Raw genomic sequence first — 72,089 nt, forward strand, 5'->3', positions numbered from 1 at the left:
GTCAGGAACCCTTCTTCATATTCACAATGGCCCCCAATGAAGTTGCGAAGGAGATATCAATCTCACTTTGAGGCCGCGGGCCTTCATTTGTTTGCGAGCACGAGCGACGCTCACGTGGCTTTGCCTATTCTTCAAATACCGCTTACGCTACGAGTGTACACACAACACGCGCTGCCGTGCATCAGCGAGAGTCGCAGGTGAGACGACGACGACGCCACCAGGAACAATTTACTCTTGGTGGGCAAACATGTCTGTTATGCAACGGCTCCGATCATATACGATCTGCTCCTTTTCGGGTATGTTGAATTGTGCGTCCGAAGTAATCTTTTAGTAATCTAGTCTAGTAATCATCTGGTAAACAAGTCTAGTAATCATCTAGTAATCTAGTCTAGTAATCATCTGGTAAACAAGTCTAGTAATCATCTGGTAATCTAGTCTAGTAATCATCGAGTAATCTAGTCGAGTAATCATTGTGTAATCTAGTCTAATACTCATCTGGTAATCTAGTCTAGTAATCATCTAGAAATCATCTGGTAATCTAGTCTAGTAATCATCTGGTAAACAAGTCTAGTAATCATCTAGTAATCTAGTCTAGTAATCATCTGGTAATCTAGTCTAGTAATCATCTGGTAATCTAGTCTAGTAATCATCTAGTAATCTAGTCTAGTAATCATCTGGTAATCTAGTCGAGTAATCATCTGGTAATCTAGTCTAGTAATCATTGAGTAATCTAGTCTAGTAATCATCTGGTAATCTAGTCTAGTAATCTAGTCTGGCATTCATCTGGTAATCTAGTCTAGTAATAATCGAGTAATTTAGTCTAGTAATAATCGAGTAATTTAGTCTAGTAATCAACTGGTAATCTAGTCTAGTAATCATCTAGTAATCATCTGGTAATGTAGTCTAGTAATCATCTAGTAATCTAGTCTAGTAATCATCTGGTAATCTAGTCCAGTAATCATCTGGTAGTCTAGTCTAGTAATCTAGTCTAGTAATCATCTAGTAATCATTTGGTAATCTAGTCTAGTAATCATCTAGTAGTCTAGTCTAGTCTAGTAATTATCTGGTAATCTAGTCTCGTAATCATATGGTAATCTAGTGTAGTAATCAACTGGTAATCTAGTTTAGTAATCATCTGGTAGTTTAGTCTAGTAATCATCTGGTAACCTAGACTAGTAATCATGGTAATCTAGTCTAGTAATCATGGTAATCTAGTCTAGTAATCATCTGGTAATCTAGTGTAGTAATCAACTGGCAATCTAGTTCAGTAATCATCTGGTAGTCTAGCCTAGTAATCATCTGGTAACCTAGTCTAGTAATCATTTGGTAATCTAGTCTCGTAATCATCTGGTAATCTAGTGTAGTAATCAACTGGTAATCTAGTTTAGTAATCATCTGGTAGTCTAGTCTAGTAATCATCTGGTAACCTAGTCTAGTAATCATTTGGTAATCTAGTCTCGTAATCATCTGGTAATCTAGTGTAGTAATCAACTGGTAATCTAGTTTAGTAATCATCTGGTAGTCTAGTCTAGTAATCATCTGGTAACCTAGTCTAGTAATCATTTGGTAATCTAGTCTTGTAATCATCTGGTAATTGAGTTTAGTAATCATCTAGTAGCCTAGTAATCATCTGGTAATCTAGTCTATTTATCATCTAGTAATCTAGATCTAGTAATCATCTGGTAATCTAGTCTATATATGTATCATCTAGTTATCTAGTCTAGTAATCATCTGGTAATCTAGTCTAGTCATCCTCTGGTAATCTAGTCTAGTCATCATCTGGTAATCTAGTCTAGTAATCATCTAGTAATCTAGTGTAGTAATCATCTAGTAATCTAGTCTAGTCATCATCTGGTAATCTAGTCTATATATCATCTAGTAATCTAGTCTAGTAATCATCTAGTAATCTAGTCTAGTAATCATCTAGTAATCTAGTCTAGTAATCATCTGGTAATCTAGTCTAGTAATCATCTAGTAATCTAGTCTAGTAATCATCTAGTAATCTAGTCTAGTAATCATCTAGTAATCTAGTCTAGTAATCATCTAGTAATCTAGTCTAGTCATCATCTGGTAATCTAGTCTAGTAATCATCTAGTAATCAAGTCTAGTAATGATCTCTAGCAGCAGACGAGCCACGAGGTCAAACAACAACAACAAACACCAAAAGGCAGCAGTTGATTCATTTTCAGGTTATGCTTTTCCTTCCTCCGTTCGCACTAGGTTGCCCCCCCCCCATGGCACCAGTGTGTCAGGGTGTGCAACCTGGCTTTGGTTTGGTTTTAGCAAGCCAATGGGCCATGTAGGCCTGCCCCCCCCTCCCCTCAGCGGCGTGTCTGCCCTTACACGTGTTCAGTTGGGCCTACTTTACCCACACTATTGATTGCAGGTGATGTTGTGGAGTGGCTCCAGCTGACCTTGAAGAGGAGTTAGATACATCATTGTCTGTGCAGAGGAACCTCCCGAGACGGCGGGGAAGAGGAGCACGTGTTTGGCCCGCTTGGCGTCCAATCTGTCCACAAACACTTTGGACGGATCGGCCTCACACATCGGGCCTCCGCGGCGGCGCCTGCCCCGCATTCCGCAACTTCCTCGCCTTTTCCTCCCGCTTGGCGCTAATGAGGAATCTTAACGCGCGATCATGTTAACGTTGGCTCTAATTTCAGCGCGCCGCATCTTTGTTTCCGCACACACCTCGCAGCAATTGATGGATATCCAATGAGACGCCGCGTCGCTGCCAAAGGGAGTTAGGCTGCGCCGCTTGTGACACATCGCCGAAGCTGGCGGGAAGTACGCCTTAAATTAATTAACATCGGACCCTCTTGTAGCTGCTCACTCCTGTAAACAAACATTTTAATATGCAGTAATTAATTAAATCTGCCAAGCTTCTCTGCCCCTCCCATAGATCTTCCTTCGCTGTTACTTTCCTCATCTTGTTAAAGAGTTTATTGTGTGCAAAGCGGGACGGGGGGGGGGGGGGGGGGGCATGGCTCCAAACGGCTGCATCCGAGGACAAACAGTAACATGGCATGCTGGGGGGGGGACTAAAAAATGGGACTTGGACTTGGTAATGGTGTCCAAGTCACTTACAGTAAGGAAGAGTGTCCACATGTTTACATTTACCAAACATGTCCGAAAAGGAGAAGGAAGAAGCTGAGCTCATTTCATTCTGTCAGGCGTGTTTACTTCCTGCATTTAACGTTTTTCAGTAGCGAAAACCAAAGACCAAAAAAGCCTTTTTCAATATGTAAAAATTGATAAATACAGTAAATATGTTTTAAAAAGCCAGCAGGTCAGCTCTGTGTTATTAGTATCATATTTCTACTTTTTACATCTTTTTTTGCCCTTTTTTTCATTTTTGTGTGTGCATATATTTAGATATTAAGCTCATATGTTGAGTTTCTAGTATTTTGAAAAATTAAATATATGAATTTAAAAAATGCATATCAAATCTAAAACACCTAGAAATACCTAGAAATTATAGAAATTATAGATTAAAATCCAATAAAATGCGATTAGCTGGTAACCAGTCCAGGCTGTACCCCGCCTCGTGCCCCAAGACAGCTGGGATAGGCTCCAGCATCCCCCGCAACCCTTGTGAGGATAAGCGGTAGAAAATGAATGAATGAATGAATGAATGAATGAAGTTCATATGTTGAGTTTCTAGTTTTTTGAAAAATTTAATATATGAATTTAAAAAATGCATATCACATCTAAAACACCTAGAAATTATAGAAATTATAGATAAAAATCCAATAAAATGTGATTGGCTGGTAACCAGTCCAGGCTGTACCCCGCCTCGTGTCCCAAGACAGCTGGGATAGGCTCCAGCAACCCCCGCAACCCTCATGAGGAAAAAGTGGTAGAAAATGAATGAATGAATGAATTTAAAAATGCATATCAAATCTAAAACATCTAGAAATACCTAGAAATTTTTGAAATTATGGATAAAAATCCAATAAAATGCGATTGGCTGGTGACCAGTCCAGGCTGGATATCGGATAAGGATATCGACTAAGTACTGTACCTTTCTTATCAAATACTGACAAATGAATAAAAAAATAAAATTAATAAAAAATGGGTGTTTCAACAATGTTGACACTTATATCATTTCCCTTTTTTAATCACGTTCATACATACTGGACATGGTGTCTGCTTTGTACCCAAAAAAACCATGAATAAGATCTGACAGCTTCAAGGAATCCTCCACAGCCACAACAGCCTGGCTCGGCCCCCTTAGGCTAGTCCCACACCGCTGTGGGATTCCAACGTGGCGATGCTGTGATGCTGGTCACTCAGGAATAAACCATAAGCTGATCCAAAGGTTGGCTTGGGGTCTTTGTACTACTACGTTCTCTGACTAGCACCACCCTGTGGAGGTGACCGTCCCAGGATGGAACAAACTCTGGAGAAATGGGATTGCCTCCGATGGGGGATGGAGATGGAGCTCCACAACATGAAAGAACAACAATGAACAACCAAGTTGTGGAGTGGAATAGCGTCCCACAGCAGTGTGTGACCAAGCCGGTGACTAGCTTAAATTTTTTTGTTTTTTTTAAATAAAATTTCACGTCTAGAGTAGTTTCTAGCTTGTTCCTGATAAAACTTCAATCATCCAGCAGAGAGCACCATGCTAAGGTCCTCCTGACATCCAATTTCCAGCACCTATCCGTTATAAGCTTATCATCTTTAAACCGACGCATTGTGACTTCCTTGTTTAAACTTGGTTAAAGACGATCCAAAAAGGCCTTTTCCCATTATCAAAAAAAAGGGAATAATGGGAAAAATAATGTGGAAAGCGTTAAATTGAGTTTACTGTAAGTACAGCATCAGTTCAACTAGATTAAAAAAATGTAGAAATCCGCATATGCTAATACAATAAAAAGGCATTTATTGAGTCAAATCTGCAGGCGCCGGGACTAAAACATTGCCAAATGGATTAAGATTTATTTGCAGAGATTTCTTATTCAAGATAAATACATTGGAAGGCGCCAAATAAATCCCCCCCAAATTATCTCCAGTGGGTAGTTTTGCATTTATCTGAGATGCAGCAGGAGGTGGGTGGGGGGGAGTAAAAATGGTGCATGAGTTTATGGAAATCCACACATCAGCGGGAGGAATAAATGCGGACTCAAGGGGCATCGCTGCACAGGTAAGCTGCTTTTGGAGGGTTCATGTAAATCCTAAAAGTCCAAAAGTCAATTACCGGGCCATCTCAAGCGTGTGTTACTCAAAGACTCTGATGTTTTATTGAAGAGAGGCTTTAATTCAACGGGGGGCGTCTCAGCCTTCTTTCCCTTTCATGCAGCTTGCAGAGCCGGCGAGCAAGGCACCTCCCCTTCGGAATGGCCGGTGTCATGTGTCACGCCGAGAGAGGGGGGACAACACGCTAATGCCCAAAAACAACTCTCAGGTGGTCCGCTTCACTCCACTGGCCGCCCTGCTGCGTACGTGCACGTGCGTGTGCACACGCACCGCCTTCTTAATGCGGACCACACAGACCAAACACGAAATTTGAGGCAACGTCTCCTCCTCTGCCCGACCTCTCAGACTGTTTGAAGACAGACTTTCAGGGGAGGCGCAGCAGCTTGAGAAAAATAAGGAACATCGTTTCCAAGCTGACAGGCTAAGTTACTTTATTTACTAAGGTAGTACTTCTTTATTATGCCCCCCACCCCGGTTTGAAATGCTAGCGAAAGTGATATGTATTCATAGTGGACCCCCTAAAATGTCCCCCCCTAAAAAAAAAATTTTTATAATTGATTTTTTTTGGGGGGGGGGATTTTTTTTTTTTTTTACAAAAAAAAATTCTGACAAATTTCATATAATAGGGCAAAAGACTAATAAGCAAGCCAATAAGCAGGCTAATTACTACTACTTACTATTACTACAGTAAACCTCGGATATATCGGACTCGGATATATCGGAAATTCGCTCACAAATGACAGATAAAAAAGAACCGATTTTTCTGTAATGCATTTCCAATAAAAATTCATTGCATATATCGGATTTTTTATAACAAATTTCGCCTATTTCGGACAAAATCTCCAGTCCCGTTCCAATGCATTTCCATGAAATTTCCCTGGCATATATCGGATGGCCGCATCGTGGCGCTCCGATTCGCCGAATCGTGACAGGCCGCTATACGACGTCATTTGCAGCGTTTGCAGCGTTGCCTGCGCGTCCAGGTACATTGGAAACATAGTCAAGGAAGTGCCTTTTTATAACGGATAAAATCCCATTTACGCATATACCGGATATAAATCCGATATATGCGTAAAAACGGACATTTTCCGGTATACGCATATAACGGATTTCACTTATATCGGACAAAACCAGTGGGAACAATTGAATCCGATATATCCGAGGTTTACTGTACTAAGAAGAATAATGATGATAGTAATAATAATAGGCTAATTAATTATATGATAATGATTATTATAACATTGATGACTGTCCACTGGACAGAATGGTTGCAGAGCTTGAGCAGCCTTTTTTACAGTATAGATTGTGTGTACTTGTGTACATTTAATGGTGGCCTAAAACTATTGAGTATCTCTACTAAATCTGTTCAAAAGTGGGAACGTTATATCCCGGTTCTTCTTCCTTATTTATTTTGCGGATTTTTGGATTCATGTATTCAAATGGGGAGTAGACGCGCATATTCAAGAGTTGCATGTTGAGTACTATAAATGTGTACATGTTGGTAGGTCTGCATGAAAGCCTCTTGCTGCCCCCCCCAGGGGGTCCCCGCCCCACTACTTGAGAAGCTACTACACAAAGAGGTCAACTTGTGTCCAAATAAAACACGTCTAACGTCTCTACATGGCGGCGTGGTTGCCCACAGGTCGGAAAGACGTCCCATTTTTGTGTCTCCTCCGCCATGATGAGCCAAAGTACGCAAATGGAAACGGGACGTGCGTGGATGAGCGTCCCCTTCCCCTCTCCTCTTACCCTCTCGCTCCCATCTGTCAAGACAATACATTTGAATCTTTAATCCATGAGCAGCCATCGAGGAGTTGCAAATTACGAATTACAGATGTTTTACTGTGCCCCCCCTCCCTCACCCCCCCTGCCTGAAGCTAGCTTGTCACGTGTTGACTTGTGTGGCGTTTTGCAAAGAAAGGTGTGTGCCGTCGTGGTGCCATATGACACTGTCATCATTTGGTAATTAAAGCCGTGCTGGCTTTAAACATGAAAAGATGGCAAGCGTTGATGATGATGATGATGATGATGATGCGTTTCCGACACCAAGGCGTCGGAGAAACAAAATGGAGGAGAAGGCAGGCCAGGATAAGAGGAGACATTGTGGCGTATTGTACAGAAAAACACAGCGGCTAGCATTAGCATGTGTGTTTGGGCGCATCATGTGACCAGCTGAGTGGGGAGCATGGAAGGAGAACTTTCAAATAGTGGGGCACGCACCCCTGGGGGGCCGGGGCAGGGGCAGGCTGGACTTTCCACCTGGTCACTAAAGGAAATGATTTTAATGATCAGGGAAGGAGATCAATGAAATCACCTGCTGGAGAAACTGGTTGGGGAGAAAACCTGCAGTGTTTTGGACCCCCAAGGGGGGTGTCCTAATCCCCTAAATCACTTACAGCTAACCCCCATCCCTAACCACCTAAAGCCCTGACCCTAACACCCTAACCTTCTAAAACATGAACAGCTAACCCCCAACCCGTATTCTAACCCTAACCACCTAAAACCCGAAAACACCCTAACCCCCTGAAACACTAACTGCTAACCCCCAACCCTAACCACCTAAAACCCGAAAACACCCTTAACCCCCTGAAACACTAACTGCTAACCCCCAACCCTAACCACCTAAAACCCAGACCCAACCTTCTAAAACAATAACAGTTAACCCCCAACCCTAATTCTAACCATAACCACCTAAAACCCTGACCCTAACACCCTGAAATATGAACAGCTAACCCCCAACCCTAACCACCTAAAACCCAGACCCAACCTTCTAAAACAATAACAGCTAACCCCCAACCTTCTGACCCTAACCATCTAAAACCCAGACCCAACCTTCAAAAACATGAACAGCTAACCCCCAACCCTAACCACCTAAAACCCTGACCCTAACACCCTAAAACATGAACAGCTAACCCCCAACCGTAATTCTAACCCCAACTACCTAAAACCATGACCCTAACACCCTAACCCCTGAAACATGAACAGCTAACCCCCAACCCTAACCACCTAAAACCCTGACCCTAACACCCTAAAACATGAACAGCTAACCCCCAACCGTAATTCTAACCCTAACTACCTAAAACCATGACCCTAACACCCTAACCCCTGAAACATGAACCGCTAACCCCCAACCCTAACCACCTAAAACCATGACCCTAACACCCTAACCCCTAAAACATGAACCGCTAACCCCCAACCCTAACCACCTAAAACCCTGACCCTAACACCCTAACCCCCTAAAACACTAACTGCTAACCCCCAACCCTAACAACCTAAAACCCTGACCCTAACACCCTAAAACATAAACATCTAACCCCCAACAGTAATTCTAACCCCAACCACCTAAAACCATGACCCTAACACCCTAACCCCTAAAACATGAACCGCTAAACCCCAACCCCTAACCACCTAAAACCCTGACCCTAACACCCTAAGGCTTACTGCTAACCCTAACCCTCTAACATCTAACCCCACCCCCCTAAAACATAACCGCTACCCCCCATCCCCAACCCTAACCGTACATCATGTCCCTTGCAAAAACTGAATCAGGCTGCCTGAAGAGAAAGGAGAACCAGGAGAGGGAAACAAACTAAAAGTCAGTCAATTGTTATTCAAGGAAAAGTTAGGTCAGACCAAAAGTTAAATGGTGGCCAGCAGGTTTGGGGTCCCTTCACAAAGCGTATGGGGGACTGAAAATTTGGTTCTACGCCTCTGGGTACCTTCCACTGGAAAAGGGGCATAATGTATCTCGCCCCGTCTATTCCTTCTCCGTATTGAACACCATGTTCTCCTGCAGCATTAAGACTCAAATATGATTTGTAACGGTGATAGATGAGGGAGAGGGGGGGGGGGGGGGGCAGGGCAAGACACCACAGGTACGGGGGCTTAGGCAAAGTTCAGGCAAGGACAGGTGAGAGATGACAGGAAGAAAACGGTTTGCAGGTTGGCCGACATTAGCCTGGCCGCCCGACACACAAACCCCCTGCTCAGCCCCCCCAGGCTGGGACATGGCAAACAGCAACACAGCAGCCTAATGGACTTCAGCATCACTAACCTCCCCTCCGTTGCCTTTCGTGCGACGCTAAAATCACTCCTCTGCCTCCCTTTGCACTGCAGACGCTGGTCCAAAGCCGTAAAAAGCCCAGTCGGCCTCAGAGAAGAGCTTAGCTTCCATTACAGGCCGCCCACACAAGACCGTTTAAGCCCCTCCGTTTGGGGTCCTCCCAGTTTGGATGCTCCTGCAGACCCCCAGAGTGTTGGGGTGTTGGGATTTACCAAACTATTAGCGGCCTCTGCGAGTCTTCTGGAATCTTTTGGGGATTTATTTTTTTTTAGAAAGCATTAAAATGAGTAGGCAATATTAAAAATAGCCCAAGTAGACCATTATGCTAAATATAGCAACAGGAATAGCGACCAGCATATTGGGGTCATTTAAAGCCTATTTCTAAAAAACAATATTCTTCCTTTAAGAAGTATTTTCTAAAAAAAAAAAAAAAACTGTGTAATTACTTTTGTTGGAGCTTTTTCAACTGCAAATATACAAAGTCCACATCCTCACAAGCTCCACTTGAATTGCTCCAATGAATAATAATGAATAATAATATTCACGTGCCATAAAGATCCGAGCATCACACCATCCGCTTTTTATTTTCTATTTTGAAGAAAAGGAAGAATATTTGGCTTTCCGTTTGCCGCCATTATCCATCACAGATCTCCTGGTCCAGTGGCGGCCTTATTGCCGCTCCTGAACTTCAAGCATTATAAAGAATCTTTGAAGACGAAATGTTTGTTAAATCGCCGATAGAGAAGCTATAATCTTTTAATGTTGGATTATATGGCTTTTGCACGCTCCGCCGTTCCTGTGGACACTGGAATATTGCATTTTTTACTGGTTACTCATCTGTTAATGTTCCAGTTACTGGGGTTTATCTTCTTCCTTGGCACTATTTTGTGTTTCTCCCCACCCCCCTTCACACACACACACACACACACACACACAGAAAGTTTCCTCTCAGCATCTTTGAGGCACCTGAGCAGTTTGAGTATCTTATACAGTTATTTTATGTATGTATTTATTTATTTTGGATCAAGTTACACACAATTTTACACCATTTATTTGGTTGCTGTTATTCCTTGTGTATATATATTTCATGTACTGATGTTATTTTGCCAATGTACTATTGTTATAGTATTTTATGGTGTATAAAATTGCATTTATTTAGACTACTTATGCACTATTTTAAACTTGATTTGACTTTTGTAAAGCACTTTGGTTTTAAATATGTTATAGAAATAAAATTGAATGGAAGTGAATTATTATGCATGTATTTTTTTGTTGTGTTTTAATGTTAATGAATTATAGAATAAACGTGCACTTTTGTTATTTATATAATAATAATAATAATAATAATAATACTAATACTAATACTACTACTACTACTACTACTACTACTACTACTACTACTAATAATAATAATAATAATAATAATAATAATAATAATAATAATAATAATAATAATAATAATAATAATGCCAACTATACAATCAAATAGTAAGAATCTCGTTTGGCATTAAATGCAAGTTTCTTCATGCTGTTGTTTATTTTTTACCCAAACTTTTAAAATTCCTAGGTCACTGGAGCAGACTTGAACCCCCCCCCCCCCCCCCTCTTTTTTTTTGTGGGGGGTACTAAACCGTTTAGTTGTGGATGATCGCTCCAAAAAAAGACGCTCCGTGCAAGACGACCAGCGAGGGGAAGCATGACGCCAGTGCACGCCGGGGAGGGAGCGCGGTAGGCCGGGCAGATGTAGTGGGCTGCATCGGGGGGTGGGGGGGGGACGCACCATTAGACAGGGGAGAGCCGCATGCCTCACTACAGTGCCGCTCGATCAGGTAAGAAAACGGTGCCTCTTCGTCATGCTGGTGTACGCTTGACCATGCTGCATTTATTATTCTATCACTCATGTGTGTGGTAGGTTTCGGACATCCTTTTTGCATCATCTTTGCATCGGATATTGTATCAATTGCGATATGGAAGCAAGACATAAATATTGTTACGTTTTTAAATGCAACATTCGATTGAAATAAATAAGAAATATGATTTTATTGAGACTTTCTACGTGTATAAATGATGCTGATGTGCATTGCAAAGCATACATCACATCCTAATTTGGCCTCCTCCTTTTGGGTGGATGGAAAGATCGATGCTTGTAATGATGTCATTAATTACGGCAGAATTCAAAGCAAGTAGAAAATCAATCTGCCCCGGTGTCGAGGATATGGACTAATTGATATCCATCTGCTGCCGGTATCAAACACGTCAATGAGCGGCTGAGAGATGCCACTTGGACCCGCACTGGGGTCTTTTGGGGGGCTAGGTCTTGCGGGACTGCGGCCTGCTCTGAGATGAAATATGTTTGTTATATTTGGGACATTGTATATTCATCACAATGATGCAAAGGTGCAATGTAGTTTGCGTCAACTGCAAGGCCAGGTTTCGTTTCTGGATCAGGCTTTTTTTTTTAAAACCTGCTAAAAATGACTAATAGGACCACCAAAACCTTTTCTGGAGGACCAGTTCCAAGGACAACCTGAATATTAGATAGGCCACAAGGAACTAGGAAGCACACTGGTAGATCCACAATCCTCTAACCTAATCAGCAAAAATTATCTTTGCAAAGGAGGGGGTTCAGGTGTAGTAAGGTTCTGGTCTGTTGTGGTCTGTTGTGGTCTACAGCCATCCTCTCGTCGTCAGGGGACTTAAGACACCCCCCTAGCAGCAAAATTCAAAGGAATGTGCAAAAACAGCCCCAAAATATTAATATCTTGGTGGCATTTTATGCACAAAAAGAAATATCGAAAACCGGAAGCCTGGAAAAAAAAAACTTTTATTTTGTAATTTATTAAAATGTCACCAACGATCTTTCTGTATCTGACGGCCTACTTTCTTCATGACGCGGACGTGCTGTGTGTTGTGACTGTGACTCGGTGTGTGTGTGAGGAGGGGGGGCATGTTTGGGGGGGGCACATTGGGGTGTCATGTGTGGGGGGGGGGGGGGGCAATAGCAGCAGCTTTAGGGCAAAAGTGCAGTGACGTGTGAAATTACAGCCCATGGTGCTACATATTGTACCAGAAGCTCTTTATACACCACCCAGCCAACAGCCCCCCCCCCAAAAAAAACACAAAGAGGAACCTTTCAATTATTATTATTATTAATATTATTAATAATAATTACAGCCCATGGTGCTACATATTGTACCAGAAGCTCTTTATACACCACCCAGCCAACAACCCCCCCCCAAAAAAAACACAAAGAGGAACCTTTCAATTATTATATTATTATTATTATTAATATTATTATTATTAATAATAATATTAATAATATTATTAATAATAATTACAGCACATGGTGCTACATATTGTACCAGAAGCTCTTTATACACCACCCAGCCAACCCCCCCCCCCAAAAAAACACAAAGAGGAACCTTTCAATTATTATTATTATTATTATTAAATATTACAATTATTATTAGTGACGTTTGTATTGTTTGTATTATTATTGTGTTGCTACATGAAAGTGTTTTATTTCCGGTACATGTCCTTAATAATACTAAATAATATATATATATATATATATATATTTCATCAGTACTTTGTAGTATACATATAAAAATGCGTGGAGTGATGATTATTATTATTATTTCATCATCACTGCTATTGCTGTTATTACTGTTTGACTTATTTTTTTCTTGTTTTGTTCACATTTTAGCTGCAATATGCAATATTATTTATGATGTATATTTATGAGAATATGGTATTTCTGGTGCATATGTCATATTCAGGGATGATGGTTCTTAAAAATAAAATGTGTTATTGTTGCTTATTTGTGCTCGCCTCTTTGTATTATGATGGATTAAGTCCGATACCGGAAGAGATTATTCAGCTACAGTAGCTTTACTCGTGAACTTTGACCCGGCCGAAGTGAGGAAGGGGGGGGCTTTACACTCCCACCCCCGCCCCCCACCCCAGCTCGGGCCTGCCGGTGAGCACAGTAGCTGCTGTGTGAGCGCCATCTAACGAGCATAACCGGAAGTGCAGGTGCAGGTGATGATGGAGTCTTGGGTGAGTGTTGGCCTGACGCCGCATTTTGCTGATGATCTTCTTAGGGAATTCTACTTCCAAATTCTCTTCCTTTCCCAGTTTTTTCCCCATGCTTCTTCCCGACTGTGATGCTCCTCTTATGGACTTTATGTTTTTGTGTTGTTGTTGTTGTTTTTGTGGGGGCGAAGCACAAAGTGCTGGAATCCTTTGCCTTTGTCTGACAAGTCATCCATCTCCATGCGAGGGGATCTGGGATGGAGTGATAGGAGGAGGAGGAGGATGAGGAAGAGGTGGAGGAGGGAGCGTTGGGACTTTTAGAAAGAGACACAAGGAGAGGTGCTTCATTCTCAGTCCAAAGCTCGGCTCAGGCAGGCGCAGCCTATTCTGGATGAGAGAGAGGGAGGGAGAGAGAGAGAGAGAAAAAGAGAGAGAGAGGGGGACCCGCTTCTTGTCATCTCCACCCCCCCTTTTTTGGCCAACCTCGCCGGGGGCACACCGCTGCCCTCCACGCCGACCGCAGTGAGGATTTCTCGGCTGGCAAAGCGAGCGGACCCGCGGACAGCCCAGCATCCTTTTTCCTTTGCATGAAGTCCTCCAGAGCCTTCAAGCTGCAGCCCGCGAGATCTGCTGCGCACGCTCGGGTCATGCTGTGCACCTGACGGAAGCCCACTTCTTCTCTTTGACGAAACGAAACAAAAAAAAAGCAACAAAAAAAAAAGCTTCGAGCCGCACAAGTTGCTCCCCGGGCGGACTCCAGGCACACGGACACCATCCGAGAGCGTCCCGGGCTTTTTCCTTCCTTAGCGCGGCTGCACCATCGAGGCGAGACGGCGACCTCAGTCGATTACCTTTCTTTGCTCTGCTATCCCATGGATATTCACTGCAAGGCGGACCCCTTCTCGGCCATGCACCGTGAGTCTCCTACATTAGTTCCGATCCTGACGTCCTTCTTGGGGGGGAATTCGACCGGGAAAAAACGCCTTTATGGGGATTTAGTACAGGAATGCCAAAACGCGTAGGTTATTTCTAAGCGAAAAAATACTTATTGAGCATTGGAGGTGGGAAAAAGTCTTATTTTGTGTCGTTATTTATTGTTTCTCAGCGAACTATGACAGCAAAAATAATCTTATTTTGGTTTCTAGGAAGGAAAATTAGTTTTTTGGAGCATTTCATGCAGGAGATCGAAATAATTTTATTTTAATCTTTCTTATATTTCGAAGCAAAATGTGACGTCAACAAATATTGAGGCTTGCAGAAGGGGGATTTTTGTACATTTTTTAAAAGTTTCTTTTATATTATTTTTGTAATCAAATGCGAGAGCAAAAAAAGAAATATATGAATTTAAATTCTTATCCCTGAGCGAACTAGGACAATATAAATATTACAAAGACTTATTAGAAGAAAAACGTGTTTTTGTGAATTTAGTGTATGGAATTCATGTTATTTAAATGCACATGCTTTCATCTGGAAGGGAATTAGGTCCATTATTGGGAATTCTGGCAGGAAAAAACGTGATTTTGTCTGCATTTACTGCAGGAATTCAAATATGTTTTATTCCTAAATTAAAAAGATAATAATAATAATAATCCTGGGAGGAAAAAACACGATCTTTAGTGAAATAATTTAAATGCACAGCTTTTAATTTGTAAATTGCAAATAATTAATACGGAAATAAGCTTTTTTCCATATCATTTTTTTTTCAGTATTCCTTTTAAAACGAACAACCCCACTGTCATGATACAGCCCCTACATCCCAATGTGGAAAACGTGTAAAAGGTGGAAAACACGCCACGGTGATAGCAGGGTTCCACCTTGATTGGAATACAAAGCTTTTTATGAGCTGTGAAATGACAGGTAAATGTCAACAGGACCCCGCCTGTGTGCAAATGTGACGCCGAACGTGTCAATTTATTAGCGGAGAGAATAAATACAGCAGGATCTGTACCGTGGATTTCTATAGGCGTGCATTATTTATGGCTCTTTGTAATATGAGTTATCAAAGCTCATTTGAATTATTTATAATAATTGTATCGTGCAGAGGGGGGGGGGGGGGGCAAATTAAGCAGCTTGAAATGTAATATGTGCGACATGTGTTGCATTGAGGAGGTGACGGTGGAAAATATGACCTATTAAAAAACGGCCCGGGTGGGTTTTATTCTTATTTCGAGGTGGGACGGAACATATTTGACATGATATCGGAATTTGTGTCGTGGACTCGAATCGGCTTTCCACGCCGTCCTCTGCAGGTATGTAATGTTATGCTCCCCCCGTTGTGCTGTTGTATCCCACGCAGGGCACGGCGGCGTGAACCAGCTCGGTGGGGTGTTTGTGAACGGCAGACCCCTCCCGGACGTGGTACGGCAGCGGATCGTGGAGCTGGCCCACCAAGGGGTCCGGCCCTGTGACATCTCCAGACAGCTACGGGTCAGTCACGGCTGTGTCAGCAAAATTCTCGGCAGGTAAAGAAAAAAATATAAACATCAATCTTGTCCGTGAACGCACCATGCAGCTTTTTCATTTTTATTATTATTATTTTTTTTTTTTGCTTGCACACTGCATTTTTTGCTACCCCCCCCCCCCCTTTACATTCATCACTCAAAGCTGCGCAGAAAAGAATTAATTAAGAGCACAAGATTAATTTTTTAACAGCATATTATTGTGATAGTTTGTCACAATGAATGATGAAAATGCCTGATCATGATAACAATAATAATATTAATAATAATAATAATGCTTCGAGTACAGTAAGACTTCCGGGCATATATATAGTGCTGTGAGATAATATTTTGAAATATATTTTTTCCCAGCTATCAGAAGGCATTTCAGAGGTACTTCAATGCACACACACTGAATGTTTGTCAGTTTTTAGGACTAAAAGGTGGCATGACGTGCATGCTGCTTTATACATCAATAAGCTGATTTATTATTATGATTATTTTTATTTTTAATAATGCTTTGGTAAATTCCACTCACTTATTTCAAGCAAATGTCCACGCACTGAGTGCCCAATGAAGGCGCGCCTCCCCTAACTTGGCCAACCGGTCTGACTGGGATGGTCCGGTTGTGTGCAGGTACTACGAAACGGGCAGTATTAAACCGGGGGTCATCGGGGGCTCCAAACCCAAGGTCGCGACCCCCAAAGTGGTGGATAAGATTGCGGAGTACAAGCGCCAGAACCCGACCATGTTCGCCTGGGAGATCCGGGACCGGCTCCTGGCGGAGGGGGTGTGCGACAACGACACGGTGCCCAGCGTCTCGTCCATCAACAGGTTGGTGCACGATTCCCCTTTTTGCCCGGCCCGCAAACAGTCAGAAAGATAAATACGTGAATGCGTAATAGGTGGAATTTAAGGGAGCGTTTACGGAGTGCATCCGGGTGGTCTCTGCAGGGGCAATTCAACCCCCCCACCCACCCCACCCAGACAGACTGAAAAAAGCACATCTGTCTCGATAAAAACGATCAATAGTCTGTAAGCAGGTTTGCAGGCTGGGAAATACCAAAGCAAATCTTCCATAAGCTGACTGTTTTCTCATTTATAAAATTATTATTATTATTATTATTATTATTATTATTATTATTATTATTATTATTATTATTATTATTATTATTATTATTATTATTATTATTATTATTATTATTATTATTATTATTATTATTTTGACATTGTATAATTTATTCAATTGTTATTTAAGATTTTTTCTGCATTCAAAATATATTAATTATTATTATATTAATATATGTAATTATATATATATAATTATAATTATATAAAAATAATTATTATTATTTAAATTACTTAAATTAATCATAGTTCTATTTTCTATGTTTTAAAGTACATCCAAGCCTTATATAATCAACGCGAAAGTCAAAGGGAGCCTATTTTTGTATTACCTTTCGCCCACCCACCCCGCCCCCCCCTGCACGAAATGGGCCAAAGTGTCTGTGGTTGGTGGAAACAAGTGTGGGCCTGGAGTGGTGAACTTTGGTTAGGAGCCAGTGTTCCATGGAGCTGCTCATCAGCATTACGCTTTAATGACCTTAGCAGTCCCACCACAGCCAAAGATAGAAGAAGCTGGAGGTCACCGAGAAGACAAAGACATTTTGGGGGGATTGGAAAGTGGAAATGTTGAGCCTTGTGTGGTGCGGTGGTGGGGGGGGGGGGGGTGGTCTAAAATAGGCTGGGGTGTTAATAATTGACATTTCCCGACTTGGTCTGAAAATGGGCCCGGAATGGTGGTATTCCTTTTCCAGCATGTACCTAAAGAGGCTGGTGATGGGGGGGTGTGGGGGGGGGTGACCTCTGCTCTCTGGCCTAAAGAGGATGTCCAGCCTTTAAACACATTTTCCCCTGTCTGAATTATTAAAATGAAAGGGAGGGGGGCGGGGGCGCATGGAGTTGTTGTGTATCGATCCACATGTTAATATTTCTTCAGGGAGTTTAATTCCCAACGCAACAGTCGTTTGTTCGCCGAGTCGGAATTGCTTATCCGATAAGCGACAACAACATGGACTGGAAACAAAAAGTCCTTGGATTTATGACCCCCCCCCCATTCCTAACCCCCTGGAGCCATGAGGGTCAGATAACTGTTGTGGTGAGATGTTAGAAATTCAAATCAAATATTGATGTGTGTGTTTTCTGGAGGGCCGTTGTGGGCCTGCCCCAAGCCAGGAGGGGAAGGGAAAGACTCATGTATGAGTCCCCCCCCCCCCCCCCCCCTTAACCGCACCAGCCCCCCCCCCCCCCCCCCTTAACCGCACCAGCCCCCCCCCCCCCGGGGAAGTTAACCCCTCAATGCCAGCCCCTCGCCCCTCATCGTGCACCCTGTAATTCTCTTTTGTCACACCTGCTCGGGACCTACCTCGGCGCGGGGCTCCCGTCTGACGCTGACTCTTATTCAATGATCTCATGTTCGGCTGTCAATCAAAAGATTACCGCGGTCACGGTGCGCCGTAATGCCATCAGAGCTGGTGCAAATCCCGGCATAATGTGTGTTTTGCTTAAAGAATTACAGAAATCCTCGTATTTACCAAAGGGGAAGTGATGTCTAATTATGCTTTGTAGCTGAGGGCACATGGGGGCAGGGGGGCAGGGGGGGTCTCCGACAGGTAGCAAGCCACCTGCTTTGTTTGAGTCCGAATATTTGCTTCAACTTGTAGTATTTTTAGAACCGCTTCTGTTTTACAACAAATTACTATCTTTGTAGCAACACCTCCCAAGATTAAGACTGGTTCACAAGGACCCACAAGGTCTGGTGGGCACAAGGACTCACAAGGTCTGGTGGGCACAAGGACTTCGTCTGGTGGGCACAAGGACTTCGTCTGGTGGGCACAAGGCCCGTGACGATAATAAATGAATGAAATGAAAGTCAACTCAGCACGTTACCGTGTGCATATGTTTGTTTCCCCGTCTCCCGCCTCCAAAACAGGCGGGAAGAGAGTTCACTTTGTTCCATAGAACAACAGCATGAACGGAGTGAGCCCTTTTGTCAGTCATACAGTCTCGGTCTTGGTGGTGGGGGGGGGGGGGGACGGGGCCGCTAGCATGCACGCCCAGTGTAACGTAGTAAAAATGAAACGAGTAGATTTCCATATTGTTATAGTTTTTCATTGTACTTTTCTTAAAACGTTTAAAGCTTAAACGTTCAATTCTGGTCTTGTCCTCGTAGACCCAATATGGTGTGTCATGTCTGGTCTTGTGACACCCCCACAAATGACTAAAAAACTGTAGTTCTGCTTAGTCGATAAAGTACAAATGAAATGTTGCCAGTCATACAAATAAAACACAAATTGCTAGATAGATATATACATATATAGATAATTGAATATATGGCCAATATATAACTTCAGGATAATATTGGTGATTTAACATTTTTTATTTTATTGCGGCTTGTCACTCGGGATGGCGCTAGGTGCATTAAACGTGGGTCTGATATGTTCTTTATCATGAATTATTATTCTAAAAATATATTATATTACATGACTCCATGTATGCTGTTTGTGTTGTAATGGCTACCATTTATTATGGGCCAATAGGCAATGGGAGAAGAGTGTGTGTGTGTGTGTGTGTGTGTCTAAAACAGGAAGTGAGGAGAAACCTAGCACACCCTAGAACGCCCTAGTCGTGAATATCGAGTTATTTTAATGATATTGTATACATCTTGTTATTCCCCCACCAGCTTTTCCGGTCAACAATGAAGGCGTACACGCAAAATTTGAGTAAAGTTGGTTCTGCTGCAGCAATTAGTCGCTGATTAACCCATCATCCGAGTTGTAAGTAAGTTGAAGTTTTTTCAAAACAGACACCAGAGAGGCGAAGGAGAAACATAACAGTTTGTGCAACAACAACATAAAAAAAAAAAAGTCTGGCAAGTAGATATGAGAAAAATGGATGAGGGCGGGAGTGGGGGGACCAGAGGAAAAGAGGGAGCTTGGAGGCGCGGGGGCGCCGGGAGATTATTAGAGCTGGCCAGGTAGAGTCAGTGAAGCCGATCATTGAGGTGAATTGATGTGATTTCATGCTTTGTTTGCAAGATCATTCAGACCAAAGTGCAATGAAGACTTTCCCGCCACATCACATCTTACGCCGGTATTGCCGGTGGGCGCCGGCGTCGGGGGGTGGGGGGCGTGGGGGACTTTATCATATTTCTAACCCCAGAAATCCAGCTAGATTGAAACACAATCTCAAGGTGGGGGGGAGATCCCATTCAAGGTTCAGTATATCCAAACCCAGAGATTGCCTATTGGGGATACGAGCCGCGTGGAGGCGGCGTGCTAGCACATGCACGGGGCCTAAGTGGACATGATGAACTGTGTTTAAAGCGTCCCGGGGCCGGGGTTCGCCGGGCCCGCGGTGAAATCTCCACACACTTTCATTGATCTTTACATATGTGTGTTGTTCACCCTACCAGGATTATCCGCACCAAAGTCCAGCAGCAGTTCCACCCATCCCCCGACGGATCCGTCACGCCGCTTTCCACGCCAGGACACACCATCGGTGAGTTTTCCGGGAAGAAACTGTGAAACGGAACACAAAAAAAGTGCGAGTCAATAACCCAAGTTTTCTATCAGTTCCCAGCACGGCATCCCCGCCCGTGACCAGCGCCTCCAACGACCCGGTTGGGTCCTACTCCATCAACGGCATCCTGGGAATCCCTCGCTCTAACGGCGAGAAGAGGAAACGAGACGATGGTGAGAAAGGATCGTTTTTTGCTGCAACTTACAATTATTTTCTTAGTCGTTTCATGTGAAGATTGTTGGTTTGATGCCTCAAGTCATCGGTTCGGTCGGGGGTGCCCATTTTTTTTCCAGCGAGGTCACATCGTGAAAAACGAAAGGTGCAACTTTGCCACTTGGATATTTGTCAAATATTTTCCAAATTTTTTTCTCATATTATTTTGACTTTTAATCTAATAATATTTTTTTAATCAATATTTCAGCTTTATGTTACCAAAATTAAATTTTCCTCATAATATTAATATTCTAACATTGTTCTCATAGAATTATCTTTTTTGTTAATACATTTTTCAACATTTTCCATTTTTGCGGTTGTTTCGTTTTTGTTTCCTCGTTAGACGATATCGTCACAATGTGCCCCGAGCTGCACTTTGGGCACCCCCAATTAATCAGAAACCAAAATAGTTGTTAATCCGATCATCTATGAATGTCGCAGTTCTATTCGTCGTGTATCAGGCGGGACCCGCCAGGGAGGTTTTTTTTTTTTTTAGTGCGTCACACATCTCTACGTATATTAAGGAAATACAGCCTATCCATCGTAGTATTATTTTTCATACACAATCCACGGAGACTCTACTTCCTGGCTGGCAAACAAACAGGCCGCGGAGATACATTCAAAGATTAAGCGGAATCCAGTCCAAGCCAGATTTTTCTCATTCCAAAGCCAGGGAAAGCGAACGGGGAGAAAGACAGAGGGAGAGAAAGAGAGAAAGAGAGAAAGAGAGTGGCCACACTCTGCCGGAGGGCTAATAGATTATTGGATGTGCAAACAATTGGCTTTTTTAATGCCTATGAATTAACATGTCCCCAACGGAGACCTGAACAGGTGTAGAAACAGACCGGTTGAGTCCGTGTGTGTGTGAGTGTGTGTGTGTGTGTGTGTGATGATATGGTTGTCCATTTTCATCTTAAAGAGCGTTTTCATCCTTCCTTTATGTTTCTGTCTCTTTAGTTCTCTGGAGTGGCAACCACTTGGATGGAAGGAAAATAGGACATTGTAAGTTGAAGCCTGCCTATCGTTTGCTGAAGCATTTGTGCACCGTGTGTGGTTGTTTGCTGGTTTGAATCCGCTGCAAGTAGCATCTCATACACGAGTCAGCTGCGGTGAATGGGAAGGAGCTTGTTTCGCACATAACGCCGTGCGGTTTGACATCATTTAGCGCAGCTAATCAAGCGAATGGCGGTAAATGACGTACGATACAGAGCTCCTGATTGGAATTGTCTTCAAGTCTCAGCTGCAAGTAGAAATGTACACATTTGCAGTCGTTTACCATCTAATTTGTGCGATGCAATGCCAGGAAATAGCATGATTTGATGAATTGCACAGGCTGGTGTTGCGTTTATGTTCATGTCATGTGATGCCAGTACAGTGGAACTTCGGTTTTTGTTATGAATTTCTTTAAAAAGGTCGGAAAATAAACGAAACCTGTGAAAAACTAGGCGATTTTCCCTATAAGAAATAATGACAACCCAACTTGTCCATTTCAGACATTCATAAAAATGAACAAAAACACATTATGGGAATAATTCTGGCAGAAAGAAAATAATGCTAATACTAATTATGAATACATTGACGCAGACTTCCTGGAATTTTAAATACTTTTATAGCGGTCACTACGGTACTCTCTACTGATGACGCAACATCAGGAGCTAATGGGGGTTCAATATTGTGCCTAAAGATACTTACAATTTGTTTTGACTAATCATAGGCCGGCATGGTGGTCGAGTGGTTAGCGCGCAGACCTCACAGCTAGGAGACCAGGATTCAATTCCACCCTTGGAGTTTTTGGAGTTTGCATGTTCTCCCCGTGCATGCGTGGGTTTTTCTCCGGGTACTCCGGTTTCCTCCCACATTCCAAAAACATGCTAGGTTAATTAGCGACTCCAAATTGTCCATAGGTATGAATGTGAGTGTGAATGGTTGTTTGTCTATATGTGAAGCCTGTGATTGGCTGGTGACCAGTCCAGGGTGTACCCCACCTCTCACCCCAAGACAGCTGGGATAGGCTCCAGCACCCCCCGGACCCTCGTGAGGAAGATATGGTCACGGAGGATGGAGGATCGAACCAGCAACATTTAGGTTGGGAGATAAGCACTTTTTTAATGCTAAAAAGTGGGTGATTTGTATGGGCGCTTCAACCCGAGGTGTACAAAAAGTGAGGTTTGATTTTGTGAATCGTGCCAATGGAAGGCCGAGACCCTTCCCTCCAACCACTTCCTCCGGCGGGCGTTTTCATTGGTGAGCCCCCTTCCTCATATTCAAGGAGGTGCTGATAATTAAAGTCACCGACTTTAGTGACCGCCTGGAAAGAACCGCTGCAGTGTCTCGGAGTTTGACGCCCCCGGCGTGAGGAGAGTAGCATCCTGTACACGGAAGGAACCATGGCGAGACATCCTTGTCGAGTGCTATTGCTAATTAAAAATAACATTTTTTTGGATTTGCACCCGCATAAAAAAAACACACTTTCACGCATTGAAAAGTGTGTGTTTGTGCAAGGGTGACAATTTGTGCAAGCCCCCCCCCCCCCTCCCGAATGCTCTTCACACACCAAACACGATGACATTTAAAGGAATTTGCAATTCTGCAGAGAGAAAGCTATTAATTCACAAATTAACACCCCCCCCCACCCACTCGTTCGTGCGCTCTACTTTGGATGTGCGAGCTATCGAAAAGACAAAAGAAATAGCCTTAAGGGGAGTAAAAAAAAAAAAAAAAAAAAACCCTATCTGTGTAGAGATTGGTTTGCATGTCTGCAAGCGGCGATGCCAATTACGACAGCGCTGGGAAGAAGGTGTCCTTTAGCCCCCGCCGCCGCTAGCATCGCCACCCCGCTCCAAATCTATCCATAGCCAGATTTATTTGTGTATCTCATTACAGGAAATGGAATGTTGCTCCTGCCAAATGCATTAAAAGTGAAGTAGGGAAATTAGCCCCCGTTGTACGCCGCGCTCTCGCTCAGTCATTGAAAGCCACGCCGGTGTGGATGCCAAGAGGATTAGGTGACAACTGCTGTGCGATTGTCACATGTGTTCCTGCCGTGGTGCGTTCCAGGTGCTCGGTTAAAGAACAAAAAGGGGAGAAAAAAAAAAAGTTGGGGGATAATTAAAATGTGATTGTTCCCAGAGACACCTTTGGAGAGTGGAGCCTCCAACTTTAGAGTTGGTTCCGGAATGCCGCTCAAGCTCCGAGTTCAAGATTTCACAAGTACAAAGATAGCCATGACTAAAATACAACAAAAATACACTCAAACCTTGGTTTTCATATGATTTGGTTTCAGTACAATATTGTATGAAACTAATCCGCTTGGATTCTGATGTATCATTCCATGAAATCGCAGAGATCAAGGAAGCAAGGCTGTGGTGGTAGAATGGTCATCTCCACAACACAAAGGTTGCTGGTTCGATCCTCAGGCCTCTGTGATTGCCCAAGTATCTTTGGTTTTTCGTAAATGTTGCGAGTAACAAAAGCGTCAATTTCCCCTGTTCCGTATCATGCCGCAAAATCAACAACATGGCCCAGATGGTAGAGCTTCCCAACCCGCATGTTGCTGGTTCAATCCCGATCCTCAATGATCTCGTGACTGTCTATGTATCTTTGGTTTTCGTACAAGACTGCAAGTATCAAACTAATCGGTTTGCCCTGTTCTGTATTGTGTTGGGAAATCAAGTGCAGAGATTGGAGCGTCATGGCTGACGTGGTAGAGTAGCCATCTTCCCAACCCACCAGTTGCTGGTTTGTTTCTCGATCCTCGGTCCTTGAAAGTATCCTTGGTTTGTGTACAATATTGCACGTAACAAAACTAGTTCATTTGCCAAGTTCTGTATTGAGCGTGCTCAGGCGGGAGAGCGGTTGTCTTCCCAACCCAAATGTTGCTGGTTCAATCCTCTGCGGTATAAGTATTGTTATTTTTGTACAATATTGCACGTAACAAAACGAGTTCATTTGCCAAGTTCTCTATTGAGCGTGCTCAGGCGGAAGAGCGGTTGTCTCCCCAACCCAAATGTTGCTGGTTCAATCCTCGGCGGTATAAGTATTGTTGTTTTTGTGCTATATTGCACGTAACAAAACTAGTTCATTTGCCAAGTTTTCTATTGAGCGTGCTCAGGCGGAAGAGCGGAAGAACGGTTGTCTTCCCAACACAAATGTTGCTGGTTCAATCCTCTGCGGTATAAGTATTGTTATTTTTGTACTACGTATATTGCACGTAACAAAACTAGTTAATTTGCCAAGTTCTCTATTGAGCGTGCTCAGGCGGAAGAGCGGTTGTCTTCCCAACCCAAATGTTGCTGGTTCAATCCTCTGCGGTATAAGTATTGTTGTTTTTGTACAATATTGCACGTCACAAAACTAGTTCATTTGCCAAGTCCTCTATTGAGCGTGCTCAGGCGGAAGAGCGGTTGTCTTCCCGACCCAAATGTTGCTGGTTCAATCCTCAGCATATTGTCTGTATTGTTGTTTTTGTACAATATTGCACGTAACAAACTAGCCTAGCCTGTTGGCTCTGTTCTGTATCTTTCCGGAAAATCAAGTGTGGGGCGTCGTGGCTCAGGCAATAGAGCAGTCGGTCGTGGTGAAGCTAGTAGCGAGCCGGCTAGCTAGTTGGCTAGTCAGTGTGGCGATGCCAGTGACATCGTTCCTGGTTGGAACAATGTTAATAACAATAATAATGACAATGTTGCTGGACTTGGGTAATACGCATCTCACATGATGCAGAGCAGTTCCTACGCCGCCATGTGTAACAATTCCGGGTCTACGGTCTTCCATGACTAGCGCACTTCCATGAGGCCTCCCACTCCCGAGTCAGGCCAGTTATGAACGACGTTATGAACGATTCCCAATTTTCCCTTTGCTTCTGGAGCCAAAGGGTTTGCCGTGACCTCATGTTTGGCTCACCGCATCCTCAATGGAGACCAGTGGAGCTCTCGGGAGGACAAGTAGCAATAAATCAGAGGGAGAACAAAGGTCACAACTTGTGATTGTAACGCGGGCGTGGAAGAAGCTGATGAGTGGAGAAAATAACGGCCTCGCGGGTCAAGTCGTGACACGAAAGAACAAACACGGCGAGCCGAGCCGAACCGAATATGTTCTGTTTTGATTTGCTCACGTTTTGATATTCGGCGCCGTTGTGGAGATTGTGCGGCGAGCGTAGCTTTTAACACACATGACCCGTTGGCGGAGTTTAAATCAGTTAGCGTGCGGCTTTTAACCCGAGCCTAGCGCTGCTTGGCTAGCCAAGCCCGTCCGTGACAATGAGTCAATAGCGGATCGCTTTGGAAAATAAATGCACCCACGGCCAAAGAGAAATAAATAGCATCATGATGGCGCCGATGGAGGACGGGGAAGGGGGGGGCGGGAGAGAAAAGCCCAGGTATATGAGAGGGTCTGCAGAGCGTAACATGGAGACAGGAAGCGGGGAGCGTCACGGCGATATCAGAGGAGCGTACAAAAGGATCCCACTTCACAAATCCTTATCAACGCGTTTTTTGTGGCTTCGCCATTTGCATTCAGCACGCCGTCTGTGGTGACCTGGCGTGTGGCTGTAAACAACGCCATCCTTAGCAACAACAACAAATATGCGGAGAGGCGGGATGGAGAGGAATCATGTCAAGGAAAAGTCAATTATGGGCAGCAATGCTGAGAATTAATGGAGCGACGCATTACTCAGCTTGAGGAGGAAGAAAAGGCAAAGAGGAAGGATAATTATGTTTCCACAAAAAGACTCGCTTAGCGTCGGGAAAGCGCAGGAAATGAAAAGCGATATCGAAACTGGCTGAGGTGCAACAAATAAATGTCATTTTGGAGTTCTAATTTCCTAATATTAGATACACAATACTTCAAATTAAATCGTAGTTTATAATGATTTCTTGTCAAATTTCAGGTGTTAATGCGGATTAATCCATCATCTCTTTTAATCTGATTAAAAACGGAACACAATTAACACACCTTTTAGTAGTGCCGTCACACAGTTTTACAACTATTTTAATCAGATTAATCTCAAGCGGTGCTGTGGATTAATTTAGATTAATCGCGATTACATGTCATGCATTGTATCGCCCATTCCAAGTTGTTTGGTTCCGAATCAACTGCTCATTTTCCCTTGGACAAACTGTCCCAAAGGCTTTGCCAGGTTCTGTGGATCAATTTAGATTAATCCCAATTAAATAGTATTAATTTTTAATCTACCTTAACTAGGGATGCTCCGATCAGGGTTTGATGCTGCCGATTCGGATACCATCACCGAGTGAGATGGGCTGATGGATTTACGATGAGTCGTATTTGCCAGTGGTCCTTTTAATTGGCGAATAATAGCAAATTATTAAAAAATAAACTTTTAGGCAAATAGTTAGCTAAGTTAGCTTAGCCAGTGCCAGCTAGCAAAGCGTGTAAACAAAGATGCAAGACAAGTCCAAGAGCGATAGTTTGGGTAGAGTGATCTAACGCGCCGACGTGGATTGGCGTAGCCAAACTGAAACCATCGAGTTTTTGAAATGACGAGCGTTGATGGCAATACGGGACAAAGTGCGTCCCTTGTCGGCTCAATACCGGTGATGGCGACCTAGCGTGACACAGCATCGTGTCACAAACTGAACAAGCAGTTTTTTGTGATCGGTTTTGAAAGGCGTTTATCGGCATATTGCTAATTACGTGTTTTTTTTGTTTGTTTTTTTTAACTCATTAAAGGCGGAGGGTTAAAATGCATTCCCAAAGACGCTTCCTTTCGTTTAAGTCATTCTTAGCTTTGGATGAGTTAAAATTTTATATTAATAACAATGGATAAATCCGCATTAATGTGTCAGTTATTGTGATTAAAAGTGTTTAACAACACTGCAGTATTGGTGCACACAAGCTTATTAATAAACTTGCGTAATTCTGAAAAGAAGTAGGAAGAAGCAGAGCTTCTTTGTTAGCGCCTAAACAGAGAATGTGGAACAGCAGCAGACGGCTTATGCGGTGATGTCGCTAATGTCGCCATCGCTGATGTAATACATTTTCTGCTATTGACATGAACTTAGAGCACGAGCACCAATGCCAGAGTAGAAATTAAATGGGGGGGAAAAAAACGTAGCGACGGGGGCTTGAAAAGGCAGCCCCCCCCGTGCCGGATGAGAGTGCAGGCGGCATGTGAATGTCTGCTGACTGTCAGTAAACTGGATGATGGCGCTAAATTGAATTAATAAAGCTCTTAAACACCATGTAACGTAACAGCATCCCAACAGCCGAGGCGGTGTTGCTGCCTCCCCCCCCCCCACCCCCACCCCCACTCGTACCCGCCGCTCTCATTTCCGCATCAGAGGTTTCATAAATATAGCTAGCTTACAGAGAAACAGTGTTCACCCTCTGGGTATACCCGTTTGTTTGTGCCCCCCCCCCCCAGCATAAATGCATACAAGAAAAGAAAAGCCAACAAATGATGGCCAATATGCGGCTCCCATTCCCATTCCCAGGACGGACAAGTCGAAGGCCCGCCTCCTGTGATTTACAGTGCAAGCGTGGAGGGATTCATTAGCCTTTCAAACAAACTTATCTTATCACCGGAACGCGGAGATGAAAGAAGGACATAAGAGCGCCGCTGTGCCACCGCAGGACATTTACCCCCCCCCCCCCTCCCACGGGGAAACAAAGCAAAACACAACAGCGGCCTGATAGCGCCGTCACCGCCTCGGTTAGCCTCGGATGGATGCGCGTGCACATTCAAAACACGCCAGCTAATTGTTTTTTTTTTTTTTCAGCAGTATGTGCTGCTTTACGGCGTCTCCCGTTTGTTGCCGGGCGGGATTCGTAACCTTTGGTTATCGGCGTCCATCTTCTGCTGTGTTAACCGGGGGGGCCGTCGGTGTGAGAGTCGCTGCGGATGCGTCTCCTTGTTATCTCCTTGACTTATCTCCTCACACGTTGGTGGTAAAACTATGAAACGGTCAGCTGGTGCTGGGGGGGGGGGGGGGGGCGAGGGGGGGGGGGGGGGGGGTAGCAGGGATACCTGCTGAGACACCCGAAGGGATTGTGTATGTGTGGGTGGGTGGGTGGGGACTGAAAATGAAACAAGGCAGTCAATGAGACACACACACACACACGTACACACACACACACACACACACACACACTGACAGTTGGGCTTCACACTCGGCTTGACACGCCGACTGTCAAAGGATGAATCTGATTTATGGCAGCCATCTTGTGATGTATGTCAAACATCAGGCTCTAATGGGGAATTCTGAAAATTCATGATTTACTATTATTTCCATTCAAAGGCCAAGCCCGTTTTTTTTTTTTTTTTTTTTTGCGCTATAAATTTGCGACGTATTCGCGGGTGTAATTGGTGAAACGGGTGAAAAAAAACCAACCCCCAACCCCCCCCCTTTCCCTGCGGATACGAATACCACAACAAAGTACATTATGGATCAGTGCAGGAATGCAAGCGATGTTATGTTTTCTTTGGTAATCGGAGGGTCAGATTATGTAAGAGGGGGGGGGGGGGGGTGCCGGGGTGGGCGACCGCAAGCTATTGATTTGAAATTAATTATAGTGGCACCCCAGCGAAGGTCCGACAAACTCAAACGTATGAAAAGCGAAGCCGTTTTTCCCATAGGAAATCTGTAAATCCGTTTGGGACGGCCAAAAATAAAAAACTAAATATATTTGATGGAGAATAATGATGGTTTTATTTTAAAAATAATATAATTTTAAAAAATGCACAGAGTGAGCTAGCATCATCAGTCAGTTAGCTGAATGATACAATACCAGGAAAACGTTTCATTTGAAAACAAATCTTTTAGTTACATCATCAGACACGAGGAAAGAAACCTGAGTACCCGGGGGGAAACCCACACAGAGCCACCCGAGTGGAGATTCGACATGTTAGCTAACATGCTACCCAACCGTGCGGCCTAGACACGCAATGAAATGTAAAATACAATCAAACCTCGGTTTTCATATGATTCGGTTTTCATTGAAAATTTGAACGCTTTTCGCACACTGTCTCGGTTTACATACAATTTGCACAAAACGAAGGCGTCTCTTTGCCGTGTACTTTACCGTACCACAAAATGGAGTGGCCAAGCAAAGCACCCTACTGTTACTGACTGACTGTCCGTGCATTTTTAATCATTAAGTCTCGTCGTTTTCTGCATGTAAAACCATCGTTATTCTGTACAATACGTATATTGTGTATGTCTGGAATGGATTCATTGGGTTTATATCAGGGGTGTCAAACTCATTTCGCATCGTGGGCCACATACGGCCTAGGGAGATGTCAAGTGGGCCGGACCATTAAAATGATACCATACTCTGCTATAAATAACCAAAATATCATGTCTTTCCTTTGTTTTGGTGTAAAAAAGCACATTAGGAACATTAGGAAAATATTGAAATTTAATAAATTATCCTTTTACAAAACATTTTATGAAACACCTCATATTTCCTTAGACAAATGTGCAATTTACTTTTAACATTCACAAATATGCATTGCAACTGATCCCACTGATTGTACAAAGGCACAAAACTTTAATTGGTACTGAAAAATATAGTAATGCACTTTAAGATTTTTTTTAATTTAAGACTTTTAAAGAAAGGGATTTTTAAACCACTTACACATACGCATATAAAATCTAAATGTAATCCCTGCGTACACCTTACAACAGGGGTCGGGAACCTTTTTGGCTACAAGAGCCATGAAGGCCAGATATTTTAAAATGTGTATCTGTGAGAGCCATATACATTTTTTTAAACATTGAATGTAATAAAATGTGTGCATTTTTATGTAAGACCAACAGTTTTAGATATAATGGGCTCTAATTACGTAGACCAGGCACACTACCTCACGCCAAGGGGGTGTGGCCAGCACACTTTTGTGAGCAGCGCAGTGTCTAATAATAAATCAAATACTTGCTGCCATTAATGCAACTTCTGCTGCTGCATGGTTTTGCACCGTACTCCGTATATTTCATTCTTTTGGCCATCTTTGCCAGAAGGCTTGGTTCTGCAGTTTTAGCTAGGTGACTATTTGACTAAAGGAGGAAAGTTTACATTTACATCTTAATGACCGAGGTACTTTACCGCATTACCCAGTAATAATCGAGTTTTGGTGTTTGACCTGGAAAATATCATCAGGAAAGATAGATATGGTCGGCCGTATTGCAGTAGAAAATAGAATGCATAAAATGCATAAGAAAGTTGTTGATTTTTAATATTTTTAACAGTGATTTCTGTGATGTTTACTTTAAAATGTTAGCAAACATACATTTTTATTGTGGTAAACGCTTGAGAGCCAGATACAGTCATCAAAAGAGCCCTACCTGGCTCCCGAGCCATAGGTTCCCTACCTCTGCCTTACAAACTAAGGAGAGTGATTTTAAATGTGTAATGAAGAAAGTGTTGGCCTGTCCTGTAAATCTGTAAACTTCATACATGAAACATACATACACATACAATATATACTGAAAATTTATGGAGTTGTATGAACAGTCCACTTTCAAAATTATCCTGCGGGCCTGATCGAACCTCCTTGGGGGCCGGTTCCGGCCCGCGGGCCGTATGTTTGACACCCCTGGTTTATATGATTTCCGATGGGAAAAAACGTTTTGGTTTTCATTAGACCTTTTGGAATGAATGAATGAATGAATGAATGACTAAAAAACATGTTCCGCTGTACTTGACAATCATTTGAACACAACAGGTGAAATGAGCAGGGGACACAACACTAAACCACAATCACGGTACAAATAGAAATATGACAGGTAAGTCAACACAGCTACAGAGGAATAATAAACATAAACAACTACGTTAACGCCAAACACGTACTTTAACTTTGGAAACTTATAATAACAAAACAAGTGCGGCAAGGCATGCTGGGAAGCCTGAAGCAGGAAGTGCTTCCTACGTTATGAAGAACCATTGATTTTTGGAGTTGTTATTTATAAAGATTGAGATTTTTTTATACTTTGTTTTTCTTTTGTTAAAAGAACTTTGAATTAATATAAAAAAAAATTTGTTTGCATGGGTTTTCCGATTTTAAACTTGTCCATAGGTATGAATGTGAGTGTGAATGGTTGTTTGTCTATATGTGCCCTGTGGTTGGCTGGCCACCAGTCCAGGGTGGCCCAAAGACGATGAGTATTTTTCTGGTTTCAAAGAAACGTCTTATTGAGCCAGTCGCTAAAAAAGCCCGGCCCTTAAGTTACGGATCACCAAAACTGGTTCGTTGTGGTTTTGCATCATTTTCCAAACAGGAATGTTGAGACAAATGGGTTAAAAAAAACATTCCACCAAGCACAGGTCAATCTACTGTATTTTGCGGCTAAAACACAGCCATCACACGCTCGATTCCGTCCACACACACACACACTCGCACCCCAATTGCCGTTCTCTATTCCATTCCCACCGTGGATCTATTTCTCGGTGCGAGTCAGGTTCATCCTCTGGCCTCAGCCATTGAAAAAAGGTCAAGCTGCCGAGCGGAATGGCAATAACGCCCCTGAAATGGTACCATCAGTGGAACATGATTGATCAATTGAATTCCATAGCACAGAAAAATGTGGGATTAAGTAGAGTATTATACGCACAATGAGTTGAGGCACGGTGTTCATTCCAAGTTCATTTCGCCTTCCCTCCTCCGCTGGCAGATCAGGCAATCAATAGCGGCCTTGCATATCATATATCACCGCCGGCTCGCCCGGGAGAGAACATAATCTGCTGCAAATTTAGAATGACAGATTTGTACGGGAGCTAAAGCCCTCATCCGCTGTTGGCGGCGCTAAAGCGGAGAGGGGGGGGGGGGGGGGTCCCTGGAATGCTGGCGAGAGGTTTTACCTGGAGACCCCCCTATCCCTCCATCCCTCCAGACTTGATGATTGCGCCACGGTGGCTCCCTGGCCGGGCTGATGGGGTCAGAGATCGGGGGGGAGCCGGAGAAGCATGGCCTCATTTGTTTATATAGGGTGGGACTGGGGCCAGGAAATGCATACGGTTGCCCTCGCCGCCCCGTCCCCTCTCGGACCGCCGAGTGCCGTCCTCGCTCTATTCTGCTTTCTGGAGGACAGGCAATATGTGTGTGGGGGGGGGTGGGTGGGGATGGGCGGTAGTCGCCCGAGAAAGAGGAAAAGGGAAGGGTAATACGTTCAGGAGGAAATAGTAGCGTTAAATAATGGCTCTCCATTTCCCCGCCGGCGGAATGAGAAGCTCTGTACGTAATCGCCGGGCCCCACTCCCCCCCCCCGCCCCCCCACGCCGCTCTCCTTTACAAGTATATATTTGCACTGAAGGTAATCCATCAATTACCATACACCTAGCACATGATGACCGCGCTGATGGTGGAGGACGCCGAGTCGGCTGAGGGTGAGGAGAAGGAGATGAAATGATAAAAAAAAAAAAAAAAAAAAGGCGGACATGCTGCTTGTAGTTTACTGCTGCTTCTGCTCCATCACTCTGGGAAACACGCACTTCCTGTCACAAAGACTCCTGGGAAACGGAAAGCTCAAAGCCGGGAGTCTCAGTGAGGGAAAGAAGTGGCGCTTGTGGATTTGATGGCTTGTCAGTGATGCCTTCAAGGACCAGCTTTGGAACATATAGTATAATACATATAATCGGTTTCAGTGCTTTTGGCTCATTTGCTTCCGTTTGGGATGAACTAGATCAGGAGTTTGTCATTTTTCTGATGGTCATTAAAGCCACGCCCTGCTTTTATTTACTTTGATTTTTATGTATTTTTTATGTACTTTTTTAAATGTTTTATACACTTTTATTGAAATCACTTTTATTTTTATGTACTTCATTTTTCTTCTTCTTATTAATTCATTTTCTACCACTTATCCTCACGAGGGTTGCAGGGGTGCTGGAGCCTATCCCAGCTGTCTTTGGACTGATCGCCAGCCAATCACAGGGCACATAGAGACAAACTTCTTTTTAGTACTTATTTTTTAAATTTATATTTATTTATTTTGTGTTTACATTTATTCATATCAGCTGTATTCATTAGTTATTTTTAAATACATTTATTTACATAAAATTTTATTTTCATTATTTTTAATGTACTTTTATTGAAATCATTTTCATTTTATATATACTTTCATTGATTCATTTTAATTTTATATATTTTATACTTTTATTGAAGCCATTTATTTTGATTTATTTTGACATACTTTTCCAAGCCCTTTTTATTTTTATATATACAAGTTATTTTCATTTTTTATTTTTATATACATTTAAATAATTTTTTACATTCATATTTTTATGGAAGTCAAGTTAAATCGCCTATGTCGTTTTTTGAAACATGAATACAATCAGTTACAATCACAAAAAAAGTGCATTTTGAGGCCTTCATTAGGCCTTTTTATCGAGGAAACGAGGAAGAACATGATAACTGCGTGCATACAAATTGTAAAATGATGCATAAATTCAAATGAAATATATATATATATATATTTTTTTTTTACAATAACTATGGGACCTGGTGTTGCCATCAGAGAATTGATGAAAAGCGGTCCACTAAGCTAAAGTTAATTTCCATTTAAGGACCGAAATAATACTAATTATTTTAAGTATAAAAAATATAAAGTATAATAAATATCACAAGTTCAATTACTAAGAGCAGAAAATCTGGTAATTCACCGTGCAATAAATATCAGGTTGTATAATTACATATTTGAATGACATTTATGACAGTCGAGATGAGCTGAACGAGGAGATGTACAGCAAGTCGGCCATTCAACAGTTGGGATACCTTTGTTGGATGAATGGACCAAAGGCGGCACGGTGGTCTAGTGGTTAGCGTGCAGACCTCACAGCTAGGAGACCAGGGTTCAATCCCACCCTCGGGCATCTCTGTGTGGAGTTTGCATGTTCTCCCCGTGCATGCGTGGGTTTTCTCCGGGTACTCCGGTTTCCTCCCACATTCCAAAAACATGCTAGGTTAATTAGCCACTCCAAATTGTCCATAGGTATGAATGTGAGTGTGAATGGTTGTTTGTCTATATGTGCCCTGTGATTGGCTGGCGACCAGTCCAGGGTGTACCCCGCCTTACGCCCGAAGACAGCTGGGATAGGCTCCAGCACCCCCGCGACCCTCGTGAGGAAAAGCGGTAGAAAATGAATGAATGGACCAAAATCCCTAAAGATGGACTCCCACCATAAACCTTGCAGAAAGAGGGGCGGAGCGAAAGGGGGCGGGGGAGTTCTGTCAGTACCTGGAGTAATAATGAAAGGGTGCCGAACCTGGATCATTTTAAGTTGAATCCAAAATGACAGAACAGTGAACGTTTTTTTGCCGCTACCAAGCGTACTCGAAGTCGCCACCGCCGTTTGTCGGTTGAATTTTGCTTTCTTCTCAGTCTCTTGCATTGAAAAGTTTTTTTTTTTCTTTGTCCTCTCCCTTGTCTTTAGGCGGCTCGGACGGTTCAGGCCCGGGCAGCGATTCTCAGGGCAGCGTGGAGAGTTTAAGGAAGCACCTGCGAGCGGACGCCTTCACCCAGCAGCAGCTGGAGGCCCTGGACCGCGTGTTTGAGCGCCCGTCCTACCCGGACGTCTTCCCCACTTCCGAACACATCAAACCCGAGCAGGTCGGTGTCGGGATAAAACGTCCTCAGCGTCGCCTTTCGGCACCAAAAACAAATAAGATAAAACCTCCAGCCTGTTGGAGCGGGTAACCTTTATTTACATGAAACCCCGAGTTAAACAACAAGAGACGATTAATTTTGCCGTGTGAACTCCACGCCGGCGCCCTAATTGAGTTCATTTTCATCTCTGCGCGATCGCTGGGAATTACGGCGGCGATAAATCAGAGGGACAGCCCTGCAGGCCCCGCTATAGGCTCCCTAATGCAGCTAATTACCAAAAGTGATTTCTACGCCAAGATCAATACCAAAGCCGATTGGAAATGACTTGCAATCACAAAGAGCAGAGGAGAAGGTATTAAAAAGGCAACGTTGGAGGAGGGGGGCCCCCGAAAAGTGGCGTCAGAAGGGTCCAGAGAAATCTGTTTTAATTTAAGGCAATATTAATCAGGTTGCTTTGTGCTTTCCTTCCCTGCTCGTCTTGCGCCGGGGACGGGGTGGGAGGGGGTACTTGTCTGGGGTCCGCGTCAGAGCATTAAAAAGCCATTTTGAAGAGGCCGGGCCCCGATAGGCGTCATCCCTCCCACACTTCTGGCAGCCATGTGGTCGGGGTCATTCTGTGCTCGCCGCTCGCCCCCCCCATCCGACCCGCCCCGCCCCGCCCACGGCTCATCTGCATGACAAAATGGCTCTTATGCTACGGAGGCCCGGCGGAATAGAGAGGAACATCCAGCCTAGTGCCAGGGAACAGTTGTAAGCAGACAATTAGAGTTTATCTGGGATAGAGGCGGACAAGACCGGGGTCACTGGCTCGCCCCTGAGGGACCCCCGTCCCATTGAGACAAACAGATGCCCTCTGATACAAGCACTCGCAAAGCGCACACTTATCCCCTTGAAGGAGGTGTCATCACATGAAACCAAATCATGTAAAAGTGGATCAATGCAATTATCCCACGCGGCGCCACATTCGATGCAAAGATGCAAAACCCGACGTATCGATTTATCGTCCTGTAGGTTAAAGCGCAAACGGTGGAGTTTTGCTTTTCAGGGGGTTTGTACGCTCCTTTAAAAACCACAACCACATGTCTCTCCTGTAACAAAGCCCTGAATGTCTCCTCCCTTGACTGGTCACAGGGATGACTGCAGTGGAGCACAAAGCGCCAGCTGACACCCCGTCCTTTCACTCCGCTCCCAATCCCTCTCTCATCCTGCCTTCTCCGCAGACACGGCCCTAATGCATGCATACATCATCCGGGAAATATGGCGAAGGAATCACAATGGGAGATATCATTGGATGATATCATCTTCTGTTAAAGTCATGTAGTCCAGTGGTGCCCTCGTAGTTTGGCCAAAACCAAAACAGGAAATAATGTTCAATCTGTCCGAGACAAAAAAAAATATTATTAGGGTACTTCGGACGCCTTAGTTACACGCCATAGTAAGGTTCTACCGGCAATGACAATACGGAAGTGGTAGTGGGTGAGCCAGGACTGGAACCGCACATTGAGTGCTTTACGTAAACCTTGCAATCCTGCCGCCACTCGGCGTTCCCAGCATCACTCGCTTGACATTTGACTGCTTTTTTTCTTGGCGTTAATCGGTGCCGTACTTCGGTAAGGGACAAAAAATTACAAAATTAAAAAAAAAAACAAAAAAAAAAACTTAAACTGTATTACGGAAAGCAGGAAGTGAACAAATGTAACGGTTACTGATTGTAAAAGTACCAGATGGAGGGGTAGGATTTAATAAGCTTTGCTTCTTCCTACTCCTTTTGGACATGTGGAACTGGGAACTGATTATGGGATGTAATCTGATGCATGTTCAAATGAAATAAAACCATTACCATTGTCCACGCAGAGGTAATAGCAATTCTACATTTGATCAAACTTACTTAATATTTGTCCGATCAGCATCTGCATATGAAAACATATGATGATATTCGAGTGATAATTACAGCATCATGGAAAATGTAGTTCTTTTAGCGGTGATACAAGAACTAATGTTTGACTGTACAATACTGAAAAGTTAGGCTAATTGTATTTATTTTGCCTTGACGCAGGCCAACGAGTACTCCCTCCCATCCCTCAACGCCGGCCTGGAAGACGTGAAGCCGAGCCTCTCCAGCAGCGGCAGTTCCGAGCTGGCCTCAAGCGTTTCCCAGAGCTACTCGGTTGTGACAGGTACGGTCTCAATTGGTACTGGCTAGACTACCTCAAACTCATGAGCAAACACATTATCTGGGTTTGGTGGACCCGGACACCCCGCCCCCCCCCCCCTTAAAGTCACCCCGCCGTCATCAACCAGCACCTTTTCCCCTTTGTTTTCCCACTCACGTTCCGACTCATTCCATTTTCCATTAGCGTGCGCTATCGAGGTAGTAACAGCTGATGACTAAAAATAGCCCCTCCCCCCCCCGCAGTTTACAGCTTCCAATAACGCAGCATGACAATTAGCCAGATTCCGGCACATTCCACATTCAAGTTTAAAGCTTTGAAAGCGGATTGATGGGAAAAGCCAACTATTATCATGCTTCATATTGACTACTTGCTTATGGCTTTCCCAGGGATGGAAAATCATTTTTGCACTCCTTTTGGACAGAGGGCGGGGTCATAGACATTATCATCTGCTGGGGTGTCCTAACTTTTTCCACCGAGGGCCACATATGGAAAAATGACGCGTGCAGTAAAGCTAAGGAGATAATAAGGAGATAAATACGTATATTCCGCTGCATCTCAGCTTGGTGATCAAAAGGTCAAAGGTCAAAAGGCCTATTATTTTTTAAAAGCCCATTATTAGTTTCAACTTTGCTCCTTTTACCCAATGTTGGTGTTTTTTTTTTTTCAAATTAAAAATATTTAAGCAACTTACAACTTTATTCTCATCATATTTGACGTTATTCACATGATGTTGCATAACCTAATTTTTTTTGTTTCTCAGTCGGCTTTTAAAAAAAATATATATTTTTTTTTTGTCGCGTTTGAATTTTATCCGACTATAATGATGGGATTTTTCCTCATAATATAACTTTATTATTGTAAAACTGCGACTTTTGTGTTGTTAGAAAATGACTTTTTCCTTAGAATTTCCTAATAGTTTGACTCTACTCTCATAAAATGATGAGTACTTTTCGTAGTAGTAGTAGTAGTTTTTTTCTTTATTCTTTAGTTTTCCAAATATTGACGTTCTTGTAAATTTTTTTCTGGTAATTATGACTTTATTTGCTTTATATTTGGACTTTATTTATGTAACATTTTTAAACTTTTTCCAAAAAAAGTAGAACTTTATTTGTTACTTTGTTTCTTATAATATTGTGACTTTGAAAAAAATATTTCAACTCTATAATGCAAAAATTATTTTTCCTCATTAAATTGTGATTTTATTCTCCTAAAATTACGACTTTTTTTGTTCAACTACAACTTTTTTCTCCTAATATTTTGACTTTATTCCTGTACAATTACTGCATATCAAATCAGTTTTCTTCCTTTAATCATATTTTCAGAATGTGCAGCAAGCCAATAAAAAGGAGCTGCGAGCCGCAAATGGCCCCCGAGCAGCACTTTGGACAACCCCGATGTAAAGCGATAAAATCCCAGCCATCCCGTTAGCATGCTCCCGGCGTTAGAGCCAGATCGGCCCGCTAACAGATTGAGAGGGAACACTTCTCGTAAGAGACAGCTGCTGCTCTGGCTGTTGTCATCAAGGCCATGATGGCCCGCTGATTGACAGCCTGGCCGCCCGCCTCGTTGCAAGAAGACCTTAAAGATGAAACGCAGGCACGTAGCCGCTAAAATCAGACGTGTGCGAACCAGCGAGGGTGCAGGTGCGCTGTAATAAATAGCTCTAAGAACCCGGCTCCGGCCCGCACGGAGGCCGCTGGTTAATTGAAATATTGCATGGTTGTGGCGGGTGAGGCGCCGTCCCAGGAGAGGTTCGGTTTACTGAGAATAACACGCCAGCCTTTTTAATAAAAGTCCCATAATTGTGCAGCGGACATGTGCGTGTAAGAGAAGTAAAGACGAGGACAGCATGATTGAAAACTGCATCAGGCCTTCTCAAATGATCCCCGCGCCCCCCCCCTTCCCCCCGTCATAAAAGAAAGACCCCCTTTTTTCCTCCCCGAGTATGTGGGAGGTTGGATTTGCCCACAAAGTTAGGCCTCAAGAGAAGAAAGGTGTGCTTTTTTTCTTCTTCTCTCTTTTCTGCCGGACTCCTCCTATATGAAAGCCGTCACGCTCTGGGGAGCACACGCATAGCAGGTGGCCTCGGAGCCACCTGGGGGGCCGGGGGCCAGGGGCGGCCGAACACGACATGCATGCAGGATAACAAAAATAAACTTTCATTTCAGATTGCTTTTATGACTTTTTTCATCTGATTGGATGTAGGTTGTTAGTCGGTGATATTAGCAAATAAGACTTGTATGCCAAGGATGGGGGGGGGGGGGGGGGAATACTAAATTACCTCCCTCACTTAGGCTGGCATCCAATTATCAATAAATTATTCTCTCTTACTGGAGCGGCAGCCAGGAGATGATATTCATTCTTGAAATCTTTTCTGCTGCTAATTAAAATTCCCACAGTTATTGATCTTGTTGATTTTTATGTCCTGAAATTTGCATAAACTATTAAAGATGAATGATTAATGAAGAGCTTAGGTTGGTGTTCCAAGGTTGCAGTCGCAATAGTGTCCTCTGTTTACCTCAAAGAGACGGACGGGGTGGCGAGGAAAGAGCGGCGGATGATTTAATGAGGCGGTGCTGGCAGGACGGACAGCATTTTTCGACAAAAATCGTATATTTAACAAGAGGACAGAATGGTATGAGGTACAGTGATCCCTATGATAAATGAATATTAGCAAAGCAGGACATGGTTTTCATGGTTGGAGCATCATCTTGTTTACATAGAGTCCCCTAGAAATGAAATAACACCCCTATAGTCACCTTTCCAGTCCTGTTACCCAATATAGTATCTATAAAAGACGTTTAAGAAATACTGGAAAAAAGACTTAAAATCATTTGTATATATAACATCTGTAAAAAATGTTTTTCCCGCTAACATTTAGTCTCTACTTGCTCGCTCAGCAGACAGATAACCGCTTCTCAAGAAAGACTCCAGCTGACCTCCTGTTTAGTTCACTTACACAAAATCGTTTTTCCGCGACATCCAACATAAACAGAATGTATTTAAATGAATGCACTAGCTCGATGCTAATTCACGTTGACGATTCCATATACAGGCTAGCGATTAGCATTACCGATTTTACATGGAGATTTCTACGATGTAATAAGCATGAAAGGGATACCGTCGAACACCTTTTAAGGCTCAACAAGAGGCAGGACAGGAACACAGTCAACATGTACAGTACTACAGTACTAACGCAGTACTAACAGTACTAACAAATGCTGCTCTTCTATGACAGCTAGGCTAAGTGTGTAGAGAAAGAGGGACGAAACGCTGGCATGGATTGGTGTAGCCCGTGTTAAGCTGTCAAACTGAAGACATCGAGGTTTTAGAGACTCGTACCAAGACCAAGTTGGTCCCTGGGCACCCGATACGGGGGTTGGCAACCCTACGTGACATTCATGTCATGTTTGTGTTGTCATGACACGAATTGAATGTCGACATCGGTTTTTGTGATCAGCTTCGTATCGACGTATTGTTGATGGAAATGGGCCGATGCTAAACCCGAGTATGAACAGACGCAGTTGAGAATCACTGGTTTACTGGTCTGCATGTTGATTGGCTAGTGGGGTCGACTTGCTATTGCGTCCCCGACCAAGCGGCCTGCTCAAAGCACCGATTCCCAGCATGACTCCCAGACGTAAATAAAGTGTTTTTGTGGCTAAATGCTACATGTCTCCTATAACCGTGAGGTGTGTTGGTTTGTGTACCGTACCTGCAGTGGTGCAGGACCGTCATGCTGCTCAGGATGTGCCAAACGGTTTATTTCCGCGCTCTGAGATTAATGTTTCGATCACCCCCCCCATCCTTGCTACGTCAGCACATTAACCTTTGAATACACTTTTCATGACGAATACGAGTAATTTCAGTGATTTGAGCGCCTCGAAAGCAGGAGCCGGCAAAGTGGTTTGTTTCTCCAAAGTTCCTTGGAGTGTGTTTAAGGATAAAATGCCCACTTGAGAGCAGACTGCAGTAGTTTGAACACATCACTCAGAAGGGCTGCGGTCGGTTCTTAACAGTCCATTTCTATGGTTGACGGGGTCCGCGGACGCGGCGTGGGCTTGCAGAGCTGCAGACAGACGTTAAGAGAACTCTATAGCGTCTCCGGTCTCTCTTGGAGATGCCTTCGCTGCGGGGAGAAGGGTCCCAACGGACCGCACAAGTTTATCTTCCATCTCCATCATCAGGGCCTGTGATTTGACAGGCTCCCTTTTTACCCGGGGCTCGGTCTCGTCTCGTCTCCGGGACAATAAGCAACACAGTGTCTGATTAGTTTCAGAGTTCACTGGTCTTGAACCGGTAAGTTGTTGTTCGGGCCAACCGCTGTCTGTCTGACAACAGGAAGCAGAAGGCTTGTTGAGGTAGCTAACAGCTTGGGGCGCGCAATTCCGATGCCGTGTTTTGCGATGACCTCAACGATTCAGGGTCCCAATGGGACATTAGACCTATATGTGACCCAAACCTGCGTGAGTACTCCTCATATTTCAGCAACAATGTTTATTCAAGTACAGTCAAAAATGACTGTCTCTGATTTTTTTTTACAGTATCGCACGTAGCAAACCAATGCGTTGTTAGCTCACTGATCATGCATTTTATTGGTCCTATCTTGTGTGTGACTGCTAATATTAGAAATTAAATGTATTATTTACTGTACAGGACATAAATTAGGCCAAATTAACTAAGTGTTGTACAGGTATAACGATAAAGATAAAAGCATTACTGAATAGAACTAAAATACAATCAAACCTTGGTTTTGGTCGTAATTCATAGTCATAGTCACTCATACAGTAAACCTCGGATATATCGGACTCGGATATATCGGAAATTCGCTCACAACGGACAGATAAAAAAGAACCGATTTTTCTGTAATGCATTTCCAATAAAAATTCATTGCATATATCGGATTTTTTATAACGGATTTCGCTTATTTCGGACGAAATCTCCAGTCCCGTTCCAATGCATTTCCATTAAATTTCCCTAGCATATATCGGATGGCCGCATCGTGGCGCTCCGATTCGCCGAATCGTGACAGGCCGCTATACGACGTCGTTTGCAGCGTTTGCAGCGTTTGCAGCGTTGCCTGCGCGTCCAGGTACATTGGAAACATAGTCAAGGAAGTGCCTTTTTATAACGGATAAAATCCCATTTACGCATATACCGGATATAAAACGGACATTTTCCGGTATACGCATATAACGGATTTCGCTTATATCGGACAAAACCAGTGGGAACAATTGAATCCGATATATCCGAGGTTTACTGTACATGCGTATAATAAATTGATCAATATAGGAATGTGTTTGTTAATATTGTTAATTTTGACAGAGTCCATGTTATTGTAAAGTTGTTAGCATCAAGTCTCGGTGAGTTGAATTAATCCAGCGGAGAATATTACTGCAAGCGTCTTTTTTACGAACTTCAGCCAATTAAACGTAGCGTTCTCGTACTATGATCCTTTACCCATGCTCAAATTCTTTTTTTCAACAAATGTGCTACAAAAGTACGACAAATCGAAAAGTCCGCCTTTACTGGCAAACTGGGAGGCCGAGTGAGGTTTGAAAGCCTACTCTATGGGAAAGCAGTGGCTTCCATTGGCAGATTCCCTGGCATTGGGTTCATAGTGCTGACAGGGCTGGATCCACCCCCCCCCCATCCGCCCCCCCTCCCTCCGCGTAGGGCAGCCCTTATCTTAATGAGGAATCGCAACACACAGTCTTGTTGTAAAACAACAATGATGTGGGGAAGCAGCTAATGAGCCTATCATGGTGTCGGGAAAGAGCCATCCCACCCCGCACGGGCCCCAGCCGGGACAGCGGGCTCTGCGGCAGACGTGGAAAAAGTCGGACACAGAGCTTACATTGATGGCATAGATTTGTGGGTGGGGGGGGGGGTGGGGGGGGGGGGGGCGAATGAAAAGACGCCAACGCTCATCAGTCAAATGAGATCAAAGGGCAGGGTTCGGCGCTGTCGTTAAGTCCATTCCTTTCCTTATTTGTTGACATGGTGGTGTTTGTTTGCCCCCCCCCCCCCAAAAAAAAACAACCTCCGGGGGTGTCTTTTACGTGTTGTAGGTTGACTGATCAGGCGTGATGTGTTTACTGGCCCACGCTGGAGGAATCACATATTACACTATCATCGGCAGCCATGTAAATTCCACATCACGTCGCAAGGTCGGCTTGTTTGGACTCCACAGTGATGAGCGCATGAGTGGTCCTCAACGCATGACGACTGTTTGAATCCCCCCGATGGTTTTTGTTGTTTGGTAATTCATACAGAACCACCACGGTGCCGCGCATCCGCTTTGCTTGTACTCTCACATGAGCTTGATCGGAAAATAGAAAAACATTCGATAAAAGTTCATCAGCGTCTTGGATGATTGATCGAGTCGAGGGTTTCCCATAACACGGCTGGACCACTCCAAACTCTGTTTGCTCTCTCACAAAATACTGGATTGAAAAATACATTTTTCATGATTTTTCTCAAGCTGCTGCAAGAGACGGTTGCTGGTCTTGGTTTTTGTCGTGGTGTACATATTCTCTATATACCGATTATTGTGGTACGGTGTTACAGTGGTTCCTCTTATGGCGGCAATTTTTTTTCTTAGTCGTGTTAGGAATGGAATATTTTTCCTCTGCTTTGAACATGACATGACATGTTGATGCTCACAATCACGAGGCCATTTTGGTCGCTATAAGTACATTCTGTTCTCGTAGCTGCATTGTGCCTTCGTTGGCCACTAATCACTCTCCAGCGCTAGCATCGCAAGTGTTTCTATCCACTCCTGTTTTAATTCTATTGAAAACTATCCTTGAGGCTATTCGAATAATACGATCTGGGGGAACTTTCGCCCTCAAAAAGGGACGGTCCCAAAAGTCGATTATTTTCTAAATCCGAAGCTCAGTTTCGATTAATTGATTAATCTGTCCATATCAATATGAAGTAAACACCAACAGTTAGTGGCTTGCTTCATAACATATCCGAAAAAAAGGGTTTCCCGAAGCTGATGGGTGTCATGTGTCATGTCATCATGTTTTGCCCAAAACACAAAAACAATAAGTCTGCTTTTATGGATGACTGAGGAAATTAACAAATATTCACCTTTAAGAGGATATTTACATTATTGAAATGAAAATAAAATAAACAAAAAAATTGTTGGCGGGCGGCACGGCGGACGAGTGGTTAGCGTGCAGACCTCACAGCTCGGAGACCAGGGTTCAATTCCACCCTCGGTCATCTCTGTGTGGAGTTTGCATGTTCTCCCCGTGCATGCGTGGGTTTTCTCCGGGTATTCCGGTTTCCTCCTACATTCCAAAAACATGCTAGGTTAATTAGCATGACTCCAAATTGTCCATAGGTATGAATGTGAGTGTGAATGGTTGTTTGTCTATATGTGCCCTGTGATTGGCTGGCCACCAGTCCAGGGTGTACCCCGCCTCTCGCCCGAAGACAGCTGGGATAGGCTCCAGAAAATCCAGAAAATGAATGAATGAATGAATGAATGAATGAATGAATGAAATAGTTGGCGATTAATTGGACCATTAATCATCAATTGATCGATTAATTGTTGCAGCTCTTGTACCGTAGTTTTCTTTATTAATTCCTTCCGAAAGGTTAGACGGAAACTGAAACGTACAAAAACAGAGGAATTTTTCCCCCCAAAAAATCTAATTAATTCACTCTAGGCACCAAAAAATATGACCAAATAATACATTTTATAGAGAATAATTATCCTTTTATATGCTGAAAACAATGCAAAATTATGATGAATGACAATTGAAGGGGGGGACGCCTTCTTCATCAATTTTTGACCTCTTTGTTTGGGAACTTGATTCATCAGAGTGATACAGTACAGGGCAAAAGGACTAGTTTGTTACCGAGGCAAGATTTTGACCAAAAACTGAATCATATGAAAACCTTTGAGGTTATACTAAGGAGTGTTTGTGATACTTGGGGACAAAATGCGAGAAATGCTTCCAGGTAGACGACAGAGCAGCGCACCCCGACCCCAAACGCTACAATTATTGATTTTGGATCCCCTGAGGTTGTGCAGGTGTTCCTTCTGACCCGTGCCCGTGCATGTCCACATCTCCCTTGTCTCTCCACCCAGCAGACTCTCACCCATCCCATCCACCCTCCATGTGTGTAAAGCGGGAGCCCCATGAGGCATCCTTTGCCCCCTTCACCCCCTCCTCTGTCGGGGACTCGGCTCTGGCATCTGACATCTTGTCCCACCAGTCGAGCCTCTCTGTAGATGCCTCCACTGCCCATGGCGCTTGCTACAGCCACTATGCCGGCCAGCAATTTATAGCAGGTACGGCTCTACCGCCCGGCCCCGTGTAACCCCATCCAATTTGCACTCAATCATAAGAACTAACCGGTTTGAGATTTAAATGCGTCTTCCGAGGAAGAAGCATTGAAAAGACTCAATCCTTTCCTGCTTTTTGTTGATCCACAAGCAAAACTGCTTCCCGCTCATTAACACTAACAACTCTCTCCCCCGTCTCACCCCGCTTTTCTCCCGCTATGACCTCTGCTGCTTGTCTCTGGGGTTAACAATGGGCCTCCTGGCCCTTCTTGCCTCGTGACAGGCCCCAAGTCTGAGGGGGCGACAGGAGGCCACGCCGGGGAGGAGGCTGCGGTGGCGGGGGCGGGGGCGGGGGGGGTTTATAAGAGGCATAGGGCTAGCTTTGGACCTGTAGCCCTCTGTCCTGGGTGCCCCTTCATCAAGCCAGACCTGCTGCTGTCACGTTTAATTACGGGGCTGAATGTGGAGTGCAGATCAGAGAGCGCTCTCGGTGGCCTGCTGTCAACTTTTAAAGCCGCTTTAGACCGTCGGCTTATTAACGCGGTTGATGAGGACGTGTCATCGTTTTTTAAAACGCTCTCCAAAGTCACGTGGACTGTTGCCGTGGGATACGCTGACGGTCTGGACGATTTCACCGCGACAGAAACTTCACCCTGGGGCCAAATCCGGCCCACGGAACCATTTGGAGTCGGTCCGCCTTACAGATCCTCGTGCGACTGAGTTTACTGTACACAATAGACGCATACTTTTAGTTTTCAACAAAACTTTTGATGATGTTATCATCGTCCATTTTATCAAGAAACAACGGCAAGATACCGTCACTCACTGACAGCACCCAAGTACCTCACAGTACTTCATGTACACATCTTTGACCGAGAGATACTCCGTGTTGGCTTGCCTACCAGTATCGTCCAGCACTTCATTACCCATTGCGGTATCAACCGATACTGATTTCAGCAGCAACTCTTCCTTAAACTAACGTTGTGAAAGATGCTCCATGTTGGCTTTCCTACCGATATCCAATATCGTAAGGCACTTCATTACCGATACCGATCCAATCATTGGCTCTTCTCCCAAACTAAGACGGTGATAGATGCTCGATTGGCTTTCTTACTGATATCCAATATCATTAAGCAGTCTATTACAGATGCAAATATCAATCAATACCAATATCGGTAGCAGCTCTTCTCGCCAACTCGTGTTGTGAGATCTGCTCGATTGGTTTTCTTAGCGATATCGTCCAGAATGTCCTTACCATACAGATATCAAACAATATCGTCCAGCACGTCATTACCGATACCAATCTGACCAGTAGCTCATGCTCGATATTGGCTTTCTTACCGATATCCAACACTGTCCATCACTTCATTACCGATACCGGCGTCGTGAGAGATGCTCGACAATGGCTATCTTACCGATATGAGTCATAGCGATATCAACCAATACAATATGTGTGACATTGTATGACCTTTTCCCTTCTGTGTGTGTGTGCAGGTCGAGATATGGCGAGCACCACCTTACCGGGCTACCCGCCTCATGTACCCCCGACGGGGCAAGGCAGCTACCCCACCTCAACACTTGCTGGAATGGTTCCAGGTGGGTGACACGTCATTAATTTGACTTTTAACGAGGAGCATCCTTCAAAAAGGAGCCTCGTTATGCATCCTTGTTGCTGTGACAGGAAGAAAAAAAAAACCCTCCTAACATGTTCACTAATGCGGGAGCAGACGTGGAATCAAGGCGAGCTTGTTCTCGCCGTGTTAGATTGTGGTTTGCGTCTGCCGACGAGCACATTAGATGAACTCAATAGGCGATCACCACAATCAGTGGCCATGAGATAGGACAGTTCCTCTCAGTTACACTCCAGCTCCCAGCGCTCATTACCCTCACCGTGTCCGCGCCGCGCACTCTCACCAGCCCCTGTCGATAAACACCGCGTTTGCTCCTCTCTTCGCCTCCCCGGACACCCGGGGCTGCCGAGCGTATCTCTTTCCCCTCTATTTAACCTGCAGTTCAGGTTCATAGCAAACAGTTAAGGGTCAAAACACAGAGGCGTGGAGGGGCCTGTAAATATTTAAATCACTATCTCTCTCAGGGATGAGCTCCGGTTACACGACAAGCGGGGCGGATGTTGCACACCACATTGGGGGGGTACAGTAGGCCGCTGCCTCGAACAGCTAAAAAAAAACGGAGCTCCTTTGTTAGCTTGTGTCCAAGAGACGCCGACAGTCAAACCTCGGTTTTTCCAGACGCGGTTGGTTTTCAAAGATGGCGTCCGCGTGGGCGTTCTTGCCTGGTTGTATGGAAGGAAGCTGGGATCACGGGTTCTCAAACTTTTTGGAAGGACCACAAGGACCAATTACTATTGTTCCAAGAAGAGCCAATTGAACTTGATGGCGTAGCAACTACAGTCAAACCTCGGTTTCCATACGCGGTTGGTTTTCAAAGATGGCGTCCGTGTGGGCATTCTTGCCTGGTTGTATGGAAGGAAGCTGAGATCACGGGTTCTCAAACTTTTTGAAAACAAGGACCAATTACTATTGTTCCAAGAAGAGCCACTTGAACTTGATGGCATAGCAACTACAGTCAAACCTCGGTTTCCATACGCGGTTGGTTTTCAAAGATGGCGTCCGTGTGGGCATTCTTGCCTGGTTGTATGGAAGGAAGCTGAGATCAGGGGTTCTCAAACTTTTTGGAAGGACCACAAGGACCACTTACTATTGTTCCAAGAAGAGCCACTTGAACTTGATGGCGTAGCAACTACAGTCAAACCTCGGTTTTTCCATACGCGGTTGGTTTTCAAAGATGGCGTCCGTGTGGGCGTTCTTGCCTGGTTGTATGGAAGGAAGCTGAGATCACGGGTTCTCAAACTTTTTGGAAACAAGGACCAAAAACTATTGTTCCAAGAAGAGCCAATTGAACTCTGATGGCATAGCAACTACAGTCAAACCTCGGTTTTCGAACACCGTGGTTTAGCTAAAATTTTGCGTACATTTTTTGGTTCAGTTCAATGCATTTTATTTTGTTCCCCAAGATGTAGCATCGTGGCGTAATACCGGTCGTAGTCGCTTCTGTAGGGTTCATCGACTTCAATCATCGATTGTCAGTTGACACCACAAATGGCCGAAAACCTCTACCTTGGGATAGATACTTTGGATCCCGCACCGACTCCTCAGACTCGGGCTGTCCTATATTTGGGGTGTCCCACTTAGTGAGTAGAAACTTAAAAATGAGACTGAAGCTGTGGACACATTTCCCCAGAAATAGTCCCATACGTGCAGCTTTATGTCCAACGTGGACCATGGACCTCATTGAGATGTTACGATCTCACGCTGTTTTATGGAAAAACTCATTAAAAACAGGCTCAATCAAGATGCCGATTAATCACCAATCAACCCAACTCCATAACCCATTTTGCAGAACCCATTTTTGTCATAATTTTAATAACGTTTGCACGATTTGTTGTTCTACAGGCGGGGACTTCTCCGGAAACCCTTACTCTCATCCACAATACACGACTTACAACGAAGCATGGCGATTCAGCAATCCAGCATTACTAAGTAAGTAGCCCTCGATGTGCAGTATTTGGAGTAGTACATTCCCCCATCAAGTCTTCCAAGATGTTTGATGTGAACATGGTTTCCAACGGCTCGTTCTTCTGTTAACTTCCAGGTTCCCCTTATTATTATAGTGCCGCATCCCGTGGCTCCGCACCTTCCGCTGCTGCCGCTGCCTACGACCGCCACTAGTTACCACGGAGACCAGCTCAAACTGCAAGGCCAGGGCTACAGCCTCCACATTGTCCCCGTCTGAGAAAACACAAAGGGAATTTCGAGGAGGGATTCCGCGAGGAAAGCCGGCGGGTCACCAGCTTCGCTTTTCGAGGAAGGACGGCAACGCACCGAGCGCCGCTTCACACTTTGGGCCATAAGAGTCACGGGCGCCCCCCCTGCCCTGCCCCCTAACCCCCCCGTCACATATTACAACCATCACGCCTGAACATTTCCAAAATGACTTTGCAGAGATTATATAAATATATATATTATGAAATATAAATTGAAAAAGTGTGAAGACTTCAACGCGGGGAAACGTGGGCTTTTATTTTTGACTCTTTGTTGCTGTTGTTGGCTGTCGTTGTTCTTTTACTCATGCATCCTCACATTCCGTTACATTTGAAGCGCAGTATTCTTCTTCTGGTCCAATGATAAACAGGAAAAGGCGGGAATGGCTGGATGGAACAGCGGATGAAATAACATGCTGGCTCTTAAGTCCTTAAATCCTGAATTGTGTTCCAGCGTCACGGTGCTGCCATAAGAGACGTGCATCTCCAAAAAATTTCAACTAGTAACTTCTCCCAGCGGGCGGCACGGTGGTCTAGGGGTTAGCGCGCAGACCTCACAGCTAGGAGACCAGGGTTCAATCCCACCCTCGGGCATCTCTGTGTGGAGTTTGCATGTTCTCCCCGTGCATGCGTGGGTTTCCTCCGGGTACTCCGGTTTCCTCCCACATTCCAAAAACATGCTAGGTTAATTGGCGACTCCAAATTGTCCATAGGTATAAATGTGAGTGTGAATGGTTGTTTGTCTATATGTGCCCTGTGATTGGCTGGCGACCAGTCTAGGGTGTACCCCGCCTTACGCCCGAAGACAGCTGGGATAGGCTCCAGCACCCCCCGCGACCCTCGTGAGGAAAAGCGGTAGAAAATGAATGAATGAAGTTCTCCCAGCAGCATGGACCGACCGTTCTTCCGGACGTTGGCAACCATGACCTCCGATATAACACCGCTCCTTGAAAATTTGCCACTGTTTAGTACGAGACCCGAAACCGAAATAGCTAGTCCAAGGGAACAGAGAGTTGTGGTTTACTCACGCTCAGGAAAACACTGCCCCTAGCGTTCTGGTGGAGGATTGCACGTCAGGACGTCGTAGCGCTGTAGCGTAATTCAGCCTCGACTTTGGTGCTTCAGTAGAACGCCACACTCCAGAAACCCGCCGACAAATAAGCGGCAACACGTGGCAAACAATCAGATGTAAAAAAAATATATATATGTTAATTGTTTTTAAAAAAAAATAAACTTGGCGACCTTATACTTAAAATTGCCTCGCTGGAATTTTAAATGTTAAGTTATTTTTTCCCCCTGTCATAAATTTTAATGTATAAAAATGCATCCAATTTTGAAAGTAGTTGTCACACTTTGTTTTGCACTATACTTAATTATCGGACTTATTTTCCAAATTCTCGCGTAGGAAAAACACAACGGAGGCAGACGGGCCGAGGTGGCGCGCGTAGACATCGGTAGAAGCGACGGACTTTGTAAGCCATAGCTCCTTGGCTACACGAAGAAGACTCCTATTCAGCTACTTAGTCATACCACTAGATGCCTACAGTTGCGCATACCGACTGTAAACTAGCTTCAACGTATGCCTTATAAACAACATGACATTGATTTGCCTTTACCGAGTCGTCAACGCCACCGTTCCGCGACTGGCATCGAACTCTCCCCTTGCAGACTGAAAGAAAATCCTGTCTTTTCTTTTTTTTTTTTTGCGAATATTTTGTGAATGTACTTTGAACTACATTTGCCAAAGACTTAGTTTGATATTTAATATTTTATTTACAGTGTACGTGTGCGTCAATGAAGCAGTATTATCTTCCAAAACAAGTAGTCGACACTGACGCGATGCATACAAAACGGCGGACAACGGCGCCGCTTTGTAGAGCGATTTTTGTGAATATTGTGAAGACAATTCTTCTTTGTAAATATCGTCATACACTACTGAAGCGGCTTCCCTTTGTAGATAAACGGAGCGATGCATTTACGTGTGTGTCTTTATTGTCGAGTTGTGCTGTTAGAGGAAGGCGCGACCCGCTGTGTAACCCGAGGCGACGTACACGCCCGTTTGTAGCAGGCTAACATAAGTTGTCCGTGTCATTTTCTCCTCATGATAATGCCATGATGTTTTTTATGTCACTATGCAACAAAGTTAAATGGCTTTCTGTATCATCTTTTGTCGCTGGGCTCGGACTAACGCTTCCGCAGGAAAGTGGAGGACGTTGGTTTTCGTAAAGGGTTTAGTCCTCGGCTACAATCAACACCACCGTCCCGTCAGCCGTTTATAGACGTTGCCATCATACACTCGGCGGTCCCAATGTACAGACGCATCCATCGCCTCCCCTCCCGACTGGGAGTCGACGTCATCTGGCACGACGGTGATGTCAGACAAACAGACCGTCCTCTTGGAAGTTGCACTTCTCTCCGCACGCCGCTCAACTTGTGCAAAAAAAGGAGGACGGACAAAGTGAGATGGATGGAATCTTAGCTGTGCTAAGTGGAACGCCTCGGAGGGAAATGTTGTAAAGATGATACAGGAGATGTGTCATGGACATTAAAAAAAAAAAAGGATTTCTGAGGAAAAAATCTATATGGAAAAAGCCCTGTGGCCTCAATCATTGCTCTGTTTCGGTTCTGTTCCAATTCCTTTTGTGCACATGAGAAATAAATTCTTTTATATGTCACCTCTTGACTCCTAGTCTCCTTGCCAGGAACCGAAGGAAGGAAAACCGGATTGGGATTCAAAGAATTACAGGAGCAGGAACTAGAAAAGACCACCTGAAAAACTGCAAGAATGAACATGTTGCACTGTTGGATCTGAAGGAGGTTCTAAGTCAGGGGTCTTAAACATGTGGCCCGACACTAGTTTGAGGCCCCCGCCTTGATATAAAAGTTTCATGCTAGCACGGCCCGCGCAAGTTTGATATGGATGCTGTATGGTATCATGTACCCAGAAAAAATTATTACGTTTGATTCATGTTCATGTTAAAGGTTAAATAACTGTTAATAGTTATCCTCCCTATCCGTGTGGAAGTGGTACGTTTTTGGCTATTTAAGTTGAAAGGAAATAACTTGAAGGCTACCGATTAGGTCGCTAGCTCTCTAGTTTGAGAGTTAGCATGTGCCTCAAGACCCTGCAGTTGCGCAATATGTTGTAAATAAAAAGAGTATAAATCTGAAATTTGTAATTTTTTTTTTAATCTGAAAAAAATAATTTGTCTATCCACCAACTATATGTGGTTTCTTAAGTTTTTATTATTTGCCGTTTTATTATTATTATTATTATATTTATTTATTTATTACTGATTGATTGATTTTCACTGAAGTTTAAAAATCAGTTCTAGACAGTGGATGCCCTCCGTGAAGCCATCTTCACCATCTGGACCAACATAACACTAGCCTCCTGGAAACACTGGCATCGAGCATTTTTACCTCATTGACACGATAGGAGGGGCTGCACGGTGATCGAGTGGTTAGCGCACAGACCTCACAGCTAGGGGACCCAAGTTCAATTCCACCCTTGGCTACCCCGTGCATGCGTGGGTTTTCTCCGGGTACTCCGGTTTCCTCCCACATTCCAAAAACATGCTAGGTTAATTGGCGACTCCATAGGTATGAATGTGAGTGTGAATGGTTGTTTGTCTATATGTGCCCTGTGATTGGCTGGTCAACTTTGCAATTCGGACCAATTTTGGCTCCAGTATTTTTTTATTCTCAATGTCGGGACATGTCTTTATTTAATATTTGCACTCATTGGAAATGATTTAGTATTTTATTTTATTATTTTTATAACAATTTTGATTTGATTTTGATCCTTGTTCATAGCATTTTTAGTTCTGTGTAGAGCGCGCCAACGTTTGATGGCACTGCAAGTTCTTCGGTTCTGTGTGAAAGGCCAACATGGCGACTCGACTGTTACGGCTCTGCGTCAAACAGGCCAAGGCTTAGACAGGAGGAGGAATTGGCTTTTATTCCAATTGCTCTCCTTCCTCTGCCTATTGTTTATTTCATGGATCCCCTGTGAAGCATCAAAAGCTGCTGTTTCTGTCAGCCCCTAACCGTCCAACGTGTTTGTCATTCAGGCCTTGTTAAAGGATGGAGAAAAGAAGGAGAGAGGGAGGGAGAGGGAGAGGGAAAGAGAGAAACACCCCCAAAGAGAAACACACAAATGCACACAGAATTCCCAGTGGTAAAATTATTCCATTTAGATGGGAACTTTTTGTCACTAGCCCGTCTAAATTGGCATATCTGGCTCTCCGCTAGAAACCAATAAACTGTGAACCCCGGATGCATCTGTCAGTCAAGCTCATCTTTACTTTGGCGGGCCAGATGACAACAGCGGCAGCAGAGAGGCGCACGCCGGCTGAATCGGGGCGCACTGATTGGCTCTCATCAGTTAGGCATTACGGAAAGCACCTGTCATCCTCGGGGCTTCTCAAAGCCCGATCGCAGGAAGCCCCGCCAGAGGCGCCGGCGGGGCTTGCATAAGATTTACTCAAACACTTCCACCCTCGTTGTCGGCCTCTTTGCCGTGATTCATGCCCGGAGTGGGACCGTCCTCGAGGGATGCCAGACGTACGGCATGGTCTGCCTTGTAAAGTCAGTTGGGCAGATACGAACATCCTCCACAAACACCGGATGATTCATACCTGTACATTCTCGGCGGAGTCGATCATTTCGGAGAAGAATACGAGAAAAACTGCATTTACAAATACAACACGGTCCTCGTACAACATTGCACGTATCAAGCTGCCGAGAACCCAAGACCGAGACTCAATCGCCTTGCATGTTTTACTCAGTATGACCGCAAAATAACCATCAATACAATCAATTAATCAATACAACCTGGAAAGACGGCTTCTAGAGAAAGTGTCTGACTATTCAAACAATCAAACAGGAATCCGCAGACGCAAGGGGAGGGGCAGAGATGATGACTGTCAGACTCACATGCCTAGACACCCAAGGCTAATTGAATCAGGGGATAAACACTTAGAGACAAGAGGCCACTAGTAAATCATCATAGCAAGTCAGTGTGATATGAATATGTATCTCAGCAGAAATACATACTGTATATATGTCACAACTAGTATTGGTCAAATTAGTCAAATAATGGACACCAACCATTTTATGAGTACAATTAAAATACAATCTATATTTTCCTGACACTCAAGTGTATAACAAAACCTCCTCAATGGAGGCAATAATACTGCATTCCAAGTTCGAAATTATTGTCCGAGATGAAGAAAGCCGATGTCACACAACGACTTCCAAGGACTATATACCGTATTTTCCGGACTATAAGTCACACTTTTTTTCATAGGTTGGCTGTTCCTGCGACTTATACTCCAGAGCGACTTATAAATGAAAAAAGTGTTTATGTTCCATAAAGATTGGACACCTTTTGTGTTCATGTTTATTTTTTGTGTAGCTGAATAAGCATTGTGTTAGCATATCTTACACCTATTCAGCCTGTTCTCTATTCTTTTATTATTGTTAGAACTTGCCTTTCAAGAGGACGTAATGTCTGTTTTGGTCAAGTAGTTTGGAAAATAAATTAACCGCAAAAAATGCGACTTATGTATGTTTTTTTTCTACCTAATTATGCATTTTTGGCCTTGTGCGACTTATAGTCCAGAAAATATGGTACATATTTTTTTTGTTAATTGTACTAAATTGTATATTTGAGCAAAGGTTTTTCTGCAAAAGACTGTACAGATCTCGGTTTTTGGAGAACAGTTTCGCCAAAATGTCACCTTGGTTTTTGTACAGTATTTCACAGAAACTACAGTGTTGTTATTTATATTTTTTACATTATTTTCTGCATGCAAAACTGGAATTAGTCTCCACAAAATGTATTTGTTTATATTTGGGTGTCTGGAACGGATTACCTGGATTGACATTATTTTCTAAAGGAAAAATGACCTCCACTTTTGAAGGTTTTTGTTTTTTGTCGGACCTTCTGGAAGGAGTAAGTAATGATAACCAAGGTACTACTGTGTTATGAAGATACTCTAAGTATCTATATCCACTCCGTATCAAGTATTTTCCTAAAATGAAAACTAATTAATAATAATAATAATAATCAGGGAAGCAATGAAAAATTGTTAGCATACCATCTAGTTATCAAAAAGTAGCCAGTCTTGTTTACGAGTGTTATATTTTCTACTTTTGGCCAGTCTGGAATACAACAATTACTAAAAATGAAACTTATTCATTTAAGTGTCCATAAAATGACCAGACAGTAAGACGCAAGGTGTCACATATTGTTTTGGGATGGTGGTGGTGGTGGTGGTGGTGGTGGCGGTGGCGGTGGTGGCGGTGGCGGTGGCGGCCGTGCGGTGACGTCCTGTCATCTCCCTGCATGGGAGCCTGTCATCAGCCTCATCATGTGGCTGTCATAGTTGATGTTGGCGAGGGGAAGAGGCCAACTCCGCTGTGTCAATCAATGAGCCCTCATTAGAAGAGGCTTTAATTAGTGGCGGCGGTATTGTTGCAAAAGATGCCTTCGTTAGCTCTGTTAATCCCAAATGGATTGGTCGGGGGAGAGGCGACCGAGGAGTGTTGCGGTACAATGAAGTGACTCAGACTGTGTGTGTGTGTGTGTGTGTGTGTGTTTTGTTTGTTGAAATGAAAGCTTTTTTTTGTTGGCGTTGTTGTTTATATCAAATAAATATAAACCTACTTGCTGTAAGAGCTGCATCAGAAATGAAGCATTGATATAAATGATAGGTTTCTGTCTGTAGTGACACTGACATTTGTTCACTTCCTGCTTTCCATAATACAGTTTAAGGGTTTTTTTTTTGTTTGTTTGTTTTTTTTAAATAATGTACCTCGTATTTATAAATCAAATATTTTCATACTTTGAGCATAGAAAACCTGTTAAGGACTTTTTAATACCTTTTTTCACATTGCTAGAGCCCTCTAAACATGAAATCACACCCCTATTGTAATCTTTGCGGTCCTATTAGCCAATATTGTAGACATAAGGAGTGGATTATGTAGCCCGTGTCATTGTAGATATTATTACAATTACAGTAATTATGATTATTTTGTTATTATTATTATGCCTGTATGTGAACAAATTTAAAACCTGCAATAAGTCTGGTGCTTGTGTGTCTCGCCCAACATTACCGACACCTAGAGGCTAGTGTAGAATACATACTGTATCATCACAATGTCTTTCAATTTTGTTTTTTGCATCATTTGGTCCATTTTTATGCCTGGGAATGCGTCATTTGGGCAAAACATACATTTTTTTAAATGTATTTTTCAATAATAATAATAATGCTAACAGCATGATATATTAATTCATGTCTTGATAAAAACCCTGATAGTGTGAAGCTGCAAATCTGAACGACAATGTGGGGGGGTCGACTGGAGTGTACAAAAACTGAGGAAAGATTCTGGTGAAAAACGAGTGGCGTATGAAACCGGAAGTGATGACTTTGAATATCAGACGGGCGGTGTGTTTCTCATTGGAATCTTCAAACTATTGCCAAGGTGGAAACGGTTCGTTGTGAACGCCCCAGAGCAGAAAGCGGAAGATCTATAAAAACAGAAGATTATTGCAAACGTCCGTGACAGCAGCGTCCCGAATTAGGATTATTTCCACGCAGAACAGAGAGTCATGGAGCCCCGGTTCAGGCTGATGATCCCGATGCTGACAGGATGATGATTATTGGGTCATTTTCACTGTCGGCGGCGAGACCATCCAGGCGACAAGAACATGACTTTGTGATGTTTGTAATGAGTGAGCATTGATTGATTCAACACAGCCTGAAGAGGTTTTTTCCCCTCCATGTTGGAGCTCTAAGGACGCTCCAGCTCGGTGTGTCCCCCGCAAACCCCCACCCCCGTTACTGCAGCACACACCACAATTAGAATAACGAGCGGTCGGAGGGGCTGGTGTGCAGAAATGCGCGCTCGCTGTGCTTCTCCAGCGGCCCTGCTCTGCCAACGACGTGCTATTACACCACTCCCGTCCCTGCTGGATCAGTCAGCGGCGTGGCGCGCTTTCCCTTCAGGAGCTAAATTATCCTTTTGAATGGCCATTGTGCAACACATTGTGTAATTACGTACTAAATATGCCTCGCTACCTGATTATATCGCGCCATGAAAGGAGCCGCGGGGGGAGAGATGTAGTCGGGGTGAGCAATAAGCGGCGGGGAGGGATTGGAGGTCGTACAGGAACTATGTAAGGGCATAACAAAAGGACAAAATGGAGAAAACGGGGGAGGGACCCTTTCGGTGCCCCCGTTCAAGCTGAGAGAGGCTCATCAGACAAAATTTCAGGAGGGGGGGGGGGGGGGGGGTGCTGTGGCCGTTTTCGGTAAAACTATGCTGAGTCGAAACCCTTTTCACACTACCGGTAAAACGTGGCTGTTTCTCTCCTGTGTGAAAAGCACAGACGAGGAATGAGGAATGATTGTTCTTTTATTTTTTTTACCCCAGTCTTGCTGTTCTGTATGAACGGCGCTGACGCGTAATGTGGGACCCGGCAATTTTCCGGCTTAAGAGGTACAGTAACCCAAGCCCCTTTCATACACAGCCAGCCGGCAATGTCCCCATTTTTCACAAGTGACTGTTCTGTGTGAACGGCACCTATGCACTCATTTAGCTCTGGTGGAGGTGGAACAGAGGCGGGACAGTGACGATGTAAGAAAGGAATGGTGGCAGACTGTAAAAGTAGGGGTGAGACTCACAATGCCGCGCTTTTCTGGGCTCTGCGTGGGAAACAATTTAGTGAAATCTCTGTGTGAAAGAGGCTCGAGTTGCTATGACGTCTGTGTGAAAGGGGTATAAGGTTTATAGATAGGTTTATAGATATTCAAAGCGTCTTCTAAAAATTCTGACGGCATTCTGAATGCATTCCAAATATTGGAGCCCATTCTTGTGGCCCCCCCGAAGAATATTTTTTTAGCATGCTAAAAACTTTCTGAAGTTTTTGTGTAATCTCCATGTCTGTGTGTCTGATGTCTGTGTGAAAGGGGTGTAATGTCAACATGTCAAGAAGTACGTACATCCTACATGTTACACTAGAACAACATAGAACCCACGGCAGTAGCCTGTTTTGTAAAAAAAAACACAATTTTGTTAAATCTCTGTGTGACAGGCTAGAGCTGTAACAAAGGTGCGATGATGCTGTAGTCGTCCACAAGTATTTTATACATCACACCAGAAGCAAGCATTGGCACACACTTGGGGGACGGGGGGGGGGACCTCGTGTCGCTTGGTTCTGTGAAAAAGGCACAAAGCAGGAGGTTCTGCCGTGGCTCTGATGCAGCATTTTTGCAGGATCTCTGTGTTAAAAAAAAAAAAAAGTCTAAAGAGGGCAGAAATACAAGTGTGAGGCCACACTCGCCAACCCCCACCACCTCTGACGAGCTCCCCACGTTGCCTCACCCTCCCCACACACACACACACACACACACACTTTCCCCAACGCTTCTACCCCCCTCCCCTACCCAACACCCAGTCACTGTCAGGCCAAACACATGATGAATTGCCCTGTCAACAGAATTCATTCAGGGACCAATTAATTCAGCAGAAATGAACTAGAGCCATCAGTCGCTGAAAAACTCGGTGCAAAGAGAGCAAAGTAGCCCCACTTCACAAAACGAAGAAGCAAGGGATGGGGGGGGTGTTGGGGGTGGGGGGGGTGGTAGCGGGGCGAGAGGCTGGAGAGCGGCGTGGAGAAGGAGAGGGCAAAGCAGACGAGAGAGGGAGCGAGAGCGTGCTGGAAGTTAGTCTGACAGAAATTGGTCATTTAATGCTTTAGCGCACTGGAGACAGCCCCCGTCATAGACGAAGGCATGGCAGGGCCTCCCCTGGTATTTTATTTATTAATTATCTTATGCGGCGAGGGGCCTTTAACTGTCTCAGTCCGGCGCTGTCAGCCTGGCTCGCTGTCATTTTCTCTCCACAAACAGATCCTTTAACACCGTGCTCCAGGTTAATGGAGACAAAGCCCGCATCCACCCGCACCCCTCAAACCCCCCCGCCCCAAATACGGTATTCATCTGCGCCTTATCCAGGTAATTATTGCATGAATATGTCGTCGGGATGCTAATAAAGCGCTTTAGAGCTGGCATGCACAACACGTCTGACCTCTTCAACTCCCTGCTTGATGGAAGCGACATCGACTGAGCGGGGGGGCGGCAATTATTTACACCTTACTGGGAAGTGTATGTCACCAGGATGGCATCTCTTGTTGCAAGTAAAATACCATTGGTGAGGTACTGGTTATTTTTGGTTTTATACAGTATGACTGCCTTTTATTGTGGCCACCCTGTGCAATGATAATAACGGACAATAGTCAGCATCTTGATGTGTCGATTATCTCGGGAAAAGAGTAGTGATCACCAACATGGATTTAGACAAATGTGTCAACAATATTTGAGAGAGATACGCCCATAAAAATGGCAGCAAAATTTTTTTTTCAATAACTTTCTGCTTCTCAGTGAGAAATAATATCGTCAACCAATATACAGGAATCAAACAAATTAGGATGTGACCAACTGTACGTGTTGACACATCACTACTATCAGGAGAACCAGAGAGCAGGAGGAGGAGGAGCCACCTGATGTGGCCCAGTAAGGTGCACTGTATTCGGGCACACGCTCCGATGTGATGCCAGGTGTCTGGCAAATCTTTTCCACTTTTGAAACGCCGAAGTGTTGGCGTCATTGCCCCGTCATCCCCCCAAGCCCCCCCCATACGTACTACAACTACCATGCAAAATGAATGTTTGTTTACAATTGGGGCGGCACGGTGGTCTAGGGGTTAGCGCACAGACCTCACAGCTAGGAGACCAGGGTTCAATTCCACCCTCGGGCATCTCTGTGTGGAGTTTGCATGTTCTCCCCGTGCATGCGTGGGTTTTCTCCGGGTACTCCGGTTTCCTCCCACATTCCAAAAACATGCTAGGTTAATTAGCATGACTCCAAATTGTCCATAGGTATGAATGTGAGTGTGAATGGTTGTTTGTCTATATGTGTCCTGTGATTGGCTGGCCACCAGTCCAGGGTGTACCCCGCCTTACGCCCGAAGACAGCTGGGATAGGCTCCAGCACCCCCCGCGACCCTCGTGAGGAAAAGCGGTAGAAAATGAATGAATGAATGAATGTTTACAATTGAGCTCAGGGAAAGTCACAGGCAGGAGGAAAAAGGAGCGCTTGATTTGCTCACCCGTGCAGTATGGGTCATCTCATCTCACTGGAGCATTTTTTTTTGGTCATCAGAGTTATTTTTAATCTTGTCAGATCCATCATTATGATGTCATTTATTTCCTCATATCGGCCTGACAATTAATTATTATGCACCTCTATTTTTTTTTATCTAGTTTTGTTGATTGTTTCTTGGCCAAAATCCGGCCATGATGCTGGGATTTAAACTGTTTAAAAGTGTTTTAAGTAAGCCTCATTGGGAAATTGCTGTGTACTTTATCCACATTTTGCACAACTCTGCACCAAAACAGATGCCGTATATATATATATCATATGTAACAACATAACATTAAGAAGTGGGGGAGGACACAAGCGTTAGCAACGCTAGCATAGCTATTAACTAAATGCAGCATCATGCTAGGTTAGCGTTTCAGTTGAATAAAAATTCAATGATCATATCAAATATCAAATATCTGCTTGAGGCCTCTCGTCTACAGAAGAAGTCCTCCAAAGCTTCTCATCTGATTCAAATAGCCTTGGGCGTCTCGGCATGCGAGTCTGACCATCATCATCTCTTCCCCTTGCATATGTGGTTTCCTACATTAAGACTTTAGCATGAAGAGTCAGCCATGTTCTCTAGAAGCCATGTGTTCAGGTTGTATTGATTTGTCTCCTTGCATGCAGGTTTTATTCAATTACAATTTATTCTCTTTATTCTAAAAGAACTTGCCTCACCCCTTATCTATTTTCAAATCAACAGCGTTTATATCAAAAATGAAAACCACAACAGTTTGAGCACCTCAGTATTCCAAAGTGAGGAGGAAGCCGCCCGTTAGGTTCTCATTAACAGGCTGTAAAGATACATATTACTGTTATTACACCATTAAAAAAGGTAATTTTGCAAGGTAAGGCACATTTAAGCGTAATACCGCAGGCCTTCAGGCTATCTCCATGGCGAAGTTGGCTGCACGATGGTGATATCAACATCAGCTAATTAAGGTGTCATGTGATTTTGGGCGGCGGATCAAAAATCCGCTGAATCATCCCGCGGGTGATTATGACGCTCCATATGGCCGACGTACAGAGGGCTGGGAAACACTATCATCCCTCCGCACCGCCGCCTTTGCCAAAAGTTTGAGCTCGTCTTTTGTGGCGGCGCTGGGCGGTGTTCATCAAGGCGTGTTAATTATTTACGCCGTCTTTTCTTTGGGCCCCGAGATCCTCCGGTGGAAAACACGGGAGGCTCTGAGGAGCAGCTGGGAGGCTGCCCGTTACTGGCTGTTCCTCGTCTCTGACATCAGGAAGTGAAATTCAACGCTGTTTCCACTGGCGTTCATTGATAGTTGCTGTACCTTGGATGGCCCCTTCTTCATGTCACTTGCTTGGACGGAGCCATTGCTCTGCTGCGTATTTGCAAGGCACTATAACTTATTGAGAGCTATTTTTAACCACAACAATTGACTACAATGGGTGGCTATTATTACCTTTGAAAAGGCACAACTCGTCTATTGGATCTCCGCGGACTGTGCGGGGTATAGCTAAAGTCAATCTTATCAATCTTGTTACATTTGTTGAGGATAAACTGCAAGTAATTACGCTCAGGCAAGCAAACCCTCAATTCTTTTCTTCTCATTGCTCCCCATTTACTGTGGAGTGGCGCACACAGGCGCGCGGCGCACCACGTAGACAACGCTTGGCATACAACCCAAGTGAACTTGACAAATGGAATACACAAGCTAACAGAGAAGAAAGAGGTGCTTAGGCCACCTGTCAGAGGTAAAGTGCTCGGCTGATTTCTGTTTACTCACCATGTTAGAAACTGGGCTTGTCTTTCCTGCGGCTTAGCCAAGTCAGGCCGTCTGCATGCCGGCTGGTCACCACGCTACATTGAGGAGCGGCGCGGCAAACTGAAATGTACAAAAGCACAAGCGATGTAAGGCCAATTGATCTGCTGCAGACACCCACAGTATGAACAAAGACCAGAATAATTCCAGTTTGACACGCAGAAAACAATGCAGAATGGTCATCATGGGGAAATAAAACGGATAAGGGAAAGGACAGGATTCCATATCAACAACAACTTGTTGGATCAAGGTTTTCTTTCCCAACATTAGCATCCTCTTTCCGTCTTTCTTGGCTGGGAGAGAACTTTGTGTTGATGCCATTTGTGTAACATTCTTACATAAATGTGCCTTACAGGATACCGTAGTATTTTCCCAACAAATGATCGATACCATTGGCGTGTGATCCAAGGCAGCTGAATAATCAAGCGAAGAAATAAGATTCCGCAAGATTGAAGAAAGGGTCAAAGGGTAAAATACAACAGCTTGTTAGGCTCAATGTTGTACGAGAACCCAGACAGGGTATTTTGTTGACCACCGAGGTTTTTCTGTAATTACCAGGCCATCGAGTACGTTTTGTTAGGATTGTAATGGGATTTTTTGGAAAACGATCCATGGTCCCAAAAAATGTGAGAACTTATTGTTTTGTCCTCTGATAAGTAGAGGAAGATGATGGATGGGTTGATGGATGGATGGATGGATGGATGGATGGACGGACGGTTGAAGGAATGGATGGGTGGATGGGTGGATGGTTGAACGGAGGGACAGATGGATGGATGGATGGATGGATGATTGAATGGATGGATGGGAAGATGGATGAACGGAGGGACAGATGGATGGATGGATGGATGGACGGGTGGATGGATGGATGGATGGATGGACAGTTGAATGGATGGATGGGCGGATGGATGAACAGAGGGACAGATGGATGGATGGACAGGTGGATGGACAGACGGTTGAATGGATGGATGGAAAGACGGATGGATGGATGGACGAGTGGATGGACGGATGGTTGAATGGATGGATGGGCGGATGGATGAACGGAGGGACAGATGGATGGATGGACAGACAGATGGACAGACGGATGGATGGAAGGTTGGATGGACGGATGGACGGGTGAATAGATGGAAGGATGGACGGGTGAATGGATGGATGGACGGAGGGATAGATGGCTGGATGGATGGACGGGTGGATGGATGGATGGACGGATGGATGGATAGATGGATGGATGGACGGATAGATGGATGATGGATGGATGGATGGACGGATGGGTGGATAGATGGATGATGGATGGATGGATGGACGGATGGACGGATGGATGGACAGGTGGATATGTACTCTTAAATTTAGGATTTGATCAAAACGGTCTTACTAAATGTTTCATGTTATAAATGCCAGGGCAATAAAATAACCACACTTCCAGTATTATTGGTGATTATTGGCGGTTGTTGCTTTTATTTTGGCAAGTTTTGGACTTCCTGTGTTTTATACAATGTGTGGTTTTTTTTTTATACAAAAAATAATAATCAATGTCGAACAGCAAAAACAGTTGAAAATAATGTTCTTTGGACTCTACTGCATTACTTGAAAGTGTACAAATATGTAATCAAACTATAGGAGGATTGTGAGGAATCCTACAGAAGGAGAGCACACACGAGCAGCGAGGGGATGCTGTAGAATATAATGAATGAAATGAGACTAATTAGGAACATGAGAGCAGGTGCCATGCTACGAGCTGACAGAGACGACAGCAAGACAACATGCCAGTGCAAAAAAAAAAAAAAACACTGTCACACACACAAACACACACAGTGAGGCACACATGCAGGACGCACACAAACACACAGCTGCGGTTATGAGGGTGTATCGTGACAGGCACGGGGACTAAAGAACTTTCTGCGTTTTGTCATATGAAACCCCGGAGGAATACTCATGACAGGAAGCAGAGACCCAGGCACCGTGGGGGTCTCTTTCCTTTGTCTCGCACATCCCCTTTATTATTTTTTGCTCTGCTGTGGTGGAAAGAAGTTCACCAAAGATTTTTTTTTTTTCCGCTCCCAATTATTTCAGCAATTGCTGGAGACTTCAGGCGGTGGAAATTCACAAAACTCTTCTGGAAGCGCAACCTCACACGGAGGCTTTTAAAGAACACACAATTTGTTTGCAGAAACTCTGTGATCAATCTGCTATAGCTAAAGAATACCCCAACTATGGATGGTCTATTCTGGTGGTGGTCTATTCTGGTGGTGGTCTATTCTGGTGGTGGTCTATTGTGGTGTTGGTCTTTGCTGGTCATGGTCTATTGTGGTCATGGTCTGTTCTGGTGATGGTCTATTCTGGTGGTGGTCTATTCTGGTGGTGGTCTATTCTGGTGGTGGTCTATTCTGGTCGTGGTGGTCTATTCTGGTCGTGGTGGTCTATTCTGGTGATGGTCTATTCTGGTGGTGGTGGTCTATTCTGGTGGTGGTGGTCTATTCTGGTGATGGTCTATTCTGGTGATGGTCTATTTTGGTCGTGGTCTATTCTGGTGGTGGTCTATTTTGGTCGTGGTCTATTCTGGTGGTGGTGGTCTATTCTGGTGATGGTCTATTCTGGTGATGGTCTAATCTGGTGATGGTCTATTCTGGTCGTGGTCTATTTTGGTCGTGGTCTATTTTGGTCGTGGTCTATTTTGGTCGTGGTCTATTCTGGTCGTGGTCTATTCTGGTCGTGGTCTATTCTGGTCGTGGTCTATTTTGGTGGTGGTCTATTTTGGTGGTGGTCTATTGTGGTGGTGGTGGTCTATTGTGGTGGTGGTGGTCTAATCTGGTGGTGGTCTAATCTGGTGATGTTCTATTCTGGTGATGGTCTATTCTGGTGATGGTCTATTCTGGTGGTAGTCTATTCTGGTCATGGTCTATTCTTGTGATGGTCTATTCTGGTCATGGTCTATTCTGGTGATGGTCTATTCTGGTGATGGTCTATTCTTGTGATGGTCTATTCTGGTGATGGTCTATTCTGGTGATGGTCTATTCATCCAACATGGCGTTATCCGACTAAGGAATCCCCACTTGCTCGACACACAGAAAGATGTCAGAATGTAATGATTGGAAATGATCGTCGCTGGGAATGAATTATTTCGGAGGAAAGCATCTTTCATTTGACGACAGGAACAAAGCTCGGAGGATTTCATCAATTTGCAGAAATGCAAAGCGTCTTAGGGGATCTTATGATACAAGTGTCAACTAATTGGATGAAAACACTTCATTAATAGCAGTCTAAGCGCCAGCAGGAGAAGCCTCGGTGAAGAGAAGCACTTGATGTCGCATCAATGGAAGCCCAACACCACGAATGTGCAGCAGCAGCAGCAGCAGCAATCGCACAACACAACAATCACAAGGACTGTGGAGTCCTGCAGTCCAGATCCTGCCAAGCGGACAGCTCAATATCAGGCCTTCGTGTGGCTTGTCAATGAACGCTCCGAACAGCAAGATGGAGAGAGAGAAAGAGAGAGAGAGATGGGAGGTGGATGCGGGAAAAGGCTTTTTTAATTATCTGCGGTTGGGTCGGACTGTGCATCATCATTAGAGAGACTAAATAGCAGTGGTCACTGACTCAGGTAGTGGTAAACGGCACAATTAACAAGCTGAGGAGGGAGAACTGTATTCAATTTGAAAGCCTTCTCTCCTAATCCATCTCCAGTGATCAGCGGCGCTGCTGAGCTACGCCCTTTTACATTCAATTACATTAATCAGGTTATTACCTTGCAAAAAGTCAACGTTTTAATCAAGAACTGGCAAAGTAGGGCAGGATGTGCACGTGCGGACCGTCAGATGGGAAGAGTGATGATGCTCTTTCACGCCGTGTCAAAAGTGTGGCCTGGAATTACAATGGAACTGGGGAAAAGCATCCATTTCTAGATTTCGCTCAATTTTCAATTATTGAATATAAATATAAATGTCTTCTCTTGGATTGTGGCGTTGTTTTGCAACCACTTAGATTAGCTAAAGCCACTAGCTAGCTGTCTACCGGTTGGCTGACGTTTACATGAGCCTTTACTCATTATCAAACACAGTCCAACACCCGGGTTTCGATATGGTTCCATTCCAACACATATTTCGTCCACGTTTTCATAAACCGTCTTGGATGCCGTTGAATTCAAGAAATAATTAATCGCAAATTATGAATATGGCATCCGCGTAGTCTATGTCGCCAGAATGTACGGGGAGACCGTATCAACCATCAGTTGGCAAACATTTTGGCCAACAAAACCTGACAATTTTTTTCAAGAATCTCCTTATAAACCTAAAAAAAAACTGCTGTTTGTAGCAAATAGCATGGTAAATTACAGTCAAACCTCGGTTTTTCCAATGCAGCTTTTTTCATACGCTTTGGTTTTCAAATCATACATATGTTAGCCATGATGTATAATTACATTTGCATTGTTTTCTGCATGTAAAACGAGAATTATTCTCTACAAATGTATTTTTTTTCATATTACATATTACAGTAATCCTTTGTTTATCCTTCCTCTTTGGGAAAAAAAACTAACAATATCACTCGAATTCTATGAACATCCAGCAGCAACACAACATTTTGGCATGACTACTATATTGATGAAAAATATACTGAATCGAGTCAACTGTGGCTGGTGCCATCAACTATAAATGTCATGTTTTGCTAATTTCCTGTTCACTTCCCGGAATCAAACAATGCAGAACATAATTACAAACAATATAGAACATATTTAAACAAAGTTAACGAATCACGTCAGGGACCTTTTAAGATCTAAATGTGCGACGTTTGTGAAATCGGTCTTATCAGGAGTGTCTTGTGGAAAAATCACGATGGAGCCGAAGTGCAAAATTTGAAGTGGGTGAGGATTACTGTCATGACATGAATTCCTACGGGAAATTGATTTGGTTTTTGTATGATTTGCTTTGACGCATTAATAACCACCACCGAGATACCACTGTACACTCAATAAAGGTTTTACGACGGCGGCAGCTTGACCCTGGATTGCAGTACATCATGATTCATCTCATTGTTCAGTGGGAACAGTACAAGCCTAGAATTCAGAGTTCAGCTTTATATTCCATAACTCCATAGAACTGCAAATCCTCTTATCCTTGCAGGGGTGTTGTTAACCCTGCAGGTGTATATGAGAGGCAAAAACGCCAGTGCTGATGGAGGGAAGGGGAGGGCCGAGGAAAGGGGGGTGGAGGTTCACATCCCAATAACTATCCGGATGCACGTCGAGATGCTCGTTTTTGTGGCGACTCTCCCAACACCTCCACTAACACGAGGCGTTATTCATGTACGGATGGAATCAACTTGTCCAAATGTATGTGGAGCTACCGCTAGCTCGGGGATTATTCCATTCAGTGGAGGAAAAGAAAGTCAATTTATATGAATATGTGCTTACTTCGCCACCAGTTTAAATTGCTGACTGATTGCTGACTGCACACCAAAGTGAATGTAATTTAGTAGAACCTCCGGCTAAGCAGTAGTTCCTCACCCTTCCTCTCGCACTAACAGGCGAGGAAATCAATGCCCGGGCATCTATGACTGTCAAGAGATGTGTGCATTTTTTTTTTTTTTACTTCATTTATCTATTTTAGCCGCCCACATTTTTGCATTTGGCCTCATTAGGACTTGACCCGAGGATGGGGTTGTGAATAATGGAGAGAAACTCCTGTTGTCCGCCTCATAATGAGAGACGACAAGCAGGTGAGAACAGCTCAATGGCGAGATAACCACTCTTTGATCCAAACGCTCATGCAGAACCTATACTAGCTGCATCGTCAGAAAACCTCCCCTATGAAGAAACTTTTCATGGAGGGGGAAAAAAAAAAAGTATGCTTTCATAATCGGATAGGTAGCTTTGCTCTAACGCGTCCGCTTTTTGGGGAATGTGTCATTTGATAATGACTTGTTGTTAAGCTCCCGGTTATGGACTTCTTGCTGCGCTAACAAGACCTAAAGATTTCAACTTAAGATGTCTTGTTAAACGCCGACCTCGTTCCCCAGCGGACAGAAATGTAAAACACATCTCCAGCCCTTGACAAGTCATGTTAATCCATTTAGTGTAACCAACTAGCATGTGTCTAATTAAAATATGCCTTTTAATGATACGCCCTGACGTCCTCCAAAACACTGTCACGCCTTTCCTCCTCTAATACGGGAATATGCTGATTGCTTCAGTAACGCGGGGGTTCCAGTCCCGAGGCTGCCACCGCCCCCCTCCAGGGACTCGGTGTTGGGGTTTCAAACCAAAAAAAAAAAAAAACCTCTATTTAACAGCTGCTTCCTGTTGGGGTGCAGCAGAAAGGCTTCCTAGCGCTTCATTGTTTCATTCGGCGGATCACCCACAGGTGAGAAGAGAATCCACCCAATTTAAAAGAAATCATCGCCAGTTGCTGCACTCACAAAGCCCAGGTGATAAAGCAATTAAAGCCTTCTAATTCCACAAATCAGAAAGGGCCGCTAGGTAATTACTCTACATAATGAAATCTATGGGCTCCGTCTATGGGCTCCATCTATGGGCTCCGTCTACGGGGTCCATCTATGGGGTCCATCTATGGCAGGGGTGGGCAAACTTTTTGACTCGCGGGCCGCATTGATATAACAAAATTTCCGGGGGGGGGGGGGGGGGGGGGGGGGGGCAGACTATATATTTTACACGTAACAGTCCACCTGGTATTATTGTATCTGTAAAATTGTCATGCAATCTGCTATTATTATTTATTATTTTATATTTATATTTAAATATTTTAAAAATAATAAAATATTATAATAATTAAAATAAAATTAAAATAATAATTATTATATTATTATTATATAAATATGCAAATATAACAATATTATTATATATAATTAATATAATAATTAGCATTAATATAATAAATATAATAATCATAATAGTTATAATAATAATATAATAATTATTATTTTAATTTTTAGTATTATTATGTGCTTGTGTCTCTTTTTTCAGGAGCACTTTGTAAACAACACACCATGTCAAACAACGAAATTGATACAACCATCAAAAGGTTGGCTCAGGCCATGATGCCAGGTTGTATGTTGAGTTTAAATTAAATACTTTGGAAAGATTGGGCGGGCCGTATTCAAACACTTGGCGGCCCGGATGTGGCCCCCGGGCCGTAGTTTGCCCACCCCTGATCTATGGGCTCCATCTATGGGCTCCATCTATGGGGTCCATCTATGGGGTCCATCTATGGGGTCCATCTATGGGGTCCATCTATGGGGTCCATCTATGGGCTCCATCTATGGGCTCCATCTATGGGCTCCATCTATGGCAGGGGTGGGCATACTTTTTGACTCGCGGGCCGCATTGATTTAACAAAATTGACGGGGGGGCCGGACTATATAGTATTTTACACGTAACAGTCCATTTGTACACGTATATTTTTATACATAATTTACACGTAAGAGTGTCATGCAATCTGCTATATGTGCACTTTTAGATCATTTATTTGATGTAAAGTGCGTTATAAATTAAAATTATTATTATTATTATTATTATTCATTCATTCATTTTATACCTATCTAGGTCATTATAGTATATAACACTCTGACTCACGTTGTCATCTTACAAATAACACTAAACTCATCACACAGCAACCTAACATTGAAAAGATATTCATTCATTTTCTACCGCTTTTTCCTCACGAGGGTCGCGGGGGTGCTGGAGCCTATCCCAGCTGTCTTCGGGCGAGAGGCGGGGTACACCCTGGACTGGTTTATTATTATTATTATTATTATTATGTGCTTGTGTCCATTTTTTCAGGAGCATTTGTAAACAACAGACCACATCAAATAACGAAATTGATCAAGCCATGATGCCAGGTTGTATGTTGACTTTAAATGAAATATTTTGGAAAGAACAGGCGGGCCATATTCAAACACTTGGCGGGCCGGATGTGGCCCCCGGGCCGTAGTTTGCCCACCCCTGATCTATGGGCTCCATCTATGGGCTCCATCTATGGGGTCCCTCTGCTTTTCTCTGCATTTTTTTTTGTTTCGCCGCCGTTTGAAGGGACAGGTCCATTGTGGGTGGGGTCCGTGGCCCTACGTGGCACAGGCCCTGGATGAGAACAGGCCTGTGGTTAATGGGCTCTCTCTGGACAGATGAGGTCCATTACGAGGTTAATTTAAAAAGTGAATGGGGGACAGAGAGGGAAAGGTGATGGAGAGAGAGCAGCGCTACGCGAGATTCCGCGGTTCAAGGAGAGAACTAAATATATATTCAAATGGCCGGGCTAAATGGGCGTAGAAGAGCAGGAAGACCAACCGCATTGCTTCCCTATCCGAGACGCCATTTTTGGAAAAAAACAAAAACAAAGCATCGCTCGCCATGCGCGGACTGCAGCCACCGGCTCCCAATTTCCATTTCTTTTTGGTCCCCCCTCCCCAGCAGCAGGAAGGCTGAATCGGATCTGGACTCATTGGTGTGTGGATAATGAAGGGGTTACCAGGAGCTGGGGAGAGACCCAGTAATTCCCCCGCACCAGGGGCACTGGGTTTTTTTGGGGTGGGGTTTGGATGAGTAGCCCTGCTCCGTGATGCATGCACTCATGTGAGCTTGTGACAGCCCTCAACCAAATCCGAGGCCTGACACAGACGCTGCATGTATTACTGAGATACAGTACACAGATCCCTTCCAGCGCTCCGACGTGGCCCAAATTCATACTTCATATGCAAGAATCCCGTCTTATGTACGCTGCATTAGAAATGATCACGCGTCGTCACGTATGTGATACAGTCCTCTTTGCGAGCACACGTGAATAGAAAGCATTTTCGATGGAAACTAACGAGTACAACTGCTCGATATTGGCGTTTTTTTGCTGATATCTGACATTGTCCGGAACTTCATTACCAACACGGAACACAACACAACCAATACTGATATCAACAGTATTGGCTTTCCTACCAATATCTGATCCCAGTATCAGCAATCGCTCTTCTGTCGAACAAATGTTGTGATACTGGCACTCTCATGGTCGCAGGGGGTGCTGGAGCCTACCCCAGCTGTCTTTGGGCGAGAGGCGGGGTACACCCTGGACTGGTGGCCAGCCAATCACAGGGCACATATAGACAAACAACCATTCACACTCACATTCATACCTATGGACAATTTGGAGTGGCTAATTAACCTAGCATGTTTTTGGAATGTGGGAGGAAACCGGAGTACCCGGAGAAAACCCACGCATTCACGGGGAGAACATGCAAACTCCGCACAGAGATGGCCGCGGGTGGAATTGAACCCTGGTCTCCTAGCTGTGAGGTCTGAGCACTAACCACTCGACCGCCGTGCCGCTGGTATTGGTATTGAACGCAGCTCTTTTGCCAAACTAAAGCCATGAGAGTCTAATACTGTGAGAGAGGCTCGATATTGGCTTTCTTAGCGACATCCGATATACAATATCAACCGATCCCGGTACCAGTATCGGCAGCACTCTTCTCTTATCCTAATATCGTGCGAGATGCTTGATATTGGCGCTCTTGTCAGTATCAATATTGTCCATCAGTTCACTACCAGTATCAACCCAAGTTTTAAAAACAAGAGCATCACCGTTTTTGTTAAGAAAGAACAAAATGTGAAAAAAAATGGAAGAAATGGAAGAAGATTGTTTTTTTGACAAACTGTCTTGGTTCATAATTCTTTGCTCTAAAATGTATTTTTTGT

At 44.0% G+C, this 72,089-nt stretch overlaps 1 protein-coding gene across 1 annotated transcript; it reads left to right on the top strand.

Annotated features, from left to right (window-relative positions):
• The first annotated feature begins 5,074 nt into the window (after nucleotides 1-5,074).
• On the top strand, nucleotides 5,075-52,040 carry pax2a (paired box 2a). Its single transcript, XM_058059274.1, has 13 exons — nucleotides 5,075-5,149; nucleotides 5,306-5,454; nucleotides 15,550-15,762; nucleotides 16,375-16,572; nucleotides 20,213-20,298; nucleotides 20,373-20,492; nucleotides 21,490-21,534; nucleotides 34,912-35,087; nucleotides 37,141-37,261; nucleotides 45,369-45,569; nucleotides 47,058-47,159; nucleotides 49,037-49,123; nucleotides 49,255-52,040. Exons 1-13 carry the CDS (start codon nucleotides 5,075-5,077, stop codon nucleotides 49,374-49,376), a joined length of 1,695 nt encoding a protein of 564 aa, XP_057915257.1. The 3' UTR covers nucleotides 49,377-52,040.
• Nucleotides 52,041-72,089: the final 20,049 nt, after the last annotated feature.

This window comes from Doryrhamphus excisus, chromosome 20, assembly GCF_030265055.1.
Source record: "Doryrhamphus excisus isolate RoL2022-K1 chromosome 20, RoL_Dexc_1.0, whole genome shotgun sequence".
Taxonomy (NCBI): Eukaryota; Metazoa; Chordata; class Actinopteri; order Syngnathiformes; family Syngnathidae; genus Doryrhamphus; species Doryrhamphus excisus.

What these genes read in the sequence shown, in the direction of transcription:
- pax2a (XM_058059274.1), top strand. Translation starts at nt 5,075, where the DNA reads ATGGTGCATGAGTTTATGGAAATCCACACATCAGCGGGAGGAATAAAT. An exon ending in AGCGTCTCGTCCATCAACAG is followed by an intron (nt 16,573 to 20,212) that starts GTTGGTGCACGA and finishes TCACCCTACCAG; the next exon opens with GATTATCCGCACCAAAGTCC. An exon ending in TGGAAGGAAAATAGGACATT is followed by an intron (nt 21,535 to 34,911) that starts GTAAGTTGAAGC and finishes CCTTGTCTTTAG; the next exon opens with GCGGCTCGGACGGTTCAGGC.